Here is a 72,089-nt window from a genome sequence, read left to right as displayed (position 1 = left end):
CATTGATAAAATATGGTATCGAATATTATAAGACTCGATTTAATTTATTCATTGATATCAATTATCAAAGTATATAATATTTTATTTTATTGATATAAAAATAGTGATATCCTAATATATCATTTTGTATCCATATTTTTTCTAATTTTATTTTAATAATGGTTACATTGTTAAAATCACAACATTAAATATCAACAAAAGAACGAAAAATTATTTCAGATTATTTTACGAAACAAACTAAAATTTAAAATCATCAAAACCAGAAAAAAAGAAAAGAAGATAATCCTGAAACTGGACTATCAACCATACAGTCAAATGACTGCAATGAGTTGGTATTTATTGATAACATTGTTAATAAATTTGACAAATAATAATATAAATTATAAGCTATAGAGAACTGAAATAAATTGGAAATTTTGAAAAACATTTCGTTAGTACCTAATACTAGTTAAACCCTCAGTCTCTCTCTAAAATAAGAAACCGAAATTTAAAATACCAATAAGCCCAGAAAAAGCTTTGAAATAACTAATTGGGGGAAAAAAATTAGATTGTTATTTAAGTGACTACTTTGTGTTTTTATTATGAAGGTATATTAAATTATAATATAAATAAGATTTAATAGCTAAGCTTGTAATTTCTGCTTTTGGCAGTTACCATTTTTTTCCTACTTGAATAAATTACTTTATAAAACTGAAAAAACGGAAGTTAAGAAAAAATAGACTGAAATTTTTTCTTCAATTAGTTTATAGGTAATATACTATACCTATATAGACTATAAATATAAATATTATTAAATTTAATACCAGTAAAGTGGTCACCCATAAATATATGTTAAACAATATTACGGTAATACAGTATATCGTAGGGTACACGTAAAATAAAATATTTCTATGTTATTTTTTAGGTTTTATATTCTTAGAGTTTTGATGAATGTATATTTTGTTTGTGTGCGTGTCTTTGTTTGTGTGTCTACTAAACGATAAATAGTCGATAAAATGCTTGGATTTTCAATTTTGAGGGTGATTTCGGACAGAAAATTTAATCTAATTCGTATTTGGAGAGTAAATTAAAAATTCTAAGCACTTATTTTATAATAAATTGGAAAAAGCAAACAAACAATGAAAGAAATTCGGGAATTTTTACGCACTTAAAATTTTTAGCAAGTGTTACTATTATATCATTTTCTATAAATTTCAATAAAAAAAATATTTGAAGGGTTAAAATTCTAAAAAATTTAATACAAGGTCCCACATATTATTATATTATTATATATTATTATATCTGTATAAAATCATTAAAAATACATTGTCACATTTTTTTATATGCATTAGATATTAGAAGTATATAAGTATAGTAAGATGTTGTCAAAATCACGAAAACTAGAAGTATTTTGTAGTAAAAATATTATTAAATCTTTAATTTTTATAGGAAAGGTTTGAAAATGTAGTATAATAATCTTTACAAGCAGTGCATACTGAAACTAAAAAATATATCAAAAAAAACAGTTCTTATAGACATTTAAAAAAGTTTAATAAATTTAAAAAAAATTACGTATTTCAACGATGAGTAACGTTGTTAATTTATTATTTTGTTATAAATCAAAAACATTATTCGTGGGACTTAAAACTTCAACGTATATTATATTATTATAAATTTTAATATATACGCAATGACATTTTAATTTTTTTTAAGATAAAATTTATTTTGTTATCATTTTATTTTTACCATTTTAATTATATATTATAGAAAGATATAATTAAATTTCGAGTTCTTAAGTTGATATAATACTCGTATAATATAAATATATTATGTTATTATAATAATTAAATACTAATAATATAATAGATGCAATATTTGTAGAAAAAAAATCAATCATCCTACTGTCATACTAAAAGTAAAATAAATGACTTAAATAGCTATATCAAAAAACATTTCAAGAAATATATTTAGTGATAAATGCTGACATTCTGACAGACCATCTCCTCCCGGAATCGTTTATCGTATACAATAATCTATCATAGAAATCATATTTAATACACTCACTCGACACCTAATGTACAGCAAAGCGATACCCATTTACCTACCTTTAATTTTTTATATATTAGTGCCAAAAGTACTATAGTATTATTTTTTTTTAAATATAATTATAATTTCTAGGTTAAGTTTACTAACAATTTTTGGCACCCCGCCCCACCTTTGAGAAAATCCTGGTTATATGCTTAACGGTTCGTTTTTGAGTTATTTAAATGTTAGCACTAATAATTATAGCAGTATAGTCTAGTTTGATATCAGGTTTAAAATTATAGTGCCTACTTAGTTAATAGTAATTTATTACAATTTTAAAACATTTTCTAGTTATAAGGACTAGAGTTTATATTACATGCATTTTATGTTTTATGTAAAATAATTATTAAGGACTATCCTTAGTAAATATGAAGCTTGATAACTTGGAAACTACTCATTTTAATTTTGATATAAATGCGTAAATATTTAAAAAAATATATATATAATATTACATTATTAATTTACCAAAAGAGTGGTCCTTATTTGAAAAAAGTCGGTAAAAGTTTGTAGACGCTGAATGATGAAAAACAATCTAAGTAATGAAAAATACTAATTAAACTACATTATTTAAGCATACTTTTAAATTTTCAAAAACCAGAATTTGATTAAATGTATCTAACCAGATAAAACTTGGTTTAGCATATTACTTTTAGTGAATGACTCTGCGTAATAATATTGCACGTTGTGTTTAATTTTGTAATTTGATTGAATACTTGCGATGGATTTTGTAAAACGAAACAAAAATGAAGATTTATTGTCGTGTAAAAAGTGGTATATTTCTAAAGTTAGTGTGCAGACGACAGAATATTCCACTCGTAGCGTAAAAGAAAGTGCGCATTAAGGCGTAGGATGATTTATTATAGGTAGAACGAATTGAAGTTAACAATACGTACCGAAGGAAAACTCGCCTATCACACGCTCGTGTGTGAAATGTGTAAAAATCAGAGTAAGTTTGCTGTAGACGAACTGTAAATAACTGTTCGATATCAAACACTCCGGACACAATATTATTATATAAATACTTTACAAATAATTGTACCGTCGTGCTTCGGACACGTACATATAATCAATGCTGTGCACCATCAACTCTGAAAACAGTCAGAGACTTTCAAACCGACGGCGACGATCGAGTGATTCGACACACAAAAACAATGAGCGGAGATAGAATTTTACAATGGTTAGCCAACACACGACAGAGGACCGAATTATAATGTTTTTCGACGGATAACAATATATTTTTAATAATGTTATGAAGCAAACGACTAACCGACAGAACTTAATAAGACGGCAGCTTTGCCATTTATTGATCAGTCGAGTTGATATTGTAGTTTATGGCAAATTTGTAATTTGTAAAATTATCTTACTACTTTACTAGTAACTAGACAAATCATTATTTACGAATAGCGTGTTTACCTAATAATAAACAAGTGCAATTAATTTTCGAAAACGATAATATTTTTTTTTTAAATGTTTTAATGAATTAATATTTTTCAGTCCAAAATCAATACTATTTGATGGTATGTACATAACAAGTAACATTCAAAAAAATATATTTAAACTAAAACATTGTTTACAAACTTTGTTTTCTAACAATCAATACAATATATTCGAAATACTTTTCAGGAAAAATACTTTAATAATTCACCATATTTTTCTTATTTATACGGTTTTCTGTCATAACATTGTTGTATTTTTCAACAATATGTTTTCTAAATTTCTAAGTTCTTATATAGTTTTTCTTATTTTTTATTATATTGAACATGGAACTGCATTACTAAACATTTAAACTATACCGAACTAAAATAATTTAATTACCTATTTGCCATTTGGTGTGTTTGAACAATTAATAAGTAAGTAACATTAAACATTTTTCCTGTGCTGTTAGTTGTATATTATAGTCCTAGCGTGATGTGTATAGGTGATATAATTTATTATATGCACATTGCAATTTTTAAAACATTTAAATTTATTTTATTTTATTTGTATGCTATTACCCAATCGTACCACAAACTTATTTATACCGTTCAACACTAAATCTGTGTTCACTCAAAAGTTAGTAACAATAATATTGGTATTATATAAATACCTACTATTATAATAATAATTAAATATAATAAATGCGACGTTTTCGATAAAAAACAATAAATTAAATTTACCACCATAATATTAAAATAAATTACTATAATAGTTAAGTAAATAGGTATATCATAAAATATTATACTTAGTAATATGGGCTGACAAACTGTCTCCACTCAGGATCGTTTTACGTATGCAATGATTTATCGTCAAATTTAAATTTTACACATACTAAATTATAATGACTCGTCCTTGGTACACTCAACACCAACTGCATGTATATATAGTAGAACGGTTACCAACTTTTCCTTTTTTTATAAGTTAAATTTAGATTCAATGGAATTTAATAATTTATAATATTATGTCATAAAATATGATTTTAGTCACGAAAATTTTGAAAAAATTTAGTTACTGGAAAGTTTTATCTATAATAATTGACTACAATAAAACAAATTCGTAAAAATCTGTATTAATATTATAATGATATTTTTTTTTTATTTATTTGCACTCGGATTGAATAGGGATAGAACGTACATCAATTATTTTAGAGATTTCCTTAACCTCAAACGGTGACTAAAATTAAATGCAAAATTATATCAGGGCTATAATAATTGTTATGGGTTTTTCGAAAAAAAGATATGTTCATAAAATAAAGTTTGTAAATTACTTTTAACTAAGCGATGTTTATCAGTTCACCCGTTTTCCACGAATCTAGTAACTTATGTTTTTTTTTCATTATGTTGGGTGTAGAATATTAGGTATATGTTCATGATGTTTTTCATTAAATTAAAATCGATTTTATTGCACGTTTACTTTATTGTGAGAATTGATAAAAACGAAATAATAAATAGAGTTATTATTATTATCGTACAAATACTATAATAATATAATATGTGATGAGTGTTTATGTAACGAAGTGATTTAACAAAATCGTTATTATATTTTATTACCATTGTCTTGTCAAAATCGGCATGATTGAAGAATAAAAAATTATGTTAGGCTTACTTTAATTTTAATATTCAAAATATTTATGATTTTGTAGTATTATTGTTAAAATAAATTATAATAATTCAATCTTAAATCAAAATTATTTCACTAAATATACGTTTTCCGTTGTATAGATTGTTTCAAAAATGATTAAATAATGTAGGTATTGAAAATAATTTAATTATATAATTTTTATTAGATCTATTAATACAAAAATAATATATCATCATCCATATTTAATCCAAATACTAATAAATAATAATCAATGATAATACAACAAAATATACAACATTCGTACGTGATACGTTTTTAGGACAGATTAATTGAGCTACAAAATAAGATTTCTATAACAAAAATTGAATTTGACTTGAAGTATTTTGAATAGGAAAGCGAACTTATGTTGATGTGAACCATTGTATAAATAAATTGCGGTGAGTAGTTATAAATTGTATATTGTTTATTATTATATTTTTAAACTGACATAATAATTAAAAAATAGTTATTTACTTTAGATATATGTTAAAAAATCATAAAACTCCAATACTTCATATTATGTGTGAAGCAAGTATAAGTGTACTGCATATATACCTACTTTGAATATATATACATTAATAATTAATAATAATATTTAATAAGTTAAATTATCATTTCTACATTAATTATTATATTAAGCATATAACATAATTATAATATTAAAACACAAACAACATTTTTTTTATTTGCTAAATAATATTATTTTCAGCATTTTAATATATTAAATATAACTACAACAAATATTGATTACAAACTGAACTTGAGATAAATTCAGTGTATAATAATAATGTTTTTGTAATTTCACGGCAGTTTTGCGAAGAAAAGAATAATCGACAAACTTTGTATTTCATAACATATGATTTACAACTATTTTAAAATCTTGATATCAGGTACCTAATTTAAAAAATTTGCTAACCAAATTTTATATAATACATTTAATTTATATTTTTCAAAAATTTCAAATTTTTAATAATTCAGAAAAAAAATTACTAATAACTATTATAAAGTTTGAATTATTACTGTGTTTGAATAGTGAATTAGTTAATAATATTTCAGAATAATATTGCTTTTATTTATTTCGGTATATCGTGTTTTTAAATTTATACGTACTTAAAAAAATATAGTTTTGAGATTTTAAGTTATTAATGTATACTTTATACTAAATATTATCAATTGGAGTATACATGATTATGTATTTAATGAATCATTTAAAAAACCATTATACACGTCACACATAATGTTTTTTATTTTTTAAAAATAATTGAAATATTTTTACAAATTATTACGATATAATGATATTCAATTATAAACCGTGAATCGTGTTTCTGTAATAAATTACAACAATAGTTTTCAAACGTTTTGATAAATAAAAATAATATGTAATGTGCGATCGCCAACAACATTTAAATTTTTTCTTTGAACATATTTATTTAATATTTTTTATTGCTTATTAAAAACCATTCTGTCTAACTCGTGTTTACAACTTTATGGTGGTTGTCTGGAGATAAATACGTTTTACCGACTACCGTTATCATTAATAATTATCACATGTAGCCATATATACCTTATACTAAGTAAACAAGTTATGTGTGTAGCAAACGTTTACCAATCTATAATAATTGTTATTAAATTATTTAATATTAAAAATATTATTATTTATGTATAATCGTTGATATCGTGGAAAAAAGATAATCTAAGTTATTATTTCGTGATAACCTATTGGTGGCGTGTTTTAGTTTTAGGGATATAGACAGCGTACAGTGATATTCTGCTTTTGTCTAATACTCGTATATAATATAGAAATTTAAATATTACCAACGTATCGATTTATCTAGTGAAGCGATACAAATGTTCTGAAAATAGATTTGAATTTTTCATTAAGTATATACTTACTTGAAGTCGACTTTCAAAAATTTTTGTTTATTGCTTCGCTAAACCATGAACAAGTATAAATTAAAAACTTTTATTATTTTAATTAAAGAAAAAGAAATAAAAAAATAAGGGAAAGGTGACCTCAAGTAGACTTAACGATAAATGCATTCGAGTGTGTAAAATATTAAGACTAGTTCATCGCTTTTAATCTTTTTAGTTTTAACGGCAGTTTTAATATACTGTTCACCAGTTAATTTTTCCTTCAGTATTCGTCCGTTTGGTCAAGTATAGTTCTACGACTATAAAAAATATTTTCCAGCAAATTGCATAAATGCGGTCAAGTGCAAATTAATTTACCCATCACTTTACCGTTTCAAGTACCTATAATTTTGTAATATTTTTCGCAATATTATATATACTTGAACGATTTACTATTATTTTTATTTTGTAAACAATTGCAATGCAAACGATATGCGATTGCGGAATTTGAAAACGTAGCAATAAAAATAGGAAATATTGCGCAAAGCTAATTTTTTAAAAAATTTATCGGCTTGCGAATTCTTTGCGATGACGGAAGATTTATAGAAAACTATATTAATGAGGTCACAGAAGTTTGTGCACTAATCGCGGTTGCTGTATCATAGATAAGCTACTGTCATCGTGTATACTGCGGTATACGTATGAAAAACGCGCAGTATCGGTACATCTTCAAGAAATATAATAAAATATGTTTTACGGCGGAGATTAAATTATTTAGTACAACAGCGGTGTACAAATATTGCTATTAAAAGACACCTATCTGCCTATCATTATCGCAAATGTTTCTCCCGTCGAATTTTTTCAAAAAACGAGGATTTTAAATATAAATCCTTATTGTAGTTTACATTTTTTTTGCTTGAATTTTCGGGCTTGTATTTTTTCGCAAGAAAGCGAATAATTTGTTTCACCTTTCTCAAAATAATTTCATAAGTTTTCTATACATATTTTCGATATTATGTTTGGGATTTGGATTTTCTTGAGTTATAGACAAACATATTATTATAATACGAATAAAATGGTGTAGTAAATTAAATTGTGCTGAGCAATATTCATGAAAAGGTTCTGATCCGTTTATATATATCGTGGATTTACCATTTATATATCATATTATTGTTCGGGTATTAGATATCAGATACACATTGACGGATTTAGGAGGATAAACCCTCCTGAATATAAAATTTACCACCTGTAACTGACTTGGTATGAATATGAACTTGTAAAATATTTATAATTGTTTATAAAATATATTAATTAATATCATTTGCACGTGAAAATATTTTATTCAACCTAACCAGTTATGTGGGTACCTATACAAGCTAATACTAATATTTTTAATATATTTTATGTTTTATACATGCAATATGCAAATAATAAAACTTTTGAAAAAAAATAAGTGGCTTTAGCCGCTCTAACTTAGCGTATCAAGCTCTGCTTATGTGCGCACACCATTTTTTCGTACTGATGAAAACCGATACATATAATATAATATTATAATATCACATTCATATATATTTCGGTAAATGATTTACCTAGGGCCTACGATTGTATAAATCCGGACATGAGTAAATCACCTACCCAACAGTAAGCAATAACTAATTAAAAAAAAATTATTCTAACTGTGCTCATTTTTCTGTAAATTAGTCAATCTTTATTGGTATATGGATAAAAAAATATATAAAATTTTTTCAGAAAATTTAAACGCATTTATAGTTATTTATATATTATTTATCACCTTACAATAATAATAAAATCTATTGTAATAACACTATAGCGTATATGTGAATATTAAGGATACAAATTAAGTTTCAGCATAAATAAATAATACTTGAAAATTTAGTTAATTAGTAGCGTTAAGTATAAGGGTGGTTTACCCCAGACGGTTGTCCGCAGCTATTGAAATAATTTAAGGACATGTTTTTTTGCAAAATTCGTTGTGCACACTGGTAGGTAAAAAATATCTCGAAGTCAGGTATTACCGGAAATACGAATGCTAGATCGTTTTAGCGGATGTAGGTGCATCGCAGGGTATCCATTAATTAATCACCAAATAAATCGACTACTGGAAATGTTGTGACGTTCAGATAACGGTTTGAGATTGAATAATTTCACTAATAAGACTGTACTCGCGAGGCGGATGTGTAATATCGAGACGATAACCTGGAAAATTTAGGAAACGGGTTTGGACTCTATCGATACTCCGAATTTTACCTTTGTAATATAGAATATAATAAGACCAGAAAATAGCATCATATTCCAAAATCGAAAACCTTATTGTATAACTATAAGTTATAGGTATACATTATTTAAATGCATATTACACGTTTGCGCTCACGTACTGCAAACTAAAATAGGGGTTGTCGTGGGTTTACCATACACTATTATGTGATATTTTTTTTGTGCATTCGAAACGTAATTTCGATAATACTGACGAAAAAAAATAAAAAGGTAATTTTTGCACATAATTTCATGATGCATACGGTATATGCACCCGATTTCGAATGTCGCAAACTCCATCGTGTCTCGAAAAAACTGTAATAACGATTAAAGTTTCCACACGCGGCCGTCTCGCGTATATATACGAACACTAAGCCAGGCTTAGTGTAATAGTCGTATATAACTCGTAGCGGCCAGAGGGCCCGCGTGGAGGGTTGGCATATAATAACTGCACGTAATGATATAATAAAAATACGCCGTAGACGGCGAACTCCACTCGTTCTGCGCAGTAGGTACACCCATAAACTTACTGTTTTTCGCCGGCCGCTAGTATTGTTATTATTATTATTATTATTATTACAACGAACGAAAAACTTACGTAAAGTGTTTAACCCCTTCCCCCCACTCTACCCGTTAAAATAATCGTTCTGGAATGATATTAGTACGATCTGACAATAACTTAAAAAATCAAAAAAAAAATCATTTACACAAATCACATATACGTAGGTATATTTTAACGTAAAATCGTGTATGGTTCGTGCCGAAACTTATAGCGCTTTGCTCGTCGAAAGCAATATAATATTTCATCGTTTTAACCGATGCTCGTTGTGGTGATTATTTCTACTGTTCGATATATTTTAGGTTCCGAAACCTTACGAAAACGATTTAGAACTATTTTAGTCATTAATTAATATTTTTAACGACATGTTATACTAATATTCTAAATGTTTTTAAACAATCGAACACGTCTAGACATGCACCAAATCGCTTTTTTTTTTGCATTAGCCTCTAAGACCTTTCATCATACATTCAGCCTTCCATCATAAGTTGCCCGTGCCTTTCAATCTGTTCCTCCTCTTAGCTCTTCATTCTTCACTATATTTTTCCACCAAATTGACGTAATATTATTATTGACCTATTTTATTATGTTTTTAATCTTCGCGGGACAGAAAATGATCGCTCACATACAGTACGAGATATTGTTACATTGTGTTATTATAAGAATGTGTTTATATAAAAATATTTTTGTTTTTGTTAGGGCGTAAACATATGCGATTGCACAATCACAGCAGGGTAGTCGTAATAAATCATATAATATATTGGTAGGTTAGATATTTAATTTCCATCGGAGAGGGGAAGGGAGGGGAGGGATGACCACCCGAAAACCACCACATTTTTCGATTTTCGACTATGATATTATATTATATTGTTATGTCGAGGAACCGCGCGTATATAAGTACGGAACAACACATGTTAGTTGCATATCGGGACCGCCTGTGAGCCATTAAAAATATCAATAGTTGAATAAGATAAGATAATTTTCGATAACAAGAAACAACCGATACATATTTTATTGACCATAATATTATCATCTATAGCCATTACTCATGGTTAAAATATGGTTGACACACAAAAAATGTGTCGTACATTTTGTAGATATTTTATTTTAACTGATATAGAGTTTCTAAACAAAATATGAATTAATGTGTCTTTTTTTATGATTTTATTGCAGTGGAGAACCTATACGATTCCACAGCGGCCTATGGCGTAGTAGATACGGTTTAAAGTGTAAAGAACAAATTTCAATAATATTCCGTAGTACAAATTATGTAGGTACTCGAACGATTAAAATTAGTTTTATAAAATTGAGTCTGAGTTGTTATTGTGGACAAAGGTTATTAATAATTTATTACGTTTAACTTGGGTATACTAATGGTTTTTATTAATGGTAGGTACATCGCTGGTTTTTGAATCGACTTAACTTAATCCAGTTTATTATTAAATAAAATTATTTGCTTATCCTAGCTCGATATATTATGTATAGTATGACTGATGGTCTTAAGAAATGATTCGTTTAATATATAATGAGTATTCGGCATTATTTAAAGGAATATGCAAGTTTATTGACATTATAGTATTATTTCAACATTAAAAGTATGAATACCTAATTTATATAGTATATTATGATCTGTTAATAACTATATTATATTTTAATTGATCAATACATCAAAATATTATTTTGTTGAGACGTGATATATAATGACGTGTTTGTGTTGTTGCTTGTTGATAACACACCTGCAGCGATATTGTTTTGTAATTGATTTATATAAATATAGAATAATATTAAACAAGTAAAATAAAACTCAATATAATATAATTGCAGACAATTAAATTGTATTTTTTTTTACCGTTTTGTATGGTATACCTCATCGAGTTACAGAACATAAAATCTTTAATTTTCAATTATTTATACACATACTAATATGCAATATTATATGAGTCACACGTAAGCACACGCAAGCACGCGTAAGCACTCGTAGTACAACTTATATAATGTCATAAGTAGGAATAGGATTTATATGCATTTGCATGTTTTTTTCCCTGAGTCCAAATTGATTGGTTGTCAGATTTGTCCACGATGTGGTTTATTCTCGTTTAAATAGAACCAATTTTTTTTGCATATATTTGCTTACTTTGAACATAAAGCATATAATTGCGTACTTATAGATTTTTGAGATTTAAATGGTGTTTATTTCACAAAATCGATAGTTTTTGGTTTATCCGGTGAATTGTTGTAAATATATAGCATAAATACTTCCTATTTAATTTTATCTTGGTCGAACGACCGATAGAATTACCTACACATTGTTTATCGACGTATAATACAATGAGACAGCACAGAAGTATTTAATTTCATTAGTCCATCGTGTGTTGCTTAAATGTGCTGACACTTATAGTTAATAATTTCAGCGGCTTTAATAACAATATCAGTTTTATAAAATGACGAAAGTTCAAAGTGAAAGTGCCAAGTTACGTCAATTAGTTGAAGAATTTTCAGGTGATGTTTTTAAAACAGATGGTAAAATACTATATTGTATAATTTGGGATCAATCTGTGCCCGTAACAAAACGTTTTCAGGTATTACAGCATTTAAATGGCAATCGATCAAAAAGTTCGGGGACAAAAAGTTAGTTTTAAAAAAAGTTGTTCAAAAAGTCCGGATTCAGTTTTTATAGTCGGACAAAAAGTCTGAGAACATTTTTAGTATCGGACAAAAAGTCCGAAAATACAAAAATGTATTCTATATAATTAATATTTATTTTAATAATTTAAAAATTGTTTGTAGACATTATGTATTATACGCATTTTATTATTATTATATATTTTTTCTATTTTCTTATTTTCATTAATTATAATTACATAAAATATTTCATATTTTCGGACTTTTTGTCTGAAACTAAAAATGTGCTTGGATTTTTTGTCCGACTATAAAAACTGAATTCGAACTTTTGTTCAATATCTTTTTAAAACGGATTTTTTGTCCATGGACTTTTTGACCCCGGACTTTTCGACTTTCGTCCGCGATTTAATTCAAATACAAGCAAGCCAAGTCTATAACTCATAAGTATATATTACAATATAATATAAATTATGTACTATGTACAAATAATAAAGGTATACGTATATTATATTATAATTCGATTGCGTCGATACGATTTATTTTATAATGTATTTAAATCGGTTTATTTTTTTATTGTAATTACGCGAAACAAAACGTATATAATAACAATTTGTTTGACTGATTTCGTAATTATCCTTTTCAGTTGAAAACTAAATGATTTACATTCTATATAATATTATAGATTTACAGCTTTTTAGGTAGCTACACGGAGACGATGATACTATTTTCGGCACGGCAACGTGGAAATGTATAATAATATAAAGAATGTGATTTTCTTTAAACATCTGAAGTATGGACGCTTTCATAGTTTTATATATAGTTATAGTTTTATATTCATGAATTACTTTTTAATATGTCATACCATTACGATGTCAACGCGAAATGTTTTTAAAGCGGTATGCAGATAAGTTTATTTCTGGTATGTTTAAAATGCATATTTCACAAAGTATTTATGTGTAGTACATAGGTATTTTGGAAAAACGGGAGACCGACAAGATATTCACGTCAAAATGCAAGCGTGTTAAAGTTACTAAAAACAACTTATTATTGTTGTTGTTGTTGTTGTCGCCCTTGAAGTGTTATGTGAAAATGATTATTTTTTATAAATATTGGTACACATATAGTTAAACATATATATTTTATATATAATTAATATATTGTAGGTACCTATATTATAATATTATACTATGATTAGATAAAGACATTTGTGGCAAAAACTTTTATTCAAAGACGTACTTTTTAATTAATTTTTACGGTAATACCGACCGTGATGGTAAAGAAATTTCAAATTAAGTATGTATAAAAATATTTCCTTCAATATTTTTATTTTAAGTTTCTATAAAATACATTTTTCGGCGTTCTCGACCTTTGCGTATGTATAATATTATATATATGAACCCTTAGTTTTACTTATTTATATTCCAACGACCTTTTTTTTTATAACAAAATATACAATCCTGTAGTCGGATTTATCCCTCAAATATATACTCGTTCACGTTTTGTAATTTACTGAGAATATCGATTTTCGTTGGCTTTTTTATTATGTATAGTACGCTCTGTGTTTATTTTTTTAATTTTAGGAAATTTATTTTTATATTTTCATTTTAATAAAATAAGCATTAAACAACTAATACAATGTTTTTTCTTTTTTTACTGTAAATTTGTTTTAAATTTTTACTATAAAAAAGTAAGTAGTAATAATAACAGTCATTATTATTATTATTATTATTATTAACAACATCATTATCATTGTATACATTAGTTGAGAGCAAACTATTGAAAAAAAATCTCAAATTTAACGACTCGGCCGACGTTTTTAATGTCGTATTGCATTTATAACCATTATCAACTGCTGACAACTTTATCACATTCGCATTTAAATATAATAATAATTATTACCAAGAACGTTCTCATAAAAACAAAATATTTTTATCGAGAACACTGAAGTAGTTTCTTAATACATGCAAATCCTAATCCTAAATAATATTATATCATAACATTTTATTAGTATTATTATAATTCGACATTTTTTTTCATCATCTAAAACTCATCATTCGCGACTTTACGACATGACGGAGCCTTGGCCACTATATTCTAATAACTATTTACAATCTGCAGGTGGGAGAAAAAAATGAAAATACACACACACACACACATACACACACACACAAACGAATACAACAATTTTCATTTAGAAGCACGTCATTATACATTCATCTCACGCGTCACGGATCCGCTAACACTCACATATGATTATTAATTAGCCGGAACGCCTATGTTTGAGGATTCGGAGTCCCGAGGGTAGGGCGAAATAATTATAAAAAAAAACCTAAAACAATCAACCCCAAGACACTCCTATATCGTTCAAACGCCTCTGCAATTATATTATATACAATATTATTGTTATATATTATACATTTAGTCGCATCGTATATAATCCGGCGGGGGCGGTAAGTTATGTGATGGGTAAATGTGTATACTGTATACATATATATATATATATATATATATATATTATAAGAAACGCGCAGAAGCCGAGGTGCGATATTAAAACACTACGGGTGTATAGTATATATTATAGATGTTGCAACGACTTATGAGAAGACGTTATATACCCGCGCAGTGTGTTGTCTCCGCATAATATGGCAAATTTGATTTTGGCAAAACTGTCTTTAACGAAATAATAGGTAGGTATATCATTGCTATATCGTGCGTCACACTCGAAATTCGCTCGAAAATGAAAATATCTTGACAAAAAAAAAGCGACCCTTACGAACACGCGGATAATGATTTTACTTCTATGCGTTTGATGCCAACTCCTGGTGTGTGGTCAACACACTCCGACGTTAAAGCTATGCATTATGGAAACACGAACCCACACACACACACACACACACACAATCGGTCCTGCAGCGTCTTGTGAGTCGGGGACGCGCAGCACGCAGCAAAGGCAACAGTGTGGGGGTGACTGGGGCGAGGGTTGTTGGTGTAGAAAACAGGGGCGGTTGCTGGTGCGGGGCTGGTCGCACGAAACAGCGGGACAGTGTCGTATACAAATGATGGTAGGAACACGGTGATAATAGTAATAATAATAATAATAATAATAATAACAATAACAATAATACATGGAAATGCGTATACGGCAGAGGCGGCGTATTGTAAACGCGGCGTCGTATACACATACACGCCCCCACCCCCCACCGATGACAGTTATAATCGTCTTGAAGAGGACGACAACTATACACTACAACATAATATGGTACACGCGTACGTGTATATGTATATAATAGTGATATACGAAAACGCCATTTGCCGATGATCGATGCGCGCGACTACTGCACCGATTTTATAGGCTCTTCGATCCCGAGCTCTGACACGAGTGGTAGACCGCCACCGATCGCCACTGACGACGATTCACAGTCCGCGTCCACCTTCCGCGTTCCGCACAGCGTTTTAACATACATATACATATAGGTAATATTTTAATATAATATATCATCGCCGTCATATCGTTATACCGCGTACAGGCGGTGTTGTATTACACACGTCCGCCAGCTCTCCGGATAATATAAAATATAATAATAATATAATATATCTATAGTAATTAAAAATCGAGATAGCGCGCGCCCGTTAATAATAAACAACATATTGTTATCATACGCCGATAAATAAACGATTAACGAAGTAAAAGAAACCGTTTCGATCGGTCCGGACCGGATCAGTTCGACGTCATCACGCTTGCGACGCGCTACTGCTGCTGTAACGCCGCGCGACCGACCGAGTTAACTGTGTGCCGATCGTAGAACGTTTCGAGTTTGTTTTCGCCGTTTTTTTTTGATTTTCATTTTTTTCTACCCTCGTCGCCGCCAATTTGCTTCGATTTTTCTGTTTTTTTTTTTTTTTTTTTTTTTATTGTCCGGTTGTCGTCGATTTTCGTGTTTTCACCGTTCAATTCTCCGCGTGGCCGCCGGACGCGCAGTGAGATGCGCCAAGTCTATTTCCACACAGCGATGCAAGTGAAAGGTAAAATCGCACTCCCGGTTCTTCAGTAGTCCCTGTATCGCACTGCCATTGTAATTTCGCGTTCGAGCACCAAGAAATCATCGTCTCCCGTTCCTGTCACCATGGCTATCAAACCCTACAGGAGATCGACTAGAGGTCAGTATTTTCCTAATTATAATAATAATATTATCGTTTACAATAAAATATTTTTACTACTAATAGTGTACTACGGTATCCGGGTAGGTATTTTGTTTTGTTTTTTAGTCTAGAAATATAAATATTTTTGTGCATATAGGTACCTTCTTTCATAATATTATTTATATTTTTGTTTTTCTTTCCAACCCTCGTGTTTTTAATTTTTTTGTTACACTTAATAATTATGAGCTAATAAAATAAATTTAAATATTTTGTTATACTCCATTATACATTTTGTATATTTCGTACGGACAAATATTTGTTTAATCTGAATGCGCGTCGTATTATAGATAGGCGCTTCGTGAAAAGTTTTGCAAACAAAATTAAATCAATTCCGGTACCTATATGCGCGTTTGTTTGTACTGCTGGGTAAACTATTATGTTATGTCTATATTATCGTACGGCAAAATGTAAACTCGTTGTAGGTATATTCAGATATTATTGTTCACTATTAAACATAACGAATATAAACATACGTCGAATTGACCATTTTCAGATATTATAATATTTATCGATTTAGTAGTTTGCTTATATGATAATAGGAACATTTAAAATATTTATAAACATTATTCAATTAAACGCAATCATCTATATGTATAGCATGGTTAAAATTTAGTTTGATATGTCATATATATATATATGTACTCTTATTGACTTAATAGTATACTTCTAATGTCTAATAGTTGTGTTACTTATCGAATCGTACGCACTATAATATTGTTATACTTAAGTATTATACGTAATACGTATATTGAATAAAACATTTCATGTAATCATACTATTATGTTTAAGATTTAACACGTTCACTGAGTTAAAAAACGTAAAATGTTCCATCATCTAAATTGATATGTGCATTTATTTTACCAACCTACTTAATAGACACAAATTTGTGATTTTTTTAGTGTTACTATATAATATGTAGTAGCCAGTAATAATATTATTAATAAGTAAATATATTAAATATTAGTCGGGGCAACACTGTTACACGCAGCCCAATATGTATTATACTATACGAACACGGTAGGTATAGGTGTTATTGTAACAGTATGATGTATTGTATATGCTTTATTGTCCATCGACGCTATCAAGAGATCAGAACCTAACTATATTCTGTAATGTAACAACTTTATTATTGTATTGTGTATAAAAACGAAAAAATAAACGGAATCGTATGGGTACAATAAGAAAACAATTTAAATTATGCGATCGATAAATAACAGTGTTGAATATCTACGTGTCCGTGCCACTGGAGAAAAATGTTTCATTTGACAATATAACATTATAATATTTTATAATGTATTTGATATGCGACTAATACGATAAAATTATTATTGAAATCGTGAAAAAAAAAGTCGTTCGTAAACGTTCATATAAATATGACAGTAGGCCGAGTAATAGGGATTTACATTTTACTTATAACAATAATAATAATAATAATAATTAATAATGATTGGTTACGAGAAATGGCAACGTACGATAAACAAAATATATATATATCAACACTCCGAATGTCTGACGTTATAACGCAGTCTCATTATTAACATATAGTCTTGCCTCACCGTTTAAATCCTTCATCCGTATCGACCGTCTCTTATCTGCATAATATATAATATTGTTATTTTTCGAATTCGAGTGGAAAACAGTGCCTTATCACTGGCCCGTGAACCCGTGCCCTCTGTTGTTATTGTGTTTTATTTTTCAAAACGATGATGACGACGACGACGACGACGATGAACTTTTAATATTTTTACGGTTTTTTACCAAACCACGCGAAGACCATTAAAATGTGGTGTAGGTACCTTATACCTTTGGTGTATTATTATTATACACACACACACACACATATAGGTGTATAACGTACATTATAATATTATTATGTATTATGTACCTACGTGTTTTACGGCCGCATAATATCATATTGTTACCGCTGCTACCAACAATACTATATTATATATTATAATGCACATCGTTCCGCACAAACGTGTACACATACGTACACTATAATAATATTATACATCTGTACAAAGACGCTGCTCGCGTATTGAATAATATATATAATAATACCGCGCGGTGCTCAGCGAACGCGTTAATTGGCCTACCTGTTTGGACGTTAGTGACGTATTATTCTCGTACGTTGTTTTCAAGAGTTTTTTGTGTAATTCATCTTTTTTTAACGTTTAGATAAATGCATTTTTTTTTTATCATATTTACCCCATCCACCGACACTATATAATACGCTAAACTACTCGTATAATAATATTATTAATTATAGAATACATAGCTAAACAAATAAATAGGTTCATCACCGTCAACTGTGTTTATATTATTATTGTTAAATAATTTCTAACATATCGATCGACCATTCCGATAAAAAAAAAAATTCATAAATTATCGGGTTCGGGCCGATAGGCACTACTGCCGCCTGTAAATTCGACCAACTAATAAATATCACATATTATTACCTATTCAAATATCAAATATAATATATCGAATAGAGGAACGGATATAGGGCCACCGGAGTAACATTTTTTTGCGATTGAATCGTAAGAATATAATATATGTGGCTTGGCAACCTGCACTATCCATATTATCGACGACATTCGGTCTCGATTGAGTGCTTGTATACACTTACTGTGTATATAACACGTTTACGAATTCGATCCGTTTCTTACGTAAAACAAAAATGTATTACGGAGTTAATCGAGTCGATTAACATTTTGGAGATTCTACAATATCGCGTATAGCGTGACGTCGTATACTATGATATTATCGTGTATAGCATTCGAAATAAACATCTCGCGGCGGTACGACTGTTATTCTAAAAGTGTTTGGATATAATTGCACGTTGTTGTATTCAGAGAATAAGTTGGCAACTGTAGTTTTTCACGAGTACCTTTTCCGACATTAGCACTTTTGCGCAGGTAGTCAACACGTATTGCCAATCGAACTGCAGTCGGTAAGTCGGTTATAGCCGTGTAACGTATACACGACGACATATTTATTTCGAAGAGGCGCGTGTGCCCCGTATTGTGCATCATTGTGTTTCGATCACACACGCACACAATCATACGCTTTATTCGCGATGAATAGAGTCATCCTTTTGTATCCATTCTCTCGTGTCTCGTGTGCGACCCTGAAATCGACGCCGAGCAAACGGGACACGTACCTATACCGACGTCGTACTGGGGCGCTAACGATGAAACCGACGAGTGTTTTCGTACACTCGGGGTGGTTCGCGTATGTAGGTACACGCCGACGCCGAAGAAATACACAATGTAAACACCCTAAACACAATAGCGATATGGTTTTGACGAAAAATGTGCATCCATGAGACCATTGTGTACACAATGTCACAATGATCGTATCTAACGGACGCCGATCGAACCACCATACCACGCTTGTGGTTGGTTATTGTGAACGCCGCGCGCGTCGAGTAGAAATATTTTAATGGTGATATAACGAGCAAATAATTTCTTTGGCATTTTTCGTATCCAATTTGGCCGGTACGTACTATACCATTAAAACGTCGTTGACATTTTATTCGAACTCTATAGACTTCGATTAGATTTCCTCTCTGCTGTTAAACACTGTCAAGAATCGTTTGATAATATTGCTCAGCAATAATAATTATCGCATTTTTTTTTTTTTGTCAAAATATACTAAACACACACACACACACACTAATAAGTATATGCGTTTATCACGCGACATCGTTTGTTGTAATTTTGTATACATTTCTCGTCGTTGATTAGCGTTTTTGAAATTATAAGACGGCACGTCGTTATTACGAATAATAGATTAATCTAGGGTTCAATGTCGATTTTTTTTTTCATTTCCGGAGCTAAATGTCGTAGAGTGACATCAATCTATGTAACTTTATATTTTACGAGTACATATTAAACTATATTCAATTAATTACTATTGTGTATTGTTAACTGATATATTATTATACAAATACAACGTTAAAATTTTATTAAACAAATTGGAGAGATCGCTTTATGTGATTATACATAGTAAAATGATATCATCATTTTAACCTTTGATTTCACAATTGACCAACTTAAAATTTTCCCCGTTATTCTAGAATAACCGGGCAATATTAAGAGAATTTTTTTTACATCTCCGTGTATATAACTGTATGTGGGATACGTATTAATATTTTACTCATCGGTTATCGCGTAAAAAATCTTCTCTGTATCCTCATCTCTGAATTGGGTTTTACAATTTCAACATTTTATACAACATATTGTATACAATTTAAATGGCTGTATAAAGACATAATATACCACGATTTCGTGGTTTAATATAATTTAGGTTGATTAATGATTAGAGTGTATTTATTTAGATCACAGATATTTTATAAGTAGTCTTATTATACTTATTGTTGAACTATTTTTAATTTTTGAGCATAATAATATTTTAACATTGAATTTCTAAAACTAAAATTCATTTTGTAGAAAACATTGAATCAACACTAGTTTTTTTGTGCAGTATAGGGGGGTCGCGATTGCCTTGGCTGGGGGTCACGGTGGTCAAAAATAATAAAACACTGATTTACAAAATGAACCTTTCGTTCAAAATTTGGCTTTTCCAACGATATGATACAAATTTATACTTAATCAAGATATTGAGGGAGGGGAGGGTCGCGAAGTGATTGAGCATATTTTATACCTTTTTTGGGGGTCGCGGACTAAAAATGTTGAGAAACGCCGCAGTATAACAATTTAAAGCACATATTAATTTTATTGAATGATTAATTTTTAATATGTAATTTTTTAACACTATATACTTACTAGTAAAAAGTAATAAACATATAATTAACAATATTTATTGTTTTACTAGTTGTAGTTTTAGTTATATTAGTTATAGTATCATTAATTATATATTATTCCATACAGGCATACGGCTACAAATAGAATCCATTAATTTAATTGGTACTTATAGTTACTATATTATATATTTATATAAATACAGTATGTGTTTAAATGATTATATTTTGTAATAAATTAACAAATACATTTTTAATATCTTAAATTAACTATTTTATTGTAGTAGTAATTTCTATTATTGCTTATTGATTTTAGTTTTTTTTATTTTTGGTATTTTTCCGGGATTAGATTAGGAGAGTATTAGTCATTCAACTAAAAGGTTATTGTTAATACTTTGAATTCAAATGATATATTTAATTGCTTTTAGACTATACAGTTTAAATATAATAATGATTTAATAATCAAATAATATGTACATATATTTTGTGATTTTATTAATAATATTGTAAAACTGAACTGTCTTACAACATTTATATTATCAGCTATCTTTTATTTGCGATTGTTATATAAAGTAATTAATATACTGAAATCGAAAATGTCAAATTCTGTATTATCATTTACCATGTTTATTCAAGACTTTATTTTCTAATCACTAATCAGTAATCAAGAAAAAATAATTATACTTATGTTACCGATTAAGTAACAATTCTGCTAGTATATAAGTTAAAAAAATAAATTGCTTAAAAATATTACTGAGGTAGCAATATTGTAAAGTCATAACCTTTTACATGTCATTAAATTTTAGGAAAAAATGATTATTATAATAAAAAAATACATAGTGCACATTTTAGTTGTTTAAACCGACATTATCATTACTTGATAATTGTTTTTCAGTAACTTTATGGGGCTAATAATGTATGAAACGTGATTTTAAATACTGCTGAACATTATTTTACCATGTTTTTTTTGTTGACATAGATATCTTAAAACCTATAAATTCCCACTCAACTATAATTTAACCGAAATTAAGATATATTTAAATTATATATGTATAAATTATAATAACTATATAATATAATTATATTATATAGCTACATAAAAAATATTAATATACATATAGGGACATATAATAGCAATACAAATACAAATTTATGAATATAGTGCTATTAACATGAATTAAAGCTTAAAATTAATAATATGAAGTAGGCACACGAAAAAAAATTATTGATACTAATATGATGTAATTATTATGTAAACAATTAAAAATGTATTCAACGGTAAATATCCAGATATTTCAGTGACTTTTTTAAAATTTTTAACCGAGAGTGGAGTAAAGGTATCAGGAATTATAACAAAAATGGTTTTTTTTTAGCTTTTCGCGAATTTTGAATAATGATTATTATTATTATTATTTTACTACTAAAAAGTTTTTATAATCAAATAATTGTACAAAACATGACAATAAAGTATACATTTATGAAGAAGCTCATGTTTTTAAAATTTACATAAAGGCGAATAGGAAACTAACCCCTAACTGTAATAGTTTTAATCAACTATTAACTAAACCAACTTAAGAATAATATGTGGGTGTGGCGAACTTTTCAAGAATCCTGAAACCAAAAAATAAATAAATATCAATTGAAGATTTGTAATTTATAACTTTCGTCTCCCACACCGTACATACTTTACCGAGGTAAACCAAATACAACGAATTATTGAATTGCATTAATAAGCTGCTTGCATATTGTATTGTCGTTTGAGTTTAATTTCTCGAATACTTTTTTAAAAGTTTATTAACAACCTGTCTTTTAAAACACAATGACTGTTGTTCGCGTGGTAGAACTCACACAGACGCAACACAATTCTTATATTAATCGTTAAAATACTAAAATAAAACAATTTTAAGACACCCGAAAGGTGCACAAAATTTAAACTTAAATTAAAAAAAAAATAATACAGTGTTCTGGACGGGTAATTAAAAAAAAAACTGCTTACACCTTCTCCGCGCATTCTGCAGTAATGTACCGATCGACAAAAGAAAAAACAGAACGGTTTTTAAATGTTTTTTAATTAGTTTATTTTGTATTTATAATACCTATATACGGACGGCGTTTAAATAAATTAGTAATGTATCATTGTCAGAATCTTTCTCGGTTGATTATTCCAACACTTTGATTAATTTTTAGTTATTTTCTACCCCATTATTTTGTTTTCGGGGCGCATTGTAATATCGAGAAAAAAAAGTGAGCAATAAACATTATTTAATTAGATTTTTAATTTATCGATAAATCGGGCAATAGGAATATAAATATATATATAATATTATACAATAATCGTTCCAATAGCTATTTATTTTGTTTTTATTAACGGTGTTGGTTCGTATAATAATATATACATTTTAAATTAACCGATTTATATTATAATTATATATATAGGGCACGGGAACACGGCGTTATTGTATATTTTATTATTATTATTATGTTATTATTGTATATATAGTAATAATTCTGGACGGAATAACAAACACGGATAAGAATATTATTACTATTCAAAGAGTTTGGCCGCGGGGCAACTATTAAGACCTTTACAGCTCCGGCGCGTTTCGGCGTTTGATGTTTTTACGTTTACAACATTCATAAGAAATTATATCATCGTATTATAACGACTACGGGAAGGTAAAACGTTTAGATAGCACTTCGAAAATAATAATACAGAAACTCCAGAGTTGGGGTTACGCGGTCCCTACGACGTATAGGTATGACGGGCGGTCCGACGGTCTATCGAAAAAATCAGAGAGGGACGTCGTCGTGGTCGTCGATCTCGTCCCTCCCGAACGCGGTTAATATATATTATAATAATATTATGACTATATAATATACCTATAACGGGGTGGCTGTAGGCATTTACATTTTATACGGTTGTCGCTGCGCCGCGCCGTCAAGGGTGAAACCGACCAACTGTGTGTATACGCGCGGGCCCGGCAAAAAGGGGTATTTCGACGAGGAAACATATAATAATAAAACGATATAATAAGAATTCTGTTATATTATTTTTAAAACGAACGTACGACCGTCTCTACTATAAAAACGGAAACGGCTCGTTCGGATGCGCGACAAATTTTATAATGTTATAGTTTACATTATTTTAATGTATTTTTTTCTCCGCCAATAATCCAGCAAGTGTATCCACACGATAACAACAAATTAACGCCCCGTCATTTTTCATACTTACGTTGATAAGTGCAGCGTGTCGCTCGGAATAAAATTACCTACTTGTTTAAAAATAATATTTCTCTCGTTATAATATTAACGTAACCAAAGCTTATGTAAATATTCGTTCGTATAAACGATATCATTATGATTTAAATATAACACAATTTTGATAATGTACACAATTATTTCGAGTCGCGCAATAACATTTTATTATAATTATTTTTTATTTCACGTTTTAAAATCTAATTATTATTTTAAAATCTATTAACGTCGTTAAATATAAGTATTTTTTTTTAATGTTTATTTAGTGTACTTTATTTACATAATTAAACGAAATTATAAATTATTGAGTTTACGAGATTAAATAGTAATAATAATATATAAATAAATTATTAGTTTTATCGTTAGGTACAAAATGTCTTTCAACGTTATAGTTCCCTCGAGTAATTAATTTTTTTCTGCTTAATTTTATTATTCGATAAAGTTACCTATAGGAAATCTGACGGTCTGTTTTCTAAAGAACAAGGTATGCGCCCTGTATTGGTTATGAATAATTAATAGAAATTATTAATTTACAATTTAAACAACGCGATAAAAAATGTATTTAAAAAAAAAAAAGTTATCCAAAAGATGAAGAATATGGTTATATTGGACACTCTGTATAGAGTATAATTACCTGTATTACCTATATATATGATACTTGTAAAGCATATATATATATATATAGGTATTTATTCAATTAAAATACTATTAGTTGAAAATGTGTCCAATAAATTCAATATTGCTGTAGCAAATAATTCGATTAAACTGTTGAATGCTAATGCCCAAATACATTAACAAATATCAGAGTTCAACAATGTTGATAATTTGTATGAGATCAATATATTAATGACTATACTAGCGAACATTTTGCAGTTATGATAATATATTATAGACATTCTCTATTAGGTATTACTTATCTATCTAATATGATCTCCGATGCATGAAATATTTATCGTTTCGCATAAAAAAAGAGGAACAAATAAGTTCTAGTCCGTTTTATATGTAGGTACATATATAAATATAAAAAGAACCGTTATCGTAAAAGTAATTCATTTCTGCGGCGAAAAAAAAACACTGTGTTAATTCACTAATTAATGTGATTTAAACAATTTACAAGGACACCGAGATTTATTGTCGAGCACTCGTTTTGCTTCACTCACCTCTGAGTGAGATTGTGCACTATCAATTGTTCTCAGAGGCATTCATAATATTACAAATGGTAGAGGGGAGGGGTGGAGATTTCGAGAAAGTGTTAGGTAAATTTTAACATGATAATAAAATTAATAAACATTATTTGTACGCACTGAACAGTTTTAAAAAAAAAATTGAAATTTAATTTTGAAGAAATATGTGCTAGTCGCGGTGCACTACTTGAAATATTTAGAGAGCCAAATTTAGAATTGTTTTCAAATTTATAAGCACACCAGTATTTTGCTCCAAAATCCAAGGTAAACAACGAAAGACAATTGCCAACATCAGTAATACCCACAGTCTCATTCTGTCTATAATTTCAGTATTATTTGCAGAAAGACAAAATACGACATCATTCCCATGAGAAAACAGTAAAACGATACAATTGTAGAGATTGATTTTCAAAAAGTTACTGCTTAAGCTGCTTAAAAAAATAAATAATTAATTTGTTTATACTTTAAGGCTTTAATTGTTAAATAAATAATAAATATAACAATTAAAAATGGATGTACAATTTCTACCAAATATTATTCTTTCTCGATAAGACGTGTTTCAGATTTAGAATCGTCAACGTGTCTTAATTAACTAAATAATTTCGTAAACTACAAAACAAATAACAACGAAACTGATTTGAAACCATTCGTAAAATATTTAGAATTGAAGTTTTTAAATTTTTATTTTAGATAAAATGTTTTAATTGCCAATGTTAAACTCTTTAAAAATAAGTTATCATCTATTAATATGATTCAATCGTAAAATATTATAATATATTATATTATATTTTCATGGCTATGAAATAACAACTGTGTCCATGGTAAATTGATTAATAAATATAACAGAAATATTTTTACAGAATACTTACGTATATATTCACATATTATAATTATTTACCTATTAATACTGTTATAATTTTCTCTTATTACAATAAGTATATATTATGATGTTTAGGTATATAATATTATACAGTGCACACGATGATATTTTAACATTATTATTCTGTTGGATATGTAAGGTGTATGCGACCACGAAACAGGGGCGTGCTTAGAAATTTTTTTCGGGGGAGGGGGCACGCCCCTGCCACGAGTACTGTGATAAGCACGTTCGATATTGGAAATTATAATACGAAATTAAATCAGTGTACACACGCGATGGATACGCGAGTGACACTATACGTGTAGCTACCAATAATATCACCTATGCTATATAAACAAGCATATTTTTTAATTTTTTTTACTTTGGCATCCCAGTACACGGCCATATAACGCAGAGACATTATTTTTCGGTTATAAAACGCGAACAAAAACTGCAGTAAAATGTCGAGATGGAACGTGCTTAATCTAAAATTAGTTGAATATTTGTGTAAAATATTAATTGCTATATACATAATATATTTATATATATTATATGTATATAATTTATCAATACCACGCACGGACGGCAAATCGTTTTTCACCCGAGGCGGCGAAGACGTATCGGATCGGTTTATCAAGTCGATAATGTTATTAATTTGATGGACAGTAAAATAGGTTTTTGAAAATTTCACCGATAAGCCGCGATTGCACTACAGATATAAACTTAATCAGCTAGCAGTGGATCCAGAGTTCGTCAATTTAGACCCTCTATTTTACTTTTTGTTGACCCCAGTGTCAAATATTTTGAAAATAAGCAACTTAGCAGATGCGATATGGTTTTTTTTTCGTTTACTTTTTTTTTTTTTTTATTGTACTTTGTATTTTGTTTGATGTACATAAATTATAGACGATTGTCATGATTTGGTAAAAACCAGCGCTTAATTATAATATTTATTACGTTTTATCACGTATTTTCACAATTATTACTAATTTTCCAAGAACTATGACGAAAACTTAGTATTTGATGAATGCAATTTCCGTTGTTAAAAAGTGCTGTGCATACTGCGTTTAGACTTTTTTTTATTTCCCAAACATTTTTCTCTGTAGCTCGAAACGTAAAGAGACGTCACGTAACACCATAATTCGATTGCTATTATATAGGGCAAGCACGTTAGAGATAGAAAAACTGAAAGTAAAGGTAATAAGGTCAACAACTAAACTGAAGTTAAAAGTATTACTAAAATAAGCAAACTACTTGATAAATATTAATGAAGAAATCGAAAATTGTATTGTGCAGGAAAAGGCGGTTACCCTTTCAAATCTTATTTTTTTTTTCGTAAATATTAAATAGTTACGATCATGAAGTTTATACTAAATAGTAGGTACTCAAATAAAGATTTATTTCATGTAATTACATAATATTTTTTATAAATAACATTGGAAAAATGTATATTTCCGAGTATATATAGTATTCTGTATGTGATTTTGTTTGTATAAATAACGAAAAATACGTCCGATGATTGAATGTTTTGGGATAAAGTTTGAATGAAAAATAAAAGTTGATGTTTTTTATATTCATACTTAGGGTCGGTTATTCGAGGGTCTTCCGTACCAATATTTGTTTAACTCGCTGCAGTGTAGTTTTAAAACCAATCGCACAAACAATTATGTTTGAACAACGCATCGGTAATAATAATGATTCATAAATAAAATTGTAGGTAAATAGGAGATTGTTATTTGCGCATCTGTAGTCATACCTACTACGGCAGCTGCGCATTCAATATAAACGATATACTAAAACGTATTACGAGTAAACACGGTATTCCGATGAGCAGCACAATAATATTATTTTATTAATATACCGTACAGAATTTTGCACCATCGCGATAACTTCAATATTATTGTCTAACGTTTAACTGTTCCGGTCGTTAAATATTTTATTGTTAACCGTTATGTATTTATAACAATATACCTACGTGTACAAAAATATTTATAATAGTTACATACTTACACGTGCGAAATCATATAAACACCTATATAACTATACTCAGCCATGTCAGGAAGTTATATAGCAATAAATAAACTGATCGCACGCCCTAAAAGCACCTATACTTTCGTGTAAATATATAATATAATACAATTTTTTGGTACCGAAAGTATAATATTATTATTTATTATACAATACTAAGCATGTCGAAAATATTAGTGTGTTAAGTTTTACGTATAATTTTATTTATGTAAGATCTAAATAAAACTGCAATACACTGCAATTATTATGGTGTATATTAAGAAAATTATAAATAATAAAAGTACAATAATATTATATACGTTGCAGCAATAACCGCGGTAACGGTCAATAATAAAATATGTTCGTGATAAAATATCTTATACATATAATAATAGCTTGGTCTGTGTATTGTCGTTGTGTACAGTATAGTGTTATATTCGTATGTGTTATTTAATAATAATGTAATATATCGGAAAAAAGAACTTCGTAGATAATATAAAAAACGAAACGATTTACTTTTCCCATTAAAATGGTTCTTTGATAATATGCGTTTTTTCCTTCACTTCCTTTCTTCTCTCTCTCACTCTCACTCTCTCTCTCTATATATATATAATATAAACGGTAAGAAACCCATACACGACGACCCTGCAAAAGTTTTATACCGTCATCATATACATATATTTTATAATACTAGGCACGGAAGCGAGTGACATGACATAAATACTTTGAAGTGAACAAGTTGAGACATCCAGACAATTTTCGAATTGGTCTCCTGAAATGTACGGGAACCATTTAAAAAATCCAATGTCCGCGATACGGTGTACATCGGACGGGTAGCCGAACAACACGATTTTTACGGAAATGTCTGACAACCTTTTGAAAATCATGTATTCCTCATACGTGGTTATATTTTTATAACGACGTAGCCGTGTGCAATATCGTTTTCGAAAACATCTTTTGTCTGCATTATATTATTAATACAGGAGCGAGTTGATAATAACTGTCGATCGGGAATATTTAAAATTTGGTTAATAATATCATTAATAATGATTCATTATAATACTATCCATCGTTTTAGCCAAAAAATCAAGTTATGTAAAACTCACAAAGTCATATGTTTGCCATAGAATCTTGGCCGTATTAAATGGGAAATTGCGTTTAAACAAGCTTTTTGTGTCCGCTAATTGTTTATTGATTTCATATTATTATAATAACGGCACGAGCAGTGGCTATATCAAAGCCGAGAGTGAAACGAAACTATAATAATAATGTCATAGCGCTACCCAACATGCGGCCAGTTACAGTCATAATTCTAACCGTACTTTTTAAAATTAATTTATACTTTTTTCGATTTAAAAGAGTGTTTTGTTCTTTAAATGTATTATTCTATTATAATAACCGTTATATTTTCCCAGCTATTATTTTAAAAGCTATTATTCTTTACAGTTCAAGCAATTATTAATGGCATGTTATTTATTCGCAAAATGTACTGGTCTACGAGCAATTAATAATATATGAACCGATAGATTGTTCGTTTTTACATACTTAAATTTAAAAATATATATATTATTTATTCTTTATATAGACGATTACAATTTTATCGTACGACTGTTATTTTGAAATTGCCTACTCGACAGGAAAAAGCTGATATAATATTATTATCGGTGATAATATAATACACGAGTAATTATCTAGTTTATACATGTAAATAGGTAATATTAAACTTAGTACTTACTTATTAGTAATTATTAATTAGTAAATTATCAACTAATTTAAACTAAATGTCTTTTAGAAGACGTTCAATGTTATACAATGTATGTACAATATCTGAGTTTAAGTTCAAGTTATTTTTAAAAATCAATTTCAAATCTTGATTTAAGAATGAATTTATTTAATATCATAAGACAAATAAATATTACTATAAATATTTTTTGTAGCTTCGGGTTGAATAAAATTGTTTTATTCAAGCATCATCGCGTCATAATATAAAACAGGTAGGTACATTGCGTATATGTTAAGTGAAATCTGATATTTTAGAGTTTCACCTTTGGCGCAATTGAAATTCGAGTAGACGACCAAAAGCACATTTTATTATTATTATTATTATTACTACTACGAAGATCTTTAAATAAACTATAAAGCTAGGATAATATATGTAGATATGTTCGAATAACATAATGACGGCTTCTGTACCCGAAGTTTGGGTAGATTCGAGAATAACCGAAATATTACGCATATATAGTGACATTCGGATTGAGGTTAAGCATGGCTAGATGTCGTGATGGCCATAGGGTCGAGAAATCGGTCGGAGCGAGGTAGATATAGTATTAGTCTCGTAGATATAGCAATAATAATATGCTCGAGGCGATAGTCGAATAGTCTGCAGCGGAAAGACAACGTCAACGCAGTGTTCGTATTGCGTGTGTCACTGTGTTTATGTGATGTAGTGTTTCAAAGGCTTCTCGTTATTTATTATTTTTTTATTTTATATAGGTATAAAATAGTCTGTAAGTTACAGTACGCATAGGTGGCACTTGTCAGACATTTAATTGGAGCATTCATTTACCGGAGTTTATCAGCTCGTATGTATGAGAGGATTTTAATCCCCACACCCCACAACTGCAATATTTCAACGTAATAAAATTACTTTTTTTTAAACTTACAATTTTCTCGAACATAAAAACCCTACGGCCGTTTATACCTACTTCTATTTTTTTAAATTAAATCAAATTTTAAATCAACACCATAGATTAATTCCATAATTGTATTAATAGGCGCGTCGACAATATTCGTTATAACATCCAATTTAATTAAATTTTTTTTTACATTTTTATAGGTACCATTAATATATATAATATAATAATTATAAAGTACGATGCAAATAAACACTTAAATTAATCTCTCCTCGATCTAAAATCGACTACAGTAGCTCTGGGCGCAAACAGTATGTCGTTGGAAAATGTGATTGCAGCAGTGTTAGTAGTGTTACAATGATGGACAATGTTTCTCGGTATAAAGTTCGTGACGATCCGACCTAACGATTATAATATGAAAAACATAAAATTAGAACACGCGCGGGTGTGTGCTCTAAACCGACGCTACCCCAACATAGTCGTATTTGTATACACTTCTAATATTATTGTAATTTGTAATACATAATGTTATAAGTAAAAATAGTTTCCATTATATGCCGTAAACGCTGCTCGTATTGTTATTTATATAATATTATTGTTGTGCATTTGTGCTATGTGTTAAGACTTTTGGTTTTCAACAAATAGGTATCTATATGATAGCGTGTTACACGAATCATTGTTAGTCAGAACACGTTCGGCCAAAAAATATAATTTTTTTTTTCAAATCGGAAAATTGCTCTGTACTTTGCAATTTTTTTAATGTACTTCGGCATTCAGAAGTTTACTGTAATTGATGTATTTGTAGACGGTACATCGTTGTATAGGTACGAAACATGATTCTGAGCGGAGATGCTGCAGTATTAGCTTCTTTTTCCAAAGATATTTTATAATTTATTAATATATTACAATTATTAAAATAATACGGTAGGTCAAGTCATAATATTATATCAAAACATATTATTGTTATCGGCTTAAATAATTATAATTCGATATAGAAGTACCGTATAATGGTGTGAATCGGTTAAAGTCATTAGTTTTATATTTTGAAAATTGCATTGTGTATTGAAAATAATAATACACATTACACATGCAAGTATAATACGATAGTGTAATATATATTTGTGTACATAAAAGTTCAAAGGTTCTACTTCGTAATATTTTGTAATATATTTAATTAACTACAACAATTAACGAAGAAAATAAGAATAACTGAAATCGCTGGAGATAAAAATCGCAGTTTAAATATTCAATTCTGTCAAAAAGTGAACTTTAATAAAACGAAAAAGTCGTGGCTTTTTTGAATTTCGGATATTTTTAAATTTTTATTACTCATACCTATATACACACCGAATTACGAAAATATCTGATTATCAAACGCTTCTAATAAAAACGATTGAGGCTCTTTACTCAGTACTTTTAATTCCAGTAAGAACAAAAATTAGGAACCTATTGTATTAAATCGTCAAGGTTTTTGCTACAAATACATCATTGTAAAACCAATTCATTCATCGCTCAGATGGTAATCTAAAAGAAAACACAATACCGTATTGTAGTACCGTAATAATATATTGTTCACCCTCGCCAAGCGCCGTTCATAATCTACGATAAGTTTCAATAATACAATACAAGAAATAAGGAGGAATAAAGAAAAATAGCCGTTCAAAGCTGTTTTCCTCGAGAACAGTTTTTGCATTATCGTTTTAAAACAATTTAATAACAAATAATATATGCCATATCGTCAGATCTACAATAACGAGCAGAGAATATTGTGAAATTTTATTCCCTGTATGCCCCGCGGTTGCGGCCAGGATATCAAAAATTCGTCACCATAATATGTTGAGATTTGTAATTGAAACAGTACCATAAATCCTGTGCGCAGGTGTTCAAATAACTTTAATCTTGCATTCGCAGCGTTAAATAAAAAAAAATTGTTTTTAAGTCGATACGACGATAACATTATTGCATGGCCAGGATGCAAAAATTGTGTTTAAATAACGAATGGGATGTAAAAATACTTACGATGAGTATTTATTCTTTCGACCGAACGGCTTTAATTTAAAAAGCCAGTAATTGGGTATTACATCTTATAATATATTTAAATGTCTTACATTGAATATATTACTATATGGATGTTCGCTGCTCTCGGCAAATAAATATATTTTATGCTGTGATAACACAACGAAGCCGAATAGTTGTAACAAAGTTAACTTAAGCGCACATTATTTGAATTCTCTTATATCCAGACCTGTGAATCAAATGCATTTGTATATTTATTTGTTTTTGCTATACTTTGTAGAAGGTTTATAAAGGTAAAATGTATTCAGAAATTGTCTTAAATAGTTAATAGCGCATGTTTCTTTAAGTATTTCGATTTAAACATATTTTTCATAATTAATAGTCTATAACGATAATATTTATACTATCATTTTCCTAGACAATTTAAGATTTTTAAAATATTTTGATTCTTTTTGAGCTATTTATAGACATAATGCAATTTCCACTTTTTGCAGTTTATTTTGATAAAATATATTTTTTTTTTATTTTGTCGGGTTATTATTGCATATTTTTCAAAATTGTATTTCCCATTAGACATCAGTTTGAGGTTATTTGACAAATTATTAGTGCATTTTAATTTACAGTCCGTTTTATAACACACATCACTCGCGGGAGCCAGTTGAAGCCCCACCTCTCTACCAGCAGACAAATATATACTACATTATACTTGCGCCACACCGCGAATGCTGCAATGCGTGTTTCTATACGGCATAATATGATATAATATAATGTGTATAAAATAATAAAAATATATAAGAGCGGCCTATAGTTATCCTTACAAAATATATGTTAGTTTAATCACATCGTGTATAATAATAGTACATCACAGTTTTCAATTTCCATACAGTTTTAATTCCAAGATTTTATATTATTGATGAAATTATGGTATATTATGGTCAACAAAAGTACAAACTAAAAATCAATAACATACTTTTATGTACCATATTATTAGTCAGTTGTTATTTAATAAGTGTAAGCCATAAAAAATATGTACGAGTATAGATACCTATTATAATTTGTAATCTTTATTAATTATTTCATCGGTCAATTAATAATTAGTTTTTTAAATAATGGAAAGTTGATTTTGAACCTTTTGAATATTTTAAAAGTTTTGGTTTTGTTTTATGTAAAATTTGAATATAGTTTGGTCCTTTACAATTAAAAAACTAACTGGGTTTGACCTGAAAATAATTGGATATCATTATATTCGGAAGAATAACGACCAATTAGGGAGGGGTCGGTTAAAATGTTTTGATGAAAACTGTCTTGATACGGAACCCCCTCCCACCCAGCACCGCAGACTTATCAAATTCTCGAATAATTGTATTTTTAACGATAATATTCATTTTTTATGTAATTTAATGCCGTTTGGAGTAGCGAGTATAAGTTCTATAATCACGGCAGCTGCGGCGTCGGGAACGTTTCTGCGTATACCGATGTGAGGATGAGCGTCTATACTATTATTGATATATTGTTATAATATATCATAATAATGTACGCGGAATGACCACTTACGGCTGTTGTGTTACGCAGTCTATCGCAATAAGTGGAAAAAAAAAACGATGTCGGGCAAAAATTGTTATCAGACGTGCGGCGGCGTGGACACTCCGCCGCCGTTGTAGTATTTTAATAATAATATGTAATATATTATTATAATATTATAATACTATTATAAACGGTTGAAAACAAATCGGAACGGTCCAAAAGAGCACAATCACAGTACAATATTATAATGTACATGTATATAGCTACGGCGCATGTGTATATGTTATTATCTAATATGCCTATCGATAAACGTTATTAATAATATGATGTATACGACGCGTGTGGCTGGCTGCTGTGTGCGTAATAATCTGTGAGATCACACACACACACACACACACACACACACACACACCAATATTTCGATAGAGGCGAGTGAACCAAAAAGAACACGTTTACACGGCTGCCGCAGTAACTACCTATATCATATTATTATTATAATATACATATGTATACGCTCGTGATACAGAACAATAAAGGTCCCGGCCGATTATCAGTCGTTATCTGTTTGTAGGGCAAATGTGGGCGCGCGGAGAGCATATTTCAGAATATAAGTTTGGTAATTTTACATATTATACACCACTACCACGTTATACGTATTACTCTACTACAACACGATTATAACATGTCTTACCGGTGTATAATATTATATTATTAATGTATAAAATATATACATATATACATATGTGTGTGTGCGCGAGTGTGGTTAACTTGGTTTCTTACACGAATGAATATTGGGAAAAACTCATACGGGAGGCTTAGGGTATCATATTTGATATGAAATATATAAAATCATTATATTATACCTACCAATGATGAAAAATATAAAAATATTTTACTACGGCACAGTAAGGATCGATTCTTAACAATACTACAAGAGTAAAAAAAAAAAAAAATATTATTTCGTGGCCGCGATTTATACAAAGTATACAACATTATGAATAAATGCAAGTTTTTTTAAAAAAATCCAGAATATTATCATGAGTATTATAATATTTAAATATTTTGAAAAAAGGCAAGTCAAATAAAAGTTTTGGCATCTCGTTTATTAATTTTATTCTTAGAAAATCGTATCGTAGCTAATGAGATCCTGCTTTTAGGTGTATACACCTATACAGGTGTGCTTGGACTTAAATTATAAATTTTTGTCAATTGAGGCGATGGGGTACCTAAAAATATTTTTAATTAACCGTATTATCTCGATAATTAAAATTTTCACGAATGTATTATCATAGGTATAATATACAATATACATTATAAATTATAAAATACAATGTATGATCGAGCCGCCTGGGCTAGACAGTCTATTGCCCTGCTGTGCGCACGCCCTATATACCTGCTGCGTGATCAAGACCGGACGTTAACGAGTTTAAAAGTTAAAAGTCGAGTTACGGGCTCCGTTTTCAGAATAACACTTTTACTGTTTTCAGAAACTCCTATTGTGCAACAATATCATCAACTATATAGCTAACAAATTATGTTTATAACTACTACGATGTGTCACGAACTTTTCGAGTAATTTTCAACACAATGTCGCTGCTGTAGTCACTTGGGGATCAGTTATTTATAATTTATCATATACATTTTAATAAAAGCAATCAGTTATTTACTTAAAAATATTTCACACGCATAATAGGTAAATCGGTATTGATCTATAATTTTAATTTATACAAGATATTATATAGTTTATTAAATGCGTTTCAATTTTTTTTTTTAAGAGATAAATTTATTAAAATTGAAAAATGGTCTTAAAATGTATATTAAATAAATTTTCTGGTATTTAGTTGTAGGTATTGCACACAGTTTTTTTTTATCGATATCATGAAAAATATTTTTGTTGTTTGTTTAAAGGATGCTCCAATTTGACTTACTAATGTAAATATATTATAATAATATATAAGTATACAGAGTTTAGTAATGTAAAAGATTGTTTGTTTTCGGGCAGCCACCGACTTGGTTGCTCAGTTAGCATTTAATAATGTAATAAAACATTTTTCTGACAGTTTTATCTGTCTAACATGGCAATATTTATGTCCACTAATATTACATAACGCTGTTCTTTTTAATATTTTATGCAATAAATTTAAAGTCCATTATAATAACGTTTTATGAAATAATATCATTTAAAAACACTGAGAACTTTTTCCCCGTTTGAAAGACTAAGCGTTATAGAAACGGATTTTATTATAACGTATGGTATGTTATTCTTTAAATTCGAATTTATTTGTTGTTGCAGGGATGTTCTTATTAATTTTGGGTCTTATTTTTCGGACTCGTCGAAATGGAATAACGACTATGAATTACAAACGCTATATTTTTTACCAAACCAAAAATTTAAAAAAATTGTGCATGTAGATATTTATACCTAATTGGCTAATACTATTATATTATTATTATAACATACGCTGTTACTTTTTGAATCATTTTGATATTGTAATGGGACTGCAGTCATTATTTTTACCACCTTTTGTGGATCATTTTCAAAACGTTTCATTGTATAAAAGTATAATAATACGTATAATAAAAACCGTATAATCACCGTGGGCTTCGGAAGAATACTTTTGTACCATAACCACCACAATAATACATTTAGAAACGATAAAATGACATTGTAAACCAAAAATATTATTTACATCTATTATTATATTCGTTTCACAAAGGAAATTTATATTTAGTTTAACATATTTTACTGCAGCACTTTTAAAGTAAATACTGCGCTCGAAAGTATATATGCTCAAATCACCCAATAACAATACGTATTTCTGTATGGCTGCGGTGAAGTATAAATTATTATGTATTACTGGTTTTAGCAGGAGAGCGATATTGATTAAGTTATACGGTTTTGGAAAAAAAAAATACGCAGCTCTTTATGTGTGTTAATTGGGTCGGTTTCTGCGCTTTGAACTGTGACAACTCATCTGCGCACGTACGGTTACGATCGCACATAACATACATTTTTCTTTTAACCCAATATAAAATTATAAATTATTCGATGGTTATTGTTATGTTATTTTCAAATGTGACAAGCTATAAAAACGTTATCTACGATCTGCATAAGTAGTATTTTTGATTTTGGTTATATTATGAGTTTTCAACATTAAAAAAGTAATCGATTTACTAGAGTTTTACGGTGCCAAGGTGCCTCCCTTTTCTGTTGGTTTCTGTGCCACACTATAGTTGTTCTCGACCTGTTATCGTAAAATATTATTATCGTTTTCGGCTAAGGACATTTTCTTTTAGCTGTATCGCCCTCGAAACGGTTACTGTCCGTAAAGCCATTAGTCGGAGTGCACGTTTACGGGGATAAAATATACGTCATAAAATAAATAATATCGAATATAGGTACGATTATGAAACTCATGTTGACAAATTTCGTTTTCATTTCGGATCTCCGCTTTCGAGTTTTTCGACATCCCACACTGCGGCAGTGTCCCCCCCCCCCATCAGTGTTCGGGCGATCGCGACGAGGGCGCGCGGAGACGGCGAAACGAATTCGATTAAAACGGGGCCGGGTAATGAATAATAATAATCTTTGTGCGATACGACTCGACCACGTGTCTGCGTGCGTGATCCGTAGGAGTGGGTGGAGTCCAAGGTTCGACGTGCGGCCGACGATCGAGGCGTTAATAAACCGAAACAAGTGTCTGGGGCTAAGGGTAAATACCTACGAAACAGATTAAATAAACGAACACACACGCGCACACGCAAACACACTATCCGCCGCACACTTGTGCAGTAAGCGCCCGAGTTGTTTTTAACGTTGAACGTTTCTTGATATTATTATATTATGTATTATATATAATATACTTTTGACTGTTTTCATTTTTCGGCATGCCCGTGCGCTAAACGCTTTGCGGGTTATTATCGTCGTTAAATGATGATACTTTTACGCTCTAATAGAGATGTTATATACCTACGTTAGGGTAATTACCGTCGGAAAACGATCATTTGCAGTATATATACGTATTTAATTTTGACACCGACGTCGTTATAAATGACGGAAAAAAGATAAAACCAACAAATGTTAAAAAAAAAAAAGAAAAGCCGTTCGAACTAGTGAGCACTATATAATCGTACTACAACTCTGCTGTACGGCAGGTGTCTAGCGAGTCACTATAATATGTAGGTACCAGTGTACTGAATGTGAAAATGTATACGTCCTGCACTTTATTCAATGCGAATATATGCGAATATTGGTAAAACTGGTATTCGGATATTTAATTATCTATATTTAAAATGTCTAAAAGTAAGCATTTGAATTTATTAGGTAGGTGAAACACTAACTCATAGGCGCAGTTTGAGTTTTAAATTTGGGGGGGCTATTATAATTTGCATGTATGTACTGTCGTGTGTATGCTCCCTGAGATACAAACCATTGGGGGGGGAGGGGCAATGATTGATTTTGAGGGGGCTTAGCCCCCCCAAGCTCCGCTCAAATTGCGGTTATGCACTAACTATGTATATATTTTGCATGTACTTTTAGAATAAAAATCCTTGTTATAAATGACCTCTATAATAACACAGTATTTTACGAAAATATTCGGTAATTTTAGTAGTATTTTTTTGGTTACACGTTTTTCAAGAAAATTTGTAATTATATATTGAGTTTCGTTGGAGCTCTCACTTGCGTCAACATATTATGCAGCGACGTTATCTAACTTTTAGATGTGAATACAAAATATAACACTACGAGAATTCTAAAAAAAAATAATCGATAACTGCGCAAAATGTATTGAATTCCACGCGGTTCACATCAATTAATATCATATTTATTCAGCATTGTACTATGGGTTACATTGTTGTAAATTGTGGTTTCGTGCTATTATATAAATAAGATACACAGGGCCTAAGACCATCGACATGTTCTCTTCAGAATTCCTTAACTATCGCTACTTAAACATCCGGTCGATTATTAATAATATTTAAATAATTTATCTTTATTGTCCATGGGAACGATTCGCATTTATATGCGCTTGATTAACATTGACTTTATTATATTGATTGTACATATCTATCCGTTATGTACAATGAATGCTAATAATTATTTCGGCATTTTTTCACCGCTGCCCCATTAGATAACTACTGTCGTTAAATATTATTTAAAACACAATTTTAGCTTAATAAAATTAAGTAAATATATTATGAGAAAAATAAACGTTTTAATTCTTTGTAACTGAGTATTTCCAGAAGTGCCAATCCACTGTGTATAATGTATACACAAATTTAATCGTTCGGTTTTTAGACTACATATTATCGTACAGGGTAATTCATCAAACTTTCTCAGTGCTCATGCAGTTTTATCATTAATTGATAATGTATTAATGTACTTATCCAAATATTCTGAATTTTGGATTTTATACTATGCTTTGAGTAAATATTTTCAAATACTTTGATTTTTTTTATATTATCTGAGGAGTAAATATGTACGTGTAGGTGATACATATTTCTGTTTTTTTAAATGAAAACTTACCATTTTCAGTTTAAAATATTAAGAACATACATTTTTTTGACAATCGTTGATGCATTTAAATCGAAATTCAAACGTTTAGTTTCTAAGTTAACAACTTTTGTAAGTGTTTTACATAAAATGTACAGTATAAACGTAATAATACATAGTGAAGTATAGTACAGTGTAATATCGCCTAGCTCTTTGATCATTTAAACAAATAATAAAGTTGTAATACGTATATTTATATTACATAATTACTATAATTTTCGAATCGACAAAGCCCAAATATCTTTTAAACAGTTTTTCTCATGGATAGTTTTATCTTTAGTACCTATACTTAAAGTTAAATAACTAGGGAATTACTCGTTTGAATATTAACTTACAATTTAAACAATTTACAATAAAAAAATAATCATTTAAGAAAAAAATTATTATCGCTGTACAATACTTCTTAAATTGTATAGATATGCGATGATCAAGAATACATATAGAATATAAAAATCAGAATTTGAATAAATTAATTATTAAAAGAAAAATTGTGTGGGAGCAAACTTAGCGAAACACCTTATGTACATTTAAATGCAATCACAGGTTATTCTATGTCGGTTGATTTTTCATATGTTGAAAGTGATCTAATTCAATTCAACCTGCCTAGCACCTATTACATTTTTAGGTAGTTGTAAAGTATTATTAACATTAATTATGTTGTCTACAGTTACATACATTACATTTGAATTTTTTTAGTTCTTACGTTAATTATAACTTTAAGATAGTTACCATAATTATAAAATTAATTCATTATCCTATTATAAGCAAATTATTTTGAGCATTATAATACAATATTATTGATCTATTGATGAATATTACATTTATTTTTATTATCAAAATTAGTTATTCATAATTAACTAAAAAATTAGGTAATCAAATTATTGTATTCTCAGAATTTTGTTTTTCAAACTTTTAAGGACTGTCTTAATATATTTTTATTACTCCGGTATGCCTTTGATTAAATACTTAAATCTTGTTGAGTCATTTATATTTGTATTGGTGAGATCAGGTAATTTTATTAACGTCTTTACTTTTAACATGTTTCGAACAAAATATTCGCAAGTAGCAACAATTTAAATTTAAGGATAAAACCTTGAATTATAAGAATTAAGGGGATAAGTTTTCAGTTAATATTTATTGCAAATATTCAGCGTTCCTTTAATCTATATAATATTTTATAAAGTAATAGTATTTTCGAAATAAATAAAGAGATGATTCTTTTATGTTTAAAAAATATTATTTCTTTAAAAATTAACAACAATAATAAATAAATTGCTAAAATTAGGTGACTCGATTGTTGAAATTCGTTATAATTGAATTCAGTAATTTAAATAAAATATTTGACTTTACACTTGTTTTATAAATAACTGTACTCAGTGAAGTTTATTTAAACTTCGAATAATATAATTATGAATATATATATAAGTTAAAATACATTTTCTCGATGTACATAAATGTTATAAATTTATCTTAGTTTGTTTTTTTTTTTACTTTATTCACTTTACTTCCGCTGGAGTGAATATAATATACAGTACAAAATATTATTAAAATACTGAAATATAAATAATAAATATAGTTGTAAAAAAAAATATTTATCTATTACATTTTTTCAAACAAAAATGTAAAGGTACTTAATATTATTATTCATTTTATAGTGATAATTATATTACATAAATTATAAAATTGTAATTTACTGAACGAACAACTTGAGTTTTATGTACTTTTAATTTATTAGTGTTAATAAAATATCGAATTTAATTTCATAACTATAGGTTTTTTATATAGTTTATTAAGACATAATAATATATTGTTACACGAATTTCTTTATGAAATATTAATTTTTTATACCCTTTTTAATCATGAATTTGATTTGAGAGCGGTACAAAAGGTAAGAGATTTATTTTGGAACAGCTAATTTCAATCCAAAATAACGAAAAAGTTTTCGTTTCACATAATTAATAAAAACAGGTTAAAACCTTTAAATCAAACACGAATACAATTAAAGGCAATATCGTGATGATTTGCGAGCGTGCTTAGTTAATAGCCTTGTATAATATCTATATTTTAATGTCAGATTTTTCAAATTTTATAGATAGGAATATTTTTTACATATACCTACCTATAAATTATAATTCACCATAATAATATTAAATAAGCGGGAATGTGTATTAAACTGCTAACTCAAAGAAAATTATGATATCACACTATTTATTTTCTTTGTTAAATGACGAAAACTTTTCTATGTTTACCTATTTAACATGTTTGGTTATGAATTCATTAGTAATATTAATTATATATAAATATTTAATTTTACTAACGGAGTATGAAATTTACCACTTTTCCAAGTTGAAAGTACAAAAGTTTAAAACAGCCGATTAATAATATTGAATTTAATTATCAAATCCATTATATTATATTTATAAATTTACAATGAGTTTTTTTTAAACAAATGTAAAAAATTCAATGTAATTTATTCGATAACGGAAAATATTATTATTATTGGCTGTTATAATCAATAGATAAAAATTATTGTAAAATAAAGTACATTCGATATAAAGTGAAAAATGTGTAGCATTTAATGACAGAAAATTTAAAAGACACAATAATCTTAACTGCCAATATTTTTCACTTTTCATCTATGTCATTCACTTGTGCGGAGTTCCCTTAATATCAATATTCAATATATTATAATATTATGATGAGGCGCTTGAGCTAGAAACATTTTGAATTTAAAACAATCTAGCTGACTTAATAATATGTTAATTTATTTATTGAATTTCGTATGGGGTGTTTGAGCTGTCGAACCAATCAAATTCAATAAATATTTGATCATTTAGTAAAAAAGTAGAAACTGAAAAATAAAAGCTTATATTGAACGCAACTTATAATTAAAGTATGTATGTGGAAGTATGTTTGACAGTTACGAAAAGGCTTTGATAACGCGTTTGCTGTTCATTCGATAAAGTATTTAATTTGGCTATATATATATATCAGAAGCCTAACACGATACATAATTGAAAAACCTGGAAGGATACTTATATGTGGGGTCGAAGAAGAGATTTAATTAAAAGTCATCAATGAATAAAAAAAAACAAATTTCAATAAAAAATAAAATTAATCGCTTTCTAATAGAAAATCAACTTTAACATTGCGTTTTTATTTTCAATAATTATCTATTTTATCTTTTTAATTTTGAAATTGTACTTTTTTACAACACATATTTTTAGTCTTACCTATCTTTTGTATTCCGAAGTGGAATTTTTTTTCGTAAAAACAAAATTAAATTCCAATTTTTTGAGGTTTACCTAATGTCACTTTATTGCGCTTATCAAACTTTTAATTCTGATTACCAATTAACTACTTGTTAAAATATCGATTTTTATTGATAACAATTAAAAAAACAAAATTCTGCTTGATAATAATAATAAGTACCTAATAGTGATATGATAATATTACAAATTACAATTTTTTTTGTCTTTCAAAAAAGTTAAGTTAAAAAACATAACGACAAAAATAATATAAATGTCGTTTTGTAATTAATCAAAAGGAAATATTGTGAAATCCGTTAATACTTTTCGAAATAATGAGTGTTCACTGTTAAAATAATTACTCGGTATGTTGTACCATAGTATATTATAACGTTGATATTCAATTAAAGTATTTGTTTTACGACTACACCGACGAAAACTGACAAAATGACGTCGACGAAACGGAATTAAAATTTAAAAGCTCATCTCTTTATGTATACGTAATAAATAACATATAAGTAAACCACTCAACCTCTACACACAGTAAAAGCTACCCAACAACCAATACGTAGATATATATTATAGCTCGTATAGGACCGCAATACTTATATTCATCAAGCATTCTCATTCTCGTTTTTCCTTTAATCTATTATTCAAAATCTGATATTTGCAATTTTTATCTTTATCGAATGATCGTATTTTTAAAAACTTAAAACTTATTTTTTTTACTATTTAGCTTTAGATCAAAAACAGTGGTGTACCAATCTCTTTCTTATGAATTTTTAAGTAGATTTTTTTTTTTTTGCAAACGGTGATTGGCTAATAGTATGTATTTATTATGCACAGGCTATAAGGTTAACAGTCTGCTCTCCTGCAAGCCAGGATAAAATTATATAAAGGCTATGATGTCGCTATGATGATATATATGTTGATAAAATATTCACATTTTATAATTAGTACAAACCGTGTTAGTATAAAATTATACTATCGTCAAAAATACAATTCATTTTGGTCGCATGTAAAGTCATTATCAGAGACTATTATCATTAGTAATTAAATCATGTTAAAACTCAGAAACAACTTGTTTTTAATTTTGATTTAGATGTATCGAAAAATCTGCTGCTTCACAACCAAAATTGTATAAAAATACAAAAAACGCCGTTTTTACGTTGATTGTTTTTTCAGTTGTAAAACAGATATTGAAACACGGCAAACCTGTTAATGTACTAATCGTGTTTTTCAAAATTAAATTCCGTCCAACAAAAATCATCCTTTTTCAGTCGGTGAGGCTTAAATAATATTATCTTATGATAAAAGCGGGTCGAGTGCATGCTTTGTGAATTATCCCGTGTATTATGTATGGGGCGTAGAATAGATTTTTGGGCTTAGCGAACGTAATGTGTTTGCATTAATTAATATTTGATGCTATCGAATACGTCGCAAATGCCGGGACAGGTAATATATTATATATATACGCTCAGCCGTCGTTAATGAAAACGGTAAGTTGTGTACGTGTGTACACGTATAATATACAATAGACAGGTACCCGCAACAGGCTGCAGCCAACTCTATAATGTATTTACCAGATACCAATTGCATATTATATTATATCGTTTATTTTATGCATAATATCTGTTCGGAAAACGTGAAATAAAAAAATAGAAAAACGTGAAAACTTTTAGAATTATAAAGCAGCCTGATTAAAAAATAAATCCTACTGATTACTTATTTATTTGTATTGGTTCTTATTGACTGAGGTTTGTGGCGAACGGTGATCGGTCAAGTTAGCAACGTTAAAAATTATTTCCACTCGTTGCCAACTACGTGAACTTTAAATTTTTGCATTTTTGTTTTGCGCACTAAAATCATGGCCGCTATATTATTATGTATAATAAATATAACTAAATACATATTGTCAAGTCGCTACTTAATTACCCGTGAGTAATACCTACTTATTATACATACCTTATATATTTTACTTTACATAAAACTATTGTTGAAAATCAACCGTTCATTATAGGTATAAGGTTAATAGTATGGGGCTCGGGTCTCCCTGCATTCATTATCGTATTTACTTCTCTGCTTAGGTGTAAACGCGAAAGGTAAAAAAAAAAAAATTATTAGGCGACTTAAACTTTAAAACGTACTTACATAGGCGTGTGTACCTAACCTGAGTTATAACTATTTCGATATGGCGGATATGACATGTAACCTCACTCGGGCGTTGTGATATTATTATATTATACATGTTATACTACTACTGCTAATCGCATATTATGGCTTTATACTTTAAACAGCAACAACAGAATACAATATATATAAAAATATGAGTTGAATAATAAACAATTAAACAAAATATAGAGAGTATATATATGTATGCGCAATAAATAAATAATAATAACAGATATATAGACAACATGGTATAAATTATACAATCTGCTAACTATAAGTAATTTACGATCGTATTTATAATTCTATCAACCTGCAGTTAACACCGCCCGATTTCGCAGCATGTAATTTTCCTAAATCTCCTTCAAAGCGCGTCCTGGGACAGTCTACAACAATGTGTCTTATAGTTTGAACGTCTCCACATTCGCAGTTTTGTGTTTCATTTAGGCAACATTTATGTAGTAGATATTGACATTATATTTGTTTTAATCCGATTCAATATAGTCTATACAGACCTTAGGAGATTAAAACCTGTGGCTCTGAGGTGTGGTACTTCGCTAATTACTTATTACTTATAATGATTGTATTCATTTTGTTTTGTTAAATACACAAAATAAAATTAATAATTAAAAATGTTTAGTTGATGCTGTCAGTCCTAAGTCTGCAATAGTGGCAATTTAAATGTAACTGTTATTTTATTTTCATATAATTATTTAACCCTTTCAGACCCCATGTCCTTTTTAAGAGACATGGCAAAATATTATTTAATACAATTACTATGACGATGCATTTTAGTCAATTATATAATGAGTTTGTAGAAAAAATACCATAGAATCCGAAAATAATTTTATAAATGACGTGTTATACGTATTTCTATAAATATTCACATTATTATCTGATATTATTTTGTCGTAATCGATTCTATGTAATCGATATATTTAAATATTACTAGATTAATAACCGATAATGATAATGACTTGTTTTATTTTTTTTTCTATTTATAACAACCGTTGAATTGTTTTGGTTCAATCCCCACTTTATTCCGTTTTTTAAAACCCGGTTTATCGTATGCTTTTAACGTGTCTCTTAAAATGGACATTGGGTTACAATGTTCGTATTTCATAATCGTCACTTGACACTTCGTTATCTTGTCGTACTACCGTACGCCCGTATAACAATATTATTGTTATTACTCCCCGTATTTAGTATTAGGTATAAGTATTTTATTATTTATTCTATTTAAAATGGCTAAAGGGTTACGTGAACATGAAATTTTTGATTTATTGTGTGATGGTAATGTATCAGAATTAGATTTTTCGGACGAAGAAACGGAAGATCAGTTCGATAATGAAGAACTGCAACGATTATTAAATGATTTTGAACAATGGGATGACCAAGACGAGCTGAATGAAACAGAAAGTGAGATAATTGTTAACCAGACTAGTATTAATTTTAATGTAACTGAAAAAAAAAATATAAAATGGGATAGAGTTCCTTTTTGTCCACCAGAATTAAAATTGAAAGATTTAGAAGAAAGAAATTATCCACCAGAAATGCCTTCTATAACTGATTATTTTTATGAATATTTGAATGATGATATATTTGAAAAAATTGTGTATTATACAAATTTATATGCCATACAAAATTCTCAAACTAGATATAAGCCCACCAACTGTAATGAAATAAAAAAGTTCATTGGTATTCATTTGATAATGGGCTGTCTAAAGTATCCGCGTGTTCGTTTATATTGGGAGAATGCTACTGCTGTGAATATTATTATTGAAAATATGTCCAGAGATCGATTTTTCACATTACGTAGAAATTTTCATTTAATCGATAATACAGAAATTCCAAAAAACAATATAGATAAATTTATAAAAGTTCGTCCTTTATACGATGCAATTAATAAAAAATGTAATAGTTTGCCGGTTGAAAGAAGGTTAAGTGTTGATGAACAAATGGTTCCCTATAAAGGACATTTGCAAATGAAGCAATATGTAAAAGGTAAACCCTGTCCGTGGGGTATAAAAGCATTTTTGCTATGTGGTGAAAGTGGTATGGTTTACAATATACTGCTTTATCAAGGGGCTACCACCGAATTAGATACAAGTACACAAAAACAATTTGGTCTAGGCGCTAGTGTAGTATTACATTTAACAAAACACCTTGAAAAAAATAGGCATTTCCTTTTTTTTGATAATTTTTTTTCAACGTTTAATTTATTTGAACAGTTGCAAGCCAACCAAATATACTCTGTTGGTACTATTCGTACTAATAGATTCGCAAATCCACCCTTATTAACCGATAAACAATTAGCCAAAATGGGAAGAGGTACAGCCTTTGAAATTTCAACTAATATGGAAAATTGCAATTTATGTATGGTGAAATGGTATGATACAAGGTCTGTTACCTTAGTTTCCAATTATATAGGATCCGGACAGTTGGACACTGTAAGACGTTGGGATAAAAAATTAAAAATGTACGTCAATATTGAAAGGCCGGAAATAATAACAGCATACAATACATCAATGGGTGGTGTCGATAAGGTAGACCAACTCATCAGTTATTATCGAACATTTATACGTTCAAAAAAATGGACACTACGAATGATTGTACATGCTTTCGATCTAATAGTTGTTAACTGTTGGATACAATATAAAAAAGACGCTGACCATTATAACGTAAATAAAAATAAAAGAAAAGATCTGCTACATTTCCGAATGGCACTTGCGGAAAATCTCATAAAAGTAGGCCAAAATGTACCAATAAAACGTAGGGGAAGACCTCGTGCAGATACAGGAGATAATAATGAAGTTTCAACGATACCCAAAGTACGAAAAGTCGATTCCAGTCAGCCAACAGATGATGTGCGAAAAGATAAATTTGATCATTTTCCTGAGTTTGATACAAAAGGCCACACTTCGAGATGCAAAAATCCTGGATGTAAAAGAAAAACGCACATATTTTGCATAAAATGTAATATCCACTTATGTCTTGATGGTACAAGTAATTGTTTTTATAATTTTCATCAGTAAAATGTTAACGAAAGTTTTTTTTATTATTTTTTTTATATAATAATATGGGTAATATATAAAATAGTATTATTATTTTTTTTTTTTTTATCACAGGTAATACACACAAAGATTTGTTTTTATTTTGTTTTTATTTAAAGTTGTTTTTATAAGTATAAATATATTTCTTTTATTATATTATATTGCAAATTATACTTATTAATAATTGTTTATATTTTAATATTTTTTGTTACCATAGTGAACCAATGTCACTTATAGAGGACATACTCCTAAGTCCGTCAAAAATTAAAAAAAATTTTTTTTTTTTAACGTTTTATTTTTATTAGAGTCCATAGTAAAAGGAATATGCAAAAAAAAAAAATTTATTGTGGTAGAAGTTAACTTGGGTCTGAAAGGGTTAAACTGTAATACATTTTATAAATTAAATTTAGTAATTATTACAAGGTGTTGTCGTGAATAAATCACTTTTTTTTGTACTTTGACTGAAATTCGTATTTTTATTTCTTTTATTTATACAAAATATTACACAAAATAAATAAAATTATAACAATTAACAATATGTTATATGATTATAATGGTATAGCTGATGATTTAATGCATTAAATTTACTCAATACTGTAGCAGAGCATTAGATTGAGTGAAGATTTGCTGTTTTTTTTTTATACAACTAACTATTTCAATATATTTATTATTTACAATATTTAATACCTATAGAAAATTTTGACAAATAAATTATATTTAATTATTAAGAAAAACAAATTTGTTAATTTATTATTACGATTTTGAGGTAAATCAAAAAATATTATATATTTATCTAATAAAGTTATTAATTCCCAAAATCATATTAATCATATTTCAAAAATATAAAACAGAAAAAAATGATTGATGTAGATAAACACTGTGAAACCATTGCATTTTAATATATAGGTATCACCGTATATTCTTTTAAACGTGATCGACTGTTATTATTAGGGGAAAGAATTAATTGCACTAAAAAATAAAAAATATATAGATATATACCTCATATATGTGAATATAAAAAAAACAATAAATGTTATTTTAAAAAAAATCATACACTAAAACATAAATATGATATCATAGTGTGTAGGTACATATAGTGTAAGTATATAACAGACCGAATGAACACAAACAAAAATGTATTAATAAATCTAAATTTAATATACAGATGGGAGGGAGTGGTACTTGCTTTTACCGTGAGTATAATACCAATATAGTTATATGCGCTGTAGTATACCTACCGAAGTATGTATAATATTATAATATGAATAAATAGCTAAACATTTGGTTTAAATTAAATAAACAAAATATATAGAATAATATTTTTCCACTCGATTTGTATGGAAAATAATTTATTAATGCTTAATAAAAAAAAGAAAATAACTCGAAAATTAGTAACACAAAAGCTATAGGTTTAATGAAATAACAGTATTTGTGACTATAAAATTGTTAGCGATGAATACGGTAGAAACAAAAATAAATAATAATATTTTATATGCACTATATAGGTAAACGTATTTCTCTACTGCTATAGTCGTCGTCATTAAATGATTATTTGAATTTTTGTTAATTTTTATATTTTTAAGCGGTATAAGTGCTTTTTTAATTGGAATTCAGCAAAAAGCTTGAATATCTAAATAATTAAATACACCATAATTTAGCTTTATGCGGTGTAAAATATAGTTCGTTCCAACAGTATTTCTGTATGATACCATACCCATGAATTCATTAATTTCTACACGCTCTTGTGAATTATTTACCCTTATCGGTACTATCTATACTCTGTTGAGTCAACATTTTGGACCATATTAAAATTAACTTTAATCTCAATAAAACTTAGGTCATTCAGGTCAAACATTCAAGAAATAGGTATTAGCCTAATACTATTAGGTACTTACTATAAGTCTTTAATAGTTTCTATACACTATCAGTGTGTATCTAACTTCAGTTCTAATACACTTAAGCTGATAAAAGGCCAACCCATTTAGTATTAATACGTAAATAATAAATAGCTCAGGGAATGGATGCACAGCGGAGATAGGAAAGGAGTCACTCATTTAAAATGTACACTTAATCACACATTTACATAAATATTATATTCACATATTTTTTATATTTTGATAATATTGTTACATATTATTCAGTATATCTTGTTCTTGTGAACTAAGATATAATTTATTGTCTTAAAATGTTAGTAAAAAAAAAAAAACTAGATTTTATTATAGTAACTCTTTAACGCCCGGCATCCTTTCCGTATATTATGTATTTCTATTACAGTTACCACACTGCAGGTAACTAGCGATGTGCTTACGAGGGAAATGTGGGGAAAATGATACTTTTTGATTTTATTTTATGAGTATTGTACGTATCATATAGTCGCCATCAGAATTAATAAATTAATTTGTTAAGTCAATGGTATTTATTAACACTAAATGTATTCGCCTGCGATGTTATTGCGATAAGTAGAAACAATGTGATTGAGGAACTATGCCTTAAAAAAATAAAAAACGAGAAGAATATAGTTTTAAATTTTTAAAAAAAATGTATAAATTCAAATTTATTTGGCCACTAACAATTCAATTTTCCACATTACCCCCCTCCAATCACAAAAATCCCAAATATTATCCGACGTTGATAACCGTGACACAACAGCGGACAACACACTGCGGGTTCATTTGGTACATATTAATATTAATGCCGCTGTCGCTATACATAGTATTGATTCCGTTCTAAATTTTTCATTATATCAGGCACCTATTAAAAAACACTAAAATATTTACTGTTCTGATACTTCTCCGTCCAAAGGTTATTCTATTTTTATGCTTTATATCAGTATTTGTATCGAATCAATGTTTACCAGTTTGTATATTTATAGTTTTTTCGTTGCTTGGCGTTCGCATAAAATGTAATATAAATTTAATAGAAGTTCATAAAAATATGCTGAACTTTTATGGTTGCGTCCAAATACAATTACGGGAATAAAATGTTCATAGTATATATATATATTTCATTAAATTGATTTACAAAAAATAATAAATATATCCGCGTCGTTAAAATCCAAACGAAAATTTACTCTTTCCAATAATAATATCCGTACCATAATATTGTAGGAAACGTCATGATATTATTAGGCGAACTATTATTATTTGCTGGGGAAAATATGCGGAGTATATAATATGAATAACGATAGTTGTACGTCTAATATAATATTGTACGTGCCTACAACGAAACCGTCAAAAAAAAAAATAAAAAAAAAATGTATTCCTCAATCAGCGTTTTGTAATAGCTCGTGCCTAGCGTTCTAAAAACCGTACAAAGTACTAGGCGACATGTTGGTCGTCTTAAAAAGACGGTCGTCAAGTTCAATAGTCCGGTGTTCCGTTTTTTATCGCACGGTTTTTCGAACGAGTTGTCGTTTACAATAATATTCTAATGCCAAAGTCAAAATCATATCACATTTAAAACACAATCTGCCGTCATCTGATATCAGTCTATGCAAAACCATTTAGGTTGCATATCTCAATATTTTATGCGTAGGTTTATGTTATGCTTTTTGGAAAAAATTAAAAAAGCAATTACAATATACCTCATATTTTATCTCTCATCGGCGTTAGACGTTTTTGCGGTGCATCACAAATTCACGACACAATAATAATATTATAGTTGATTATTCGAAATTTCACTGTGTACAATAATAATATACGAAATAGGTAAACGCGTAGAAAAATATCAATAACGACGATAAATAAACGTACATATAATATATTATAATTATACACTCGCGCCCTTCACGATCACACCGAGTTAACCCTCCTCACGTGCACGTTACGCGATTACAAGTAAACAAGCGTTTTATGACCACTTTGAAATTACAGTCGGTAATCCGACTCTTGTCTGTCTACACGGCGTTTGGCTCTCCGTAGAATAAACGTAAATCCGTCATTTTAATACGTCGGCGTCCTCTGTGTACGGTCGCGTTCCTTTGATGTCTTTTAGGTACGGCACAAAACACATATGGCCGACGCGCGTCTTTGCGCTTTCTTCTCACGATTGCGCACACCTACGATAATGTATGATACAGTAATAATGTACATTTGATGTTGTACACCCGAGGGCCGAGGCTAGGCGTTAACGAGTTTAAAAATTAAAATCGAGTCGAAATACGTTTGCGTTGGTTTTTAATGAACTCACCGTATTGTTATTGACACACAAATGGATAATTAAGAGTAATTATAATAATAATAATAAAAGGGTTACTATTTTTGTCGTCTACGCCGACCGCGTTGACTCGACTAAACAAATACAAGCGAATTTTTGACGTACTCATATGTCGTGTCAGTTGTTTTGAATAAATTTATTAATAAATATATGTTTATACTTAAGAAACACATTTGCTTGATAGGGCACTGTGCAAATTCGTATTATACGTCGTCGTATACTATCCTGACATACATTTTATATTTTGCTCAAACTTCTAAGCATTAAAAGTAACATTTAGAATTAACTATATTTAATTATTTTTAATATACGATTAAAAATCATTAATTTCGGTTTATTTATTTCATACGATATCGTAACGAGTTAAGGAAGTTAATCGACTACCCTGGATGTATTGTACAATGATGTAACTAACGTAAGGGTTTTGAATTTCAGAGGAAAATGGCCGTCGATTCGGATCTTGCGTCGAGAAGAGACCGTGCGGGTTTGAAGCGGCTTGTCGGCAATTGGACAACAATTATTATTTCTGCATATGTCCACAAGATTTGAGTGAGCCCACCGAAGACCTGAAATGTCTCACGAGAAAGACAGGTAATATATTTTTTTTAAGTCGCATTATTTTCCTGTTGATTTTTATTGTGAATCATCGTATATATAGTGCCAGTGGCTCCGAAATCGTTTGTAAACTTGAGCATCAACAAAAACGAACATAAACTATTAGAAACAATGATTCATCCGTACACGACCACCATTCATCCACTCAAGACCGCAATAAACTTTACGACACCGTATACTCCTCCCGTGAGTATATTATAACATTATGACTGAATGATATTTTTTAGCATACATTGTATTTTTAAATACAAAATAATTTGCAATTTTACTCGTGATTTTGACAAATTTCACACTTCAAATGTCACACTTAAGATAATGAGTATTTTTAAATCTTTTTGTACGGGATATGATTTAAGTAAATATAAAACGTTTTTATTTATGTAGCATTTTTAGTACGTATATATTTTTTAGCAGGTTTTAACTGAATATCAATACACGTTCTGATTATCTTCTATATTGTATAATTGTTTGTCGTCACTCCTACCTCGCAGAAATATGTTTTTAAATACCGATATTTTATTATTTTATTTTTTGTTACCTACATGACTGCGTTATTATAAAATCAATAAATTATCGTATTGAATAAAAACAACAATAACAAATAAATGTGAATATCCGGAAACGTATCGGAATAATTGGCCAAATCAGATTAAAAAAATAATAAAATCTGGTTGAAAAAAGTTTCTGATGGGGGAAATATTATGATAACTGATTGCTGATATATATATATTGTCGTGTCCGTAAAATATGCAGTATAAAAAATAAATAAAAATATTTGCCGAATAAATTATGTTTTTCTATCACGATCTCACCCCTTACCGTAAAGGAAAAAAATCGACGAAAGTGTTGTAAAATAATATTTGATTACCAATTAATGTTTAATACTTATATATATTGTTAAGTTGAGCACTATTAAATTACTCGAAAAGTATTTACGTTTTTGACAATTTCGATTTTTCATAATGTTAAATCACTACAAAATTGAACACTTTTCTGTAAAAAGAACCACCACCTTGCAGTATATTAAACGAAAAAAACTCGATTCCATTTATACAATCTAATAATATTCTACATTGACAATAATTATTTAATTTTTGTGTATTATATTATATAGTTTTCGGAAACGTTTAATGAAAAAGATATTGTTTTCGTCGGGAACGACTCTAGTACGTCATACTCTATACATTATATTATCATTTATCATACTTACAGTATATGCAATATTGCGTATGCTTTGTGATAAAAAAAAAAACAACAAATAAATTAATAATTAATGATCGCAAACGAATAATTTGTGTTCAACTTATAAGAAATAATTTTTTTATCATCTTGGCGTACGCAGAAAAATCCAGTCGATGTTTCACCGGTTTTAAATTAGTTCTGTGAATTTAGTTCTTGATTAAAATGATATTTTATAGACCGTTGATTATGATAGTACCCCGTCATTGTATCTGACAGACTTGCTTGTGTATCGAATACATAATAAATAATAGATTACGGTATAAATATTTATCGTAATAAGTTTTCGGAGACAATTCGGAGTACCGGGAATAGTGTTCTTAAAAATTTCTGCTTGAAAAAAAAAATAGTCAAAAACTTTAAATAATATCTTTTCGAGAAGAGCGGATCACATACAAAAAAAAAATATAATTCTAATGACTTTCGAGATAAATATTGTGTGTGTGACGGTCATAGTATGTAAAACCTAACCGAGAAAAAAAACCGTTAATGAAAAACAAATCAAGGAAAAAACTACAGTAAATTGATAATAATATTTTTTACGAGTACGTCGACATCCTCTTTGTAAATATTATTAAAACCATCGTATACAGATATTATGCGAATTTCGCTGAAATTGCGTACTGTGATTATCGGTTTCTACGTTCATTCTACCACGCTCATATTCGTATTACCTATAGAATACTATTACTAGAGCTAGGATTTCTATGGAGTGAAAAATTGTAAAATATGCAAAAACAATTTTTTTTTAAATTTTAGTTAATATTATTACATGCTATTATTAAATCATGTTTTTAAAATTTTAAAATGTGAACGACCGGCGGTTAAATCGAAGATTTATATTGGCTGAAACTATTTTCCACATAACACGATGTTTTTGGAGCATATTTAAATTACGTGATTTGTCCTGGATTTAAAGTAATATTTACATCTTTTTCTTCCGTTTTAGAATCACCGTTTATAATGTTAAACATTTTTTGAAATGTTTTGAATCCCTTATTCTTTTTTAGTATTAAGTAATTTTAGTTTAAATAGGTAGTATATTTACAATAATTCGACAAATAAACCAATAATAGTTATAGACGTTTATTAAATAAATACCATTTATAATTAACAAGATTCTCAACAATTTATATATATGTAAAAATATGCAAAAAAAAAAAATTGTACTATTTAATCAAGAATAAGCCAAATGGTCTGACAACCAATCAATTTGGACTTAAGGAAAAAACATGCGAATGCATAGAAATCCTAACCCTAGTTACCACTGAACGGCGTCCCACTGCAGTGGCGAAAGCGATATCACGGTCTATAATAATACTTGGTAGCTGGTATATTACTGTATATTTCCGAAACGCGCAAACGCTCTACGTGCGCGAGGTCGTCAGATATCCGAAAGAAACGACTCGTAAATAATAATTTATTGAGTTTCCGCGGCGAATCGCTGTTTTGCAAAACCGCGGCCGATTCGCATTCGGATAGATAGACGATCTTAATATATTATTATTATCATTGCCGATCGTCCATCATATTGTTATAATATTATTCACGTATGCATTCCGTTGTTTCGCAGGCCAGGGTGTCGGACGTCGGCGTGATAAATTATAATTTTAAAACGGAAGGGATGATAGTGACGACGATGCCGATATCAGGGTTCGTGTTGTCGGCGTTGGTGATGTTCATTTGGTGGACTCGTAAGTCGAAACGCTGTTGCAAGAGGAAGAGAGTCGTCAACAACGTGAGTATCGGTGGTGTTCGCCGCGGTATAGGCGCGCGGACCTACAGCTATATATATATTATTATTATAACTATACAGTATAGGCACACATACTATATATGTGCCACACGGTGCTAAAAGTGTTACGGTATCGCAATCACAAGTGGCGTGGGGGGGGGAGAAGTATTTAAGTGTTCATATTTTAATTTTATATATCAAATACTAATAATTATTCGATGGTCACACGACAATAGGGACTGAGCGGACACGACTTATTCTATTGGACGGAGAAATACATATTACATCCATTGCGCGTGCGCAAAACCAGCTGTGACCATTATTATGACGACAATTTGAATTTTTTAAGTTTGTGGTCTAAGCAACACTTTCATATTTTGTCTTCCTTAATAAAAGGTCTAAACGACAAAAATAGGGAACAAACGACATTAGCACAATTTTTTTGGAACAAGCGACGTTTATGCGCAACGTGCTCGTAACCGATTGTTTCGTACTACCATATAGTATTTTTAAATATATTGCGGTAAGCATAAACGCCAAAATGATTGAAAAACTTGTTAAAATTTCCGTATACACGTAAAAATTATAACCAAAAGCCATTTAAAAATATGAATGCACATTAAGGACACATACAAAAAAAAGAGTATTCTATGAAATGACAAAATGTCCTATTCTTACTGTAAAAAAGTATTGCTTATCAAAAAAAAAAAAAAAATTAAATCATCAAACAAAGTTGTTTGGCTTTCCTGAAAACTACGAATTATGTCGCTTAGACCCTTTTCCCGCAGTGAAACCCGAATTCGCAAATCGACCTTTTTGTTCGATAACTCAAAAGTGCAAAGTGAATTTGCGCTTTTGTACCTTGGTAGTGGAATAAAAGCGCAAAAATAAATTGTATTACCTGATACAATATATTACTGACCTAACGCGCGACGCTTACTATATTTCAAATTTAATTTTAAGGTGCCTATACTCATTATTATATTTATTATATTAGTTTAATATAATTATGTATTTATTCATGATTTTTTGAACTTATTTCAATATCACTAATTTTAACATCACCGTTAATGCTTAATTTAATATTAATAATAACTACGATTTTAATTAAGTATACTTTTTTTTTTTTATAACATTATTTTGCAATTATTGATTATTTATTTTTGCGCTTTTGGGTTACGTTTGGGTCATATTTTGCGCTTATGGGCTACAGCCTTTTGCCGTGACACCATCGAATATCGTCATAAAAGTCTGTGGTTGCGGTTCCGCAAACGCATAGGTATATAGTATCATGTAATATTATGTTTGTACACTGTATGTTATAATAATATACGCGTACTCTGTCGCATATTATATCTACCATAAAATGTAATCTATGTACAGTATAATATCTACGATGTCACGTTTATCTTTAGTCGCCCGTGGTGTCCCTGATAAGAGGAGTGATCCAGGAAGACAGCTACGCGATGAACCCGCAATACGCCGCGCCCTCGCCCGTTGCTCAAGACACTATTCTCATACCGTATCTGAGTAAGACCTGTATATCGTCGATGGTGGAGATCGGACAAGGATTTTTCGGAAAAGTTTACAAAGGTAATGTTTCACTGAGCGGTGGTTACCTTAGCACCGGTACTCTAAACGTATTTGGATCCCCGACGGTGATTTTGATCGCGCAGATGATAAACATTTAAAAGAAAACTAAAAATACTTATATATTATATTAATGTTTGTATCACTCATACAGATGTAGATAACGATAAACACACAATCCTTTAAATAATAATAATCCCATTACACACAAATTCATATTTTTATTCAAATGTATGACCGCGTATTCACGAAGAATATCAAAGAAGAAAAATCCGAGAAAAATCAAAACGATATGAAACTTTTTTTTTCAAGTGTTAAGATTAATCTGTAGATAAATTTCAACAGATAAATCTGTTGATATATTTGTCTTAGTTATATAAGTACTTATAACTTTACTATACTCTTTACCAAGATTAAACGAAAGATTAACTAAACTGGATAAGTCTCAATACTGAATTCCCAGATACGTCGACCATCGATGCTCTGAAAAAAACCATAAACAACTACGTAAACTTAAAAAAATCTAAGTTAAAAAATCGTTAATTTCAAAAATGAAATTATATGATTTAACTCGGTAACACATAAAACTTATGCAGAAATATTAACATTTCTCGGCAAATAATAATTATTAATTAGTATAGTTTTATACTATACAAACTATGACGTTACTACATAATATCGCAATATATCGTTTTTACAACTTTTGTAATCGTGTTTTGTTCTTGTATAATAAGATTTTAGACATCAAAATATATACGTAAAAATTATAATGTTCTAAAGAGCCATTTATTATGACGCTATACACGATTTTTCTCGCATTCGGTATGGAACGTTAAAAAATCGATCACATAAACTACCGAGAAATATTTCAAAATAACATTTTACTACAGTTAGACTATTATGATTTATAAGCGATGAAAACGAAATATTCGATCGAAGAAAATCGTCGTTGTTTTGTCGAACGCTAAAAAAAAATCTCACCAACACACCCGCACATTATCGTTGCTGATACCGTTGTAATTACCAATGTGGTTATTGTCCACGCAGGTGTCCTCCAACAAACCGACGGCAAGTACGAAACGGTCGCCATAAAAGTGCTGAAGGATCACACCAACTCGGAGGCCAAAGAAGACTTTATGAGGGAAGTAGAGATAATGACATACTTCAGGCATCCAAATATCTTGACACTGATCGGAGTCTGTCCCCAAGGTAATATTATCACGTTATACTCGTTTCGTATATTGACAACGGCAATAAAATAATATAATATTATAACTTATAAGTTTATGATTGGGGTGATGATGACGATAATAGTAATAATAATAATAATAATAATAATAGTGTTATTATAGCGATATAACTATTTTAACAGTAATATAATATTCCCACGCGTGTTTTCGATACATTATGAACAGGTCGCTTATTATTACGTCTATATAGGTGCCCAACATGCATATTTAATTATATAATATACCGTTTCGTTATTGTCCGTGATTGATGTCGATACGTTTTAATTTATTAATATCGCATATAGAGCATGTGCTGTTGGATCAAAGCAGCGTTGCCGTCGAATTTTCCACCCGGGGAGCAAATTGTATGGTTATACGCACTTTTTATTACTCGTTTACTTATCGCAAAAATGTAAATGCTTAAGCCAGTACAGGTATTTACCTTATAATAACACTGTTAAAAGAGTTATTATTTACAACAGCCGTCGAGCTTAGAACATTTTTTTTTTAGAAATCCTTTTTTATAATATGAGATAATATAATTAATGATATTTGAGTAATACGTACTCCTAAAAACCGATACTTTAAAAATGCCAACAATTCGAGTCCTCTCGACTGAAATCTCTTTGCCATTCTTTAACACGGTGTAGGACAGAATAATAATTTTAATAAGTATCAACATTGCAAAACAATGTTTATGCAGCTGTAGTATTGGCAATGAAATATATGTTTTTCGTACAACCCGTCATAAATATTTTCGAATTATTATTATGAATATGTTTTATTCATTCGAAATTAATAATATGTAATTAATCTAGATTTGTGCACATCGTTAATTTAAAATAAATATCAAAGTAATGCGGTATATATCGGTAGAGAAGCCATACTATAGCTATTAATGATACTATGAAATGATTGGAGAGGGTGAGATGGTTCACGATCCCTCAGAACAAAAATAAAAAATTCAAAATAAATATGTAACATAATTGCGAAACTATACATTCTATATATGACATATAATATATAATTTTAAAAATAGTGCGATTTTTATTTTGAGTTTTGTGTTTTTTTTTTTGTACCATAGACCGATGTTGATTATTGAAAGGCTCGTATTCAAGTACAAATTACTCATAATATATTATATAGGCTTTAAGGTTGTTAAAAGTTTAAACGCACAGGGGAAATACGAGTTGAGAGTGAAACAATTTACTTCATTTACAGTTCATATAATATATATACGTATTACGTTATACACCACCTGTAATATATAGGTAGGTACTATATATATGAGCACTCGAACTTTAAACAACCATTTTGGGTATTAATCAAAACTTGTTATCGCGTTTGTCAAAAGTTTGAGGTGTAAAGTTCAACTAAATGTTCCTTTATTATAGCTATTTTAAAAAGGATATACATACTAAAATAATAGTAATAATAAAAGTGGATATTTCATTGAATGGGAAATATCAAATAATAATATTAACGACGTTAAAAGCAATTATTTTGCTTGTCGATTTAAAAAAAAAAACAATATAATTACAAAGATTTATTCGTCCAATGAATACGAAATTTCAATAACCGCATTGAACGCACTTATTATTCATAAAAGTAATAGCACCTGACAAAACCTAACAAACGCATTGACAAAGACGATAAATTTCTATGATTTCGTCGATTTGTTTTAATCTGAGCAGTAAATATTTTTAACATTAATTTTTATAGATCTTTCAAAAATAAAAATAAATAGTTCTATAATTAATTTATTAATGTTAAAATCGTAGATAATTAATAGCTCAATATTTTGTTTGACTATAGTGATATTTATTATATTTTTTTTCTGGATAAATAAAATATATACTTACAGAAAGATGTATAATAATTATATTCGAATGATTACGAACATCATAAATTATGCTGCATTTTTCATTATAATATTCATATTTTATTTGTATTTAAAAAAAAGTTTAGATCGTAAAGTTTCATTATAAATATTGCTCAACTCTCGCTTTAATGCATTTGTATTTAATAAAACATTATGTTCTACTAAATATTGATTTTCCGTGTCCATTTAGTTTACTTTATGATTGCATCTACTGTTATCTGAGGTAACCAAACTTTCAATGTTTAATCGTTTGCGTTAAATAAACCGATTCACTGGCGTAATGTAATAGGTAACTAAAATAAATCAAGTAGGTAACCTAATAGATACTGTACTATGTAAACGGTATTACTATGTCTATTGTAAATATCTACCGATAAAAGGCAATATATTATATTATCAATACTTTATTGTAATTTTAATAAACCGTATAAAGTTTACTTCTGTTTAGACCGTAACAATTTAATTGTAATGTCAAACTAAAAATACATAATAATATGTTAAAATGTTAGTATACTTTATATAAAATATTTCGAAGTTTTCTATAACAGTATAAACATACATATTGTAATAAATCATTTTTAATGATCACGGATGTAATTAATGCGTTTTTATGTATACCTTTTACTTGATTAGAAGAAAAATGTTCACCGTGGATGGTATTCGAGTTCATGGCGTATGGAGATTTAACTGAAGTATTGAGAAACAGCAGTGACCAATTTTCAAATTATTCTGAACATTTGCCGGTTTTGGATAAAGTAAGTGTAAACGAATTATTAAACTATGTCTGAAAGCTTAAATTTAATCTTATTGTTAATATTATATCTATGCTACCAACGACATAAGTAAGTATATATTATAACAATAAATAGATATGTAGGTATAGCTTAGGTAGTATATATACAACAAATATAATACATCCAAAATGATAAATTTTTTTTAAATTTTGTACGTACCAAACTCAAACACTGTATTCAAATTTAATGAGTTTAAAATTGGTACACTGTTCATATGATAGGTTATTTTTAAGATATAAATAATACAATATTGATAATGATATAAATCTAAAAACTCTATTTTGAGTAGGTAATTTAGTTCTTAGGGTCTAGAATAGTTAAAAAATTATGCTTGGCATAACCTTAGATGGTATTTTAATTCTTAGATGGAATCTTAAGAAACTTGATGTAGTGTTGTTGGTCCGTTGATCGTATTTATATCAAACGTTATATTATTACGTTGGTAGTTATTGAAAGCTAAGCTTGAATAAATTATGAATATTTAATTGCTATATAGAGGGTCTTCATATACCAACATTTTATGTTTAAGGAAGCGTTGTTGGTGATATCCTTACAAATATCGGCGGGCATGAAGTACTTGGCGAGTCAACGGTTCGTCCACAGAGACTTGGCGTGTAGAAATTGTTTAGTCGGCAGCGATCTGACTGTGAAAATCGCCGATTTTGGAATGAGCCGGGACATTTACACCTGCGACTATTACAAAGTACTATACGCCCTAATATCGTAACGAACACGACATTAATTTCTATCTCGTCTTATTCAGGTCGGAGGATCCCGATTGCTTCCCGTGAGGTGGATGTCACCGGAGAGCGTCGTTTATGGGAAATTCACGTTGGAATCAGACGTGTGGTCATTCGGTGTCGTGTTGTGGGAAATCTATTCACTGGGAAAACAGCCGTATTACGGTTATTCGAATGACGAGGTAAACAATTTACAATTATTATTATGTCGATAAATAAGGGTATATAATATACTACATATATAGTGTATCGTATATAACTATACTTTATTGTTATGTGTTAATAATAAATTACGCTTAGAAAACATTTTCGACTAAACATACAAACGGGAATATAGTAAAGTTATTGTTATTGCATTTGTCCATTGAACATTTCCGGCTTATAAATTACAGCTGCAGTAATTATATAATAGGTAATATTATTCGATTATTTCGACGTGCTTGTTCCGAAGACGCAAATATTTTAATGTGCTCGAAATAATAGCAAACTGCAGTTGTAGATTTTATACAGTGGAAAAAAATTGAATAATTTTAAAAATTGTCGAGCATTAAATATTAGGTGGGCGATACGGATGTATACGGCGTAAGATAGGCAAATATATTGCTCATTGGTCATAGAAGTATGCTCATATTATATTACATACGAGCAATGTGTATTCTGCGTATCGTACACAAAAATAATAACAAATGCATTCAATTTATCATTTATTATCATGAAAATGGTAAAGAAAAAAAAAAACAACAATTAAAACCATAAATCGTGATCATCTATATACATATTATTTCATAGACGAATATCTATTTAATTAGAAACGAAGTGACTATACCTAATACTTTTTCAGTCTTATAATATATTGCTTACAATGACGTAGAAACATATTTTGTCTGTAATTTACAACGACAAGAAACCGGAACCTACCACATAAATACGATAATATTTTAGGAAAATTCCAAATCGAACAACCTATGCGTACTGCACTAGAATAAGTTTATGTATATTATTATGACACGGTGAGTACTTAATGTTCTGCAAAGGTATACCATATATTATAATCACCGGCTTTAGATGCGATGTTAAATGCTTGGCGTGAAATTAATAAATTATACAACAATCACTATTATTTATAAGTTCACGATTATACGTCACTCAAGACGCATGAACAGTACACGCGGGTTGTACTGAAACTGACGTTTAAGTAACGTTTGACGCTAAACATTCCATATAATATTCTATACAATAATATGTTAAATATATCATATTGCGTATTTGTATGTGATGTGAATGTCATACATTAATGCAATTTTACTGTATCGCACTCGAGTATTACTGTAAATTTGTTGGCACCTATGTACAGAGTGATTCGCTAACCACGCGTAGACTTACATTTATTCCTTTAATAATCAATTTATTCTAAATACAATTTTTACGATTTGTATTTATATTAAAGATTCAAATTTGATATTGTTGACATTTTTTTATAAGAAGTCTTGTGGTGATACAACATTTTGTCTTTCAAATGAGAACCCACTTTTTTATTGTAAATTATTTAGTGGATATTTTTTTGGAAATTGTTGATATGGATACGCAAGTCAAAATTCGAACGAGTCATTTTTAGATTATAAAGCATTTATTCTAAGGATTTAAGCACCTACTTAAAAATGGTCTTCGAAAAATTTGAATTAGATTTAGTGTTATGTATTATTTTTACAAATTATAAATATTGATAGATTAGGTAATATAAAGTACTAAATGTTCAAATTTTCATAGCCCTCATATATTCGAATCCATTATCATTATACTTAGTACACAGAGCTGCTGGTTTAAATTTAAATTTTGATACCATACAAATTCAAGAAAAATTATCCTTGTATAATTTATAGATTACAAGAGGGTTATTATTAAATAATTAATATTTGATAAACCGAAGTTTTCATTTTCACCGAACACTCTTTAAAAGCAGTTCAAAAATATCTTATAATTTTGGAAATATTTTTTTAAAATATATTTAAAAATTCTAAAAATCAGTTTTTGATTAACCACAATATTATCAAATAAAAACATATTATAATACATCACGTAATTATTAGTGCTGTTTTGATAAACTTTAGAATAACTGTTTGATGTACTCGATATTTTTTGTGATCATCCGACTGTAATGCATATTATTTATTGCGAAAAAGATATCGATAATATTTGCTATACTATATTTTGTTAGATACACATTGTTTGAAGTTAATATAACTTACCGCAAATGTTCGAAGTATTGGTGTTTCCGTTTCGACTTGGTCGACATATCTATACCAATTGTTGAGTAATTTTGTTATTGTTCAGGTTTTAAAGTTGATTCACGATGGCGTGTTATTGGACATACCGCTGAACTGTCCTCCGGTCATATGCGTGTTGATGAACGGATGTTGGAAAAGTGACCCCAAAGAACGTTTGAGATTCATCGACATTCACGAGCGTTTGAAAAACGTCACCAAACGCCCCGAACTGGACAGTCCGTTGCCCAGGCCACCCACCTTGCCGGTGATCGTCGATCATCTGAGCTTGAGAAAAATGCCTTCCGAAGAACTTTTGGACGTCGACGATTACCTGCAGCCCGACGAACAATGCGTCCCTGTAGATTACATTATGCCATATCCTGCATAAACTTTTGAATTGTTCCTTTTGCTATAATAATATTATATTATATTATCACGCAAGTCTCTTATACTCAATAAGTATAAGATTTCGATAAAGTAAGTTTTTAGATATAAATACATTGGTTATACTGTTTTATAACATTTATTTACATTTTTTTTTTATACATACATATTATTCATTTATTGGAGTTTTTTTTTTTTTTTTTTTTTGATTTAGTATATTTTCGATGTATAACAGTTTTAAACCGATTTTTATAAGTAAAATGTAATGTAATTTAATGACTTTGAACATCATTAGTATAGTGTATAGACATTATCGTTGATGACATATTATGTTGTAGGTATTGTAATCTTAAGAAACACATCATGTAATGTATTTTTAAATATTAATTATTTTCACAGCAATTAATAATGTTTAGTAATCAGTAGTAGCCGTAACAATTATTAGGTAGTGAACTGCGCATATTACTTACTGTTATTAAACAATAACAATAATAAACTAGAATAACACTAATAATTGGCATTTACGTAATAAGCGATTTTTATTTTATATTTAATTTAGTCTTCAGCAATTTTGTATTGTATAAATTATAATATCATAGCATCCATAATAGCGTATAATAAAATACAACTGTGCAGTAACATTACATTGATTTTGTACCAGTTACATAATAGTTATTATACCTATCTTGATTTTGTTGAATCATTATATTATAACATGAATCATCTATTAATTAGCTTAAAATCAAATAAATCATCTATTATAATCAGCTTAAAATCAAATAAATCATTTTTGTATTTATTACATATCGGTTTTTTTATTTTATTGATATTGATTTAAAATCTATTATTATTTTGAGTTTCACGTACTCGTATTATATGTGCAGATTATTGTTTTATTTGGTATAGTTCACCGCCGTTTTAAGTCATTACAGGTTACTGGAATCGAAAATTCAGCACTCAGCACGAAAAAGAAAGTCAAAGTATGACTCGAAGTAGGCCAAAACATATCGGTTTATTCGAAAATGTTTAATATGTTTACGAAAAATATTTTAAGGCGATTACTTCGCCCGTAGTTTCCCACTATTCGCTCTATCGAAAAACTATGTATTGAACCGAGCGCATTAAATTTATAATTTTATCGGGGAGCTGAATGAAAATCTTCGAGGTTTTTACAACCAGATAAAATGTATAAAAAGTACGAAGAAAAAGCATTCATCGTCGTGCGACGTGCCACAGATTCGATCTAAGTATATCTCTAAAAAGGGATGCGAAACAGTATACAGATCAGGATACTAAATAAAACAGCGCACGTCTCATTTAATGACAGTGTATCGTTATTAACGAACGTAAGTACCTATAATATATATACCTAATCCGAATAAAAAATTCTATTAATCTCACTATGAATTTGATTTCTCGTCTTTTCGATCAAATGATTATTCACATAGTATTATTTCGTGCGGTCATACAAAATATATAATATAACATTGTAGTCGTATTATTAGAACCAATTAATAGTTTCGACTGCGTTGCTATAATATTTATGTTAATATTTATGTTCGCAGTCGAAATTCCCGTGAGACTACGTATATCTTTAACTAAAACGTATCTATAATTGTCTGTTATTATATCAAGTGGTTAAAGAATATCGTCCTGGTAAACATCGTTAAAATATACCTCGGGTCCAAAACCCAAAACTCCCGCAGGAATTGCCCCTTGAATTCATAAGTCTTGCGGGATATACGAGGTATACGCGTATTATATGCGACATCTGAGTAGGTAACTGATTTTACCTCGTCGCCATAAAACGTCTCAGCCAGCAGCTGTAAAATCCAAGGACGCATAAATAAACCGTAAACAAAATAAAAATGTATATTTTATTCAATCGAGACAGGTGTAATGTACATTGCGCGAAGTATACGCGTATACCCTATTACTTACATATAATAATAAATTGCTCACAATATAATTTATGATTTCTGTGTCGTTCTTTTCGCGTACCTACGCTTGTGTATATGTTTAAACCTTACAAGTTATATAAAAATAAAAGTGGGGGAAAAATAAAGCGATACGTGTATTATATTAAATTTGTATGCCGCGAAGCCGGCATAGTTTGTTATTGTTTGCAAAGATATCTTTGTTGTCAGAGCCGTACTAATAAGACTTACAAGTTGGTTCGATATAATTAATTTCGAATAATAAAATAAGCCGGCGAGTTGTGTATAGTTTACTTTTTTTTTTTATTTCGTATACGCTTTGTGCAAAACTTGGAAATATGGTGAGAAACCCGGTCTAAGGGGAAAAAAACTCGCCGATACTAAAATAATAGTATGCGCTAAACGTTATTTTTAGATTCAAATAAACGCAATATAGATAATAAACCTTAATAAAGTATTATTTGCGATCGAAAATATATATTATTTTTTTTTTTTTTTACTCAAACAAAAGTACATCCACCGACCGGAAAACATCTATCATTTTTGCTCGACGTATATATTATTATACGCGTACACATATTATACGTTTCTGGCGGATAATGGAAATGAATGAATTTAAACGCAATATCCCACAAATACGAAAGAAATCGATATAATATGTATATATATATATATAGATAGATACGGGCCGGTAGGTACTTCAATCAATTCCAGATGAAACATTTTATTAGAGACCGAAAAAAAAAACCCACGTTATGTATAATATACCAATATCGTACTTCACAGAGCCACGACGATGGTATACCGGATCCCATATACTTGGTTTTACGCCGCACAGAGGAAATTCGATACAGCCGGAAACGACAAATTTAATTCTAATCAACCGTAACCCAATCCCGCCGAATCAACACAACGTAATAATACATAGGTAGCAAAGCCGGAATCCAACAAGTATATAAGCAATTCGCGCGGATATATATATATGTGTGTGTGTGTGTGTGTAGGTACCTCATCATATCTATAATATAATAATATTATGTTAGTATGTTTTTTGGACGATGAAATCGTTATTGTCAACTCGCGGCCCTCATATCTTTGGCATCGTATTATTATTATACGTCACAAGTCTATACAAAATACGCATCGATGTCAAACTGCAGAACAGTATTATACACGCCCGTTGAAACGTTTGGCAACCGTCGTATCTTTCGCGTGATCATTTTTAATTAATTTATGTAGAGGTAGTAATTAAATGACGAGCTACTCGGGAAATCATATTATTAAAATGCACACATGTGTTATTAATAGTAGAAATACCTACACGAGTTGCCTATGGCAACGAGCTACGCGGGGTCGCTACTTCGCTATAGGTGTGTTTGTAATTCATTGTACACCGCGAACTTGGGATTTCTGAAGCACCTAATAAAAATGTGACGGCACCTCGACTGTAGAACGCGCTCGCCTAAACGAATTCAGCACGTCTACTATTTAATTATACTTGGTCCACATTCAAATGGATCGCTGCGAAAATAATACCGTTCTCGGGACTTACAAATTTGCTTTTCTGAACACCTAATGGTATGTATATATATATATATGTATACAAACAGCAGTGTTCAGTCTACGGAAATGGAGCGATGGAAATCGTCGTTTGCGGATGGTGCGATTTGTTAGGATAGTGTACACAATTTACTAATCAATATAAATCAATAACTTAACGGGCGATAAAATATATCAGACAAGCTAATAGAGGTTTTACTGTAATATACAAATATGAATTTGTCACTATTATTATAAATGTATAACTACGAATGTATAAATGTTAAATAACTCGTATATAACGCGTATCACTACAAAACAACTAACATTTTTATTTTATGCGTCAATATTCAACTGTGTCAACTGTCAACATAAAAATTTCAGACGCTCATAAAAAAATATAAATGACGCTCAACTTTTTTTCAGTAAGTATAATAAGAATTTATAAAAAAAACTTGCTTGTACTAGATTTTTAAGCTTTTTCACTGAGCACACATTTAAGTATATTAAAAAACTAAACATTTAAAACATTTTAGAAGTCCATTAAAATTGTGAATAGAAATAATATTTTTAAAACTCATTTTCTAAATACGTGATGGCATCAACTTTCAAATATCTATACGTATTTTTTTTTCTTTACAATAAAATAACAAAATACATTTTGTCGAAAATGGGTTTTACTTATAAATTCCCGTTTTTCTTAATTATTAAATGACTGAAAGTTTTTAATTTTTGATTCCTCCCCCTCCTCTTTAATAAAGTACCAAGTTTCAATTAGATTAACTTTTTTACCAGAAAAAAAATATTGAAGTATTATGAATTTTTAATGCTTCTATAGACGATTGCAGACAAAAAAAAAATTAAAAACACCGTAGAATTCGCTCTGCTATAAAGTAAGTATCGAATGTTTCTCATTGTTGAGCAAGTCACTGAATGAATGAGGAGATTTAAATTTAATGATAAATGATAACATTTTACGAAACACGTTTCTGAATGAGAACGGTGTCTGTCATCTTATTTCTCAAGATATTTTTAATATTTTTGTATTGTTATTGAAATAATTTTTTTTTTTGGTAACAATGTTGACTGAATTATTTTTTTTGTTAAAAACAAATCGACTATATTATTATAATATTATTAATACAATTATTATATTTTCATATAATACAATAAAAACTAGCTGTTTAAAAGTACAGCTAACGAGTCTGAATAGGTTTGTAGTATAATTAATAATTGTATACAATATATAATTAACTTAAATACTTAAAATATTATTTAATTGTAAAGTATAAACAATGCACTTAGTATGGCTAATCATGATAATATTCAAGTTCCTACGAATAATATTTATGGAATGACATGTATGTAAAAAGTACGAAACACTTTGTATTACATTTTTAACCTTTTTTTTACACACAACCTTAAAGAAAAAAGAAAAAAGTGAAAAAAATGGTTACTCATCTTATAACGTAGCAAAAAAACTACTTGCTAAGTCAATGGAAATTTGATAGAATCCCACAACCACCAGAGTATGTCCTTGTGGTAATAATTTATAAAGTTAGAAGTAAAATAATTTACATATTTTCATGATGAATTTTGTATTTTTTTAAAATATTTAAGTATATAATGTAATACTATTTTTATACATTATTTCGTCAGCTTTTTTCCGATTATTTTGAAAATTACTTGAAATATTTTACTTATGCCTCATCAAAGTATCAACTAGATCTTTTAATTTAAAATATGTTTACAATAGAAAATGTAATAATATTATTTTTAGACTTAGCGTAGGTTGAGTAATATTAAACTATTATAAAATTTTACAAAAATATGCATTAGATAACATCGTATTTCTAACTCTAAATAGTTAAATAGTAAAATAGTATTGTAAACTTTAATTCAATCTAAAACGAACGGGTTGAAAAGTAAAAGAAAATTTCGACAAACATTGATAGATAATCAAAATTTTTCGTAATTTGTTTTTTTGTTATTTTATATTTTAAAATGAATACATAGTATAAATGTTCACATGCACAAAATTTTAAGTTATTTTAATACATAATTAATTAATAGTATATTATAGTACCTATATAATATACTTAGTGGATTACTGTTACTATATTCTATGATATGGAATGGACTCATTCGAAAAAGTTCAAAACGTACTAATGATAATTAATTATGTTAATAGTTTGTATATGAACTCAAATATTTTGAATTTTGTTAATATTTTGGGAAAAATTGAACTTTATTTTTAAAGTTCATTAGTTTTGATAACTATAGAACTGTAAAAATATTATATAGGATTTGAAAAATTAACATTATATATTTATTTATTTATCAACAATCTGTTGGTTTTATCGTTTGACGATAATTGTATTAATTTTATTAAATTACTTAAAAATTATTATTCGTCACTTGTTAATGTTTATTTTTGACAACGACACATTCGTTAAAATGTAAAAAAATTGAAATTTGTTATTTTAGAGCTATTAAAATAGCTTAACTAAATTAATTGAAAATTTAACATTACGCTTTTATTACTTACGATAGTACCATTCTTAATTAAAATAGCCAAGTAGTTAGATAGGTATATACGAATGTTAAGTGCTAACATACCTTATTTAACATATATATATATATATTCTATAATCTAATGGAATACTAAAATGTGAGGTAAGTACCTACCATAAACGTAAGTACTCCTTTCTAACTCTCAACACGAATTTTATTTAAACTAAAATTTCTCTGCCATTAATATTATTATAATGTGGTGTGGTTGATATGATTATAATATGATTATGTGCGATGCGATATTTTTCTTTATCAACCTCTGTTTTTTTAAAGTATCACTTGTAACAATATTATAGTTATATGCAGCGTGTAACAGAATTACAATACATACTATCGTGACGACTATAAGCATTTTTTTCTTCGTTAAAACACAAACCATATTATTTGTTTTTCATCCAAATTTTATGTCGGACCCACTC

The 72,089-nt window shown here is 28.9% G+C and overlaps 1 protein-coding gene across 1 annotated transcript; it reads left to right on the top strand.

The window, feature by feature from the left end:
• Positions 1-15,833: 15,833 nt before the first annotated feature.
• Positions 15,834-66,422, top strand: LOC132926713 (tyrosine-protein kinase transmembrane receptor Ror-like). Its single transcript, XM_060991113.1, has 10 exons — positions 15,834-16,624; positions 53,584-53,739; positions 53,807-53,949; positions 56,576-56,740; positions 58,153-58,330; positions 59,375-59,536; positions 62,072-62,193; positions 62,762-62,935; positions 62,996-63,154; positions 65,304-66,422. The coding sequence occupies exons 1-10, from the start codon at positions 16,591-16,593 to the stop codon at positions 65,622-65,624; spliced, it is 1,614 nt and encodes a 537-aa protein (XP_060847096.1). The 5' UTR covers positions 15,834-16,590; the 3' UTR covers positions 65,625-66,422.
• Positions 66,423-72,089: the final 5,667 nt, after the last annotated feature.

The sequence above is a fragment of the Rhopalosiphum padi genome, chromosome 3 (assembly GCF_020882245.1).
Source record: "Rhopalosiphum padi isolate XX-2018 chromosome 3, ASM2088224v1, whole genome shotgun sequence".
Lineage (NCBI taxonomy): Eukaryota > Metazoa > Arthropoda > Insecta > Hemiptera > Aphididae > Rhopalosiphum > Rhopalosiphum padi.
The sequence above is the reverse complement of the archived record's forward strand: the minus strand, read 5'-3'. Positions and strand labels throughout refer to the sequence as shown.

Coding starts and splice junctions, on each gene's coding strand:
- LOC132926713 (XM_060991113.1), top strand. CDS start 16,591: ATGGCTATCAAACCCTACAGGAGATCGACTAGAG. Junction 56,741..58,152: donor GGAAGAGAGTCGTCAACAAC/GTGAGTATCGGT, acceptor GTTTATCTTTAG/TCGCCCGTGGTGTCCCTGAT. Junction 59,537..62,071: donor GATCGGAGTCTGTCCCCAAG/GTAATATTATCA, acceptor TTACTTGATTAG/AAGAAAAATGTTCACCGTGG.